At 35.1% G+C, this 72,089-nt stretch overlaps 4 protein-coding genes across 5 annotated transcripts in view; 3 read left to right on the top strand and 1 right to left on the bottom strand.

The window, feature by feature from the left end:
• Window positions 1-7,875, top strand: part of LOC128235339 (uncharacterized) — a 23,973-nt gene extending 16,098 nt beyond the window's left edge. Inside the window, exons 5-7 of the mRNA XM_052950154.1 lie at window positions 170-279; window positions 1,087-1,346; window positions 1,613-7,875. Of these exons, the coding sequence (XP_052806114.1) occupies window positions 170-279; window positions 1,087-1,346; window positions 1,613-1,698 (456 nt within the window). The 3' untranslated portion in view covers window positions 1,699-7,875. The remainder of the gene's footprint in view (window positions 1-169; window positions 280-1,086; window positions 1,347-1,612) is intronic.
• Window positions 7,876-9,898: 2,023 nt separating this feature from the next.
• Window positions 9,899-20,898, top strand: LOC128235340 (uncharacterized). Of its 2 annotated transcripts, none has more exons than XM_052950156.1 (7): window positions 9,899-10,263; window positions 13,654-14,169; window positions 15,165-15,287; window positions 15,727-15,935; window positions 16,168-16,247; window positions 16,527-16,828; window positions 18,243-20,898. In XM_052950156.1, exons 2-7 carry the CDS (start codon window positions 13,761-13,763, stop codon window positions 18,314-18,316), a joined length of 1,197 nt encoding a protein of 398 aa, XP_052806116.1. In that variant the 5' UTR covers window positions 9,899-10,263; window positions 13,654-13,760; the 3' UTR covers window positions 18,317-20,898. The 2 variants fall into 2 exon arrangements, with proteins under 2 accessions (XP_052806116.1, XP_052806115.1); XM_052950155.1 differs by lacking the exon at window positions 9,899-10,263 and adding an exon at window positions 11,313-11,439.
• A 20,877-nt stretch (window positions 20,899-41,775) lies between these two features.
• Window positions 41,776-43,050, top strand: LOC128235609 (uncharacterized). Its single transcript, XM_052950417.1, has one exon. It carries the CDS (start codon window positions 41,776-41,778, stop codon window positions 43,048-43,050), a length of 1,275 nt encoding a protein of 424 aa, XP_052806377.1.
• Window positions 43,051-45,319: 2,269 nt separating this feature from the next.
• LOC128236160 (uncharacterized) lies at window positions 45,320-68,799 on the bottom strand. Its single transcript, XM_052951044.1, has 5 exons — window positions 68,759-68,799; window positions 50,975-51,025; window positions 49,050-49,218; window positions 47,725-48,102; window positions 45,320-45,477 (listed from the first exon to the last, which is right to left on the bottom strand). The coding sequence occupies exons 2-5, from the start codon at window positions 51,018-51,020 to the stop codon at window positions 45,393-45,395; spliced, it is 678 nt and encodes a 225-aa protein (XP_052807004.1). The 5' UTR covers window positions 51,021-51,025; window positions 68,759-68,799; the 3' UTR covers window positions 45,320-45,392.
• Window positions 68,800-72,089: the final 3,290 nt, after the last annotated feature.

Genomic DNA, 72,089 nt, shown 5'->3' with positions numbered 1-72,089 from the left:
ATCCACTTGTTTTTTCGATTTATATAAGAAGTCCACAGATAAAGGTCGTAGTTGAATATTTTTCTTGATTTATTTTTTCATATACATTTACTTTAAAAGCGTTATACGAAAAATATGGTATCGTAGAAGGGACTATTCTTTGAAAATTTAACTGATTTTTTTTCTTCAGTTACAAAACAGAAACCAAAATAGATCCTTTTCATCAATAGAGGCCTGCGAACAAATGGAATCTTTAAATCAAACAGACAAAGAGGAATCTTTATCGAACAACAACGTTGGGTATGGGGATATACAATACTATTGTAAAATTAAAACCAACGTTAAGTGCAACTTAATACTGTTACTTTTGTTTAAATGTTTGTGTTGAGCCCGATCATTTGGCTTTTAAAACTTAAATTGTATATTCTAAAAAAATATCATGTCGGAGAGGCTACCATCCTTTTGTGTATCAGGCGTTTCTCACTTTCAAAAGGCTCACTAAACCTCAACGATAAGTTTATGCATATTGCTTAGTCTAGCGATATGATAAAATGGACTTTTGCAATGAAGATTGCTTTTCTAATAAGGTTATACCATATTGATATTTTGTGGAGCAACAAACAAAGAAAATAAAAAGATATGCAAATCTGGGCTCTTATCAATTAACTTAAGTCGTTTTTAAATATTTTTAAAAGTTTATATCATATGGCTACTTAGATACCTTAGCAAACTGACCTACCAGCCAGGCCTTAATTTCTCGACACATCTTAAGTCCCGTATACCATGCTAAAGCTATGCTCACTTTTAGTTTTCGCTTGTTCTTTGTTATATTTACATTCGTAAAAGATTTTGGACTTTAAAGAGAAATGTCTTTATAACAATCATGATATACTATATTTAGTCAATTCAAGACTAAGTAAGGAATCTGATTTAATAAAATAAGCTACTTAAACTTGTTTAGCTTAAGAACGTTCGCAAAACTGGGACCAGAAGACGTTAATCATGAATAAATTTGACATGACCTGATTATTTTTCTGCGTCTTTTCAACTATTTACTAATAGTTAGTCATTTGTTCTTTTAATATTACGATACTTTGTTTATTTAAGAAACGGGACACAAGGACGTATATCACATAATGCAGCTACTCGACCAACTTCAGGTTCTAATTCACCAACATCAGGTTCAACACAACCAACATCTGGTTCTACTCAACCAACATCTGGTTCTACTCAACCAACATCTGGTTCTACTCAACCAACATCTGGTTCTACTCAACCACCATCGACGTCTACTTGTATCAACGTCACTTCCGATTGTGATTTAATGATTGACACCGGTGGAAAATTTATAAATTACATGCAGAAAGGTAATATTTAATATTGGTTCGCAATATATTAAACGTCTAAAGTTATATCCTTTTCACAGTATTCGACAGTCCAGATATGTTTAATATAAAGAACATGTTCTACCAGCCATGTTTTGTCTTTATACTTATGTTCAGCTCGTTCTTGTTTTGCAAAATCCAAATTTTGCAAAAATCGAAATCAGCTAGTAAGATCACTTAGTTTCGATTCCAGTTTTTCATTAGTTTATATTTATTTTAATAAGAAAACGATACATTTTCTTTAATAGTTGCAGCAGTGGATGCTCCCGAACGAGTCGAGAATGTTCATCCTGATTACCGAAGGGTACCAGCAGGGACTCAAGCTACAGATTAATATATATATATATATAATTGAATAATTATGTCTACTCCAATGACTGGGGGAGACATACTATTTGTACCCGTCAGTCAGTCAGTCTGTCAGTCCGTTAGCCCGTCAGTTAGCCAGACCGTACGTTTCCGCTCAATAACTTTAAAACGCTAAGGTCCATGAACTTCATACTTGTATGCAGGTTGGATATGACCAGTTTACACCTTGAAATTGAGATCAGAAGGTTAAAGGTCGAGGTCGTGGTGACCTGGAGGTCAAAATACGGTTTCCACCCAATGACTGAAGATCGTTATACTTTGTATGCAAGTTGGTCATGACCAGTATATGAGGTCAAACGTCGATGTCGCAGTAACCTTCAGGTGAAAAACGAAATGTTCGTGGTCACCTGAAGCCGAAAAAAATGGTTTCCGCCGAACAACTAAAGAACGCTTGCGCCCTGGAACCTCATCTTTGGTATGCAAGTCGGTCGTGACGAGTAGACGACCCCTATTAATTTTGGATATAGAAGGACCAAAGTCACGGTCGCAGTGACATTCAGGTGAAAAAGTTTTCGCTGAATAACTAAAGAATGCTTGCTAGTTAATCCTGATTATTTGATGAGCCGATTTTGGAATCAGAAGGTCAAAGGTCAATGCCTCAGTGGCTTTGGGATAAAAAACACGGTTTTCTTTTGAACAACAAAAGAAAGCTTGCACCAAGGAGCTTAATACTTGGTATGCAAGTTGGCCATGACTATATGATGAAACCTATTGATTATGGGATCAGTTGGTCAAAGGTCAAAGTCAAGGTGACCTTGAGGTGAATAAACGGTTTCAACTTAAAAACATTACAACGCTTGCCCCAAAGATCTTCATTTTTGATATGACAATTAGTCATGACTAGCTGATGACCCATATTGATTTCAAGATCAGTAGGTAAATGGTCAAGGTCGCAGTGATCTAAAGGAGAAAACAGTTCCAGTAATAACTAAAAACACTTGCATCCCGGATATTCATAAATTGTATGCCAGTTGGTCATTATTATTAGATTAACCCCATTGATTTTGGGATTATTAGGTCAAAGGTTAAGGTCAAGGTTGCGGTAAAGTTGTGGTGAAAAACAACAGTTTACGTTGATTAACTAAAGAATGCTTGTACCTAGGAACTTCATACTTGGTATGATAGTTGATCATGACAAGTGGATGATCCCTATTGATTTTGAGATTAGTAGGTCAAAGGTCAAGGTCAATGTGACCTTGAGGTGAAAAACGCTAAATAACTACTGAATGCTTGCACTTAGCAACTTCATACTTGGTATACCAGTTGGTCATGATTTGTTGATAAGCCCTGTTGATTTAAGGATCAGTAGGTCAATAGTCAAGGTCGCAGTGACCTAGACGGGAAAAACAGTTCGATTAATGACTTATACATACTTGTACCCAGAGCTTCATACTTAAAATGCCAGTTGGTAGTGACGAGTAGAATGCCTCCTTTTTGATTTTGGGATTAGTAGGACAAAGGACAAGGTCGCGGTGATCTTGAATTGAAAAAAAAAACGGTTTCCGCTGAATAATTAAAGAATATTTGCTCCTAGGAACTTCATACCAGTCATAATTGGTTGATGACTCGCTGTTTGAATCAGTGGGTTAAAGATAAAGTGCGCGGTATTGGTCACGGTGACATTAAGATGACAAAAAGGTTTCTCGTTGAATAACTAAAGAACGCTTGCACCAATAAATATAATACTTGGAATGCAAGTTAATCATTTCAAGTAGGTGACCACTTTTGTTTCGGGATCAGTAGGTCAAAGGTCAAGGTCGCGGTGACCTTGAGGTGAAAATACGGTTTCCCATTGAATTACTTAAGAACGCTTGCACCAAGGAATTTAATACTTGGTATGCCAGTTGTTCATGACTAGTTGATAAACCATATTCAATTTAGGATCAGTAGGTCAAAGATTAAGGTCGCAGTGATCTGCAGGGGAACACAGTTCCAATTACTACTAAAAACAACTTGCACCCAGGATATTCATACATAGAATGTCAGTTGTTCATGGCTAGTAGATGAACCCCATTGAATTTCAGGCCAGTAGGTCAAAGGTCTAGGTTACCTTGACGTTAAGTAACGGTTTCCGCCAACTAACTATAAAACGATTGGGCCCAGGACTTTCATACTTAGTTTGGTAGTTGGTCTTAATTAGTAGATTATCCCTATTGATTTTTAGGTCAATAGGTCAAAGGGGTCAAGGTAGCAATTACCTTGAGTTGCAAAAAACAGTTTGCGATGACTTATTAAAAAATGCTTGCACCTTGGAACGTCTTGCTAAATTTGCTTGTTAATCATGATTAGTTGATGAGCAGATTTTGGGATCAGTAGGTCAAAGGTCAAGGCCTCAGTTACCTTAAGATGAAAAAAACCCGGTTTCCCGTGAATAACTTAAGAAAGCTTGCACCAAGGCTGAATACTTGGTATGACAGTCGTTCAAGACTAGTTGATACACCCTATTGGTTTTGGGATCAGTAATTCGAAGGTCAAGGTCGCGGTGACTTTAAGGGAAATTAACGGTTTCAATTTAATTACTTTGATATGCTGTTTGGTCATGACTAGTAGATGACCCCATATTCACTTTTGAATCAGTAGGTCAGTAGTCAAGGTGGCAATCCTAGGGGGAAATATTTCCAATAATAATTAGAAAACACTTGCATACAGGAACTTCATACTTGGTATGCAAGTTTATCATGACGAGTAGATGACCCATATTGCTGTTGAGATCAGTAGGTCAAAGGTCAAGGTCGCGGTAACCGTGATGTCAAAATACGGTTTCCGCTTAATAACTAAAATACGCTTGCACCAAGGATCTTTATTCTTGAAATGCCAATTAGTCATGACAAGTAGATGCCCATTATTGACTTTGGGATCATCAGGTCAATGATTTAGCCCGCAGTGGACTGTAAAGGAAAACAGTTCTAATAATAAATGAAAAAAAACAACTTGCACCCAGGATATTCATACACTGTTTGCCAGTTGACTATTGATTTTGGGATCAGTAGGTCAAAGGTCAAGGTCAAGGTTAATGTTGCAGTGAACGTGCCGTGTGGTAAAAAACGGTTTCCACTAAATAACTAAATAATTCCTGCACTCAGGTACTAAATACTAGGTTTGCCAGTTGGTCATGACTGGTTGATGACCACTATTGATTTTCAGTCCAGAAGGTTTAAGGTCTGTCTGACCTCGATGTAAAATAACTGTTTCCGCTGAACAACTATAAAGCGATATGGCCCAAGACGTTCATACTTAGTTTGGTAGTTGGTCTTGATTAGTAGATACTAGTAACTCCAATTGATTTTGTTATGTCAGAAGATCAAGGTCACAGGTGAAAAACATTTTTTGTTGGTCACAAGTCCACTTATTTCCGCTCATAACTAGAAAAAGGTACTTCATCCTTGGACAGAGATACTTTATACTTGGTATGCAGGTCATCCCCAGTAAAGATCCCTTTGTTTGTTCGTCTCCAGCCCAAAAGTACAATTTTCATGTCCATCATTGATTATTTCTCACATACGACCAGACAATGGGGGAGATAGCCGCTTTTTCAATATAGCAATCTCTTGTTAATATCTGAGTTGTAACATTTTGTAGATTTTTGAATTTTTCATGTGTTTTTTTTGTGTGTTTACGATATAATTGTGTTATATTTATTATACTCATAGTTGTTTGTGTAAATATCGCTTTAATCTTTGTTTTTGGTTGTTTTTGTACGATATAATTGTGTTATATTGATTTTACTCATAGTTGTTTGTGTAAATATCACTTTCATCTGGGGTTTTTGGTTACGTGTTTACGATATAATTGTGTTATATTTATTACACTCATAGTTGTTTGTGTAAATATCACTTTCATCTGGGTTTTTTGGTTATGTGTTTACGATATAATTGTGTTATATTGATTTTACGCATAGTTGTTTGTGTAAATATCGCTTTAATCTTTGTTTTTGGTTGTTTGTGTACGATTTGATTGTGTTATCTCGATTATACTCATAGTTGTTTGTGAATATCGCTTTGATCTTTGTTTTGGTTGTGTTTACAATTTGATTATTTATATTAATTACTATAATAGACTTAAGATATCTTTGATCTTTGTTGCGGTTGTGGTTTAACGATTACTGAATATAATAATTACACTTTTTTGCATTTGCAGCAATTTGGTAATATGGTAATAGTTTTTTTTATTTCCTCGTTTGTATTTTCATATTTAATACCGGTGTAAGTTCAAATCATGCAAATACATAGAAAAACATAACGGAATATGACTAAATAATTCGACCAATACATAAGTATTTATTAAATATAACTTTTCACTTCGACACACACTCTCTGTCTGTATTGTTACTAGACTGAATATTTGCACACAGTGTTCATGTACAATGATTCTCTAAATTTTGTTACATTTACAGTCATTATCTAATCTAACCTGATTCAGATATGACTATTACAAAAGTGAATTTTAAAGTTTAAGTGATTTCCCTTAGGCTTCCTATAGTTTCGTTTTGTATAGGTTGTCCGATATAGGGAGTTGCAGATATTTTGCAAACACAACTCTCATTATAGAACAACTATTGTACATGTATTTATTTCAACTTATCTGTGAATAAACATATAACGCTATTGACACGTTAATTTAATTAATAGATTGCATTATAACATATTTTGATTTACTGAACTTATGAAGTTGGTGTATTTGCGTATTTGATATTTATGTTGTTGTTTTTTTGTGTTTTTTTGTTGTTGTCTAGTTTTGTTATTTGTATGCATGGAATCACCTGAAAACACTATATTGTATATATATTTGTCCACATGGGCTATGGCCTTCTGGATATTCAGTAAATAGATCTTGAATCTTGAATCATAAGCTGGTAATCTGATAGTTCCATTAACCTGAACTAGGTCCCAATATCACGAAAATACTTAAGTCAAATCTCAGTCTTAATCTCAACTCATTTTACCATATTACATCAAATTGATTTGAAAAAAAATATGTTTTTACAAATTTTTAAACCGCATCCTTTCATTGAATCTGTTCATCAAAACCTTCGGTCTAGATTCCAATGGAAACATATATTCTACAGCCAAAAATGTTCTTGAGATCAATTCATTGCCTTTTAACAATTAATCAAGTATATTTTTTGCTCTAGGATAAGATTTCTTTGAAATATTGTCAAAATATTTCAATACCACATTCTATGAAAAAAAAACGTTTACAATCAAATCAATATAATGTGAGGTCAGCGGCACCTACACTCGACATATTTGTGGGTCTAATATCTTAAAGACAAGTTATTCTGTTGTGTTTTCATATTTAAAACAGGTCTTAGTTCAAATCATGCAAATACAGGTATAATTTAGGAATCCCACCCACAAATAAACTAGTTCTATAAAAGCTCCACATTCAATATAAAACTTAATACAATCTTATAGTATTTCATCATTTACTTCATTCACTCTATTGGTCAGTTATTAATTACAAGTAGTCCGATTAGCTACATCGTTCTTAGATCTTGTGAAGACCAATATTGAATACCAGCCCAGATGTCCCCATATAATTTTGGCATCATTTGAATGGTTCTAACTTATTGATAACAAATATGTAAATTAAATGACCGAATGTACATCATACATAAAGTTATTTTAGTTTGTATATAAATGTTCTTTATTTCAACTTAGATTGAACCCCAACATCACATTTTGCAATTTTGGAAGGCTAAAACAACTTGTTTGTTAAATTATTTTCAGTGAAATAACACATTTTCTTTTAATCTGCACTCGAAAACTTTTTAATTTAATATACCATAACAATATGAGGTAACATATTTGTTGGTCGGATACCTTGAAGATCCACTAAAAGAATTAGCCTTTAAGCAGAAAGTATTTGCATTATATGTTAGGTGTCCAAGTTCAAGTATTAATCATTCAACCGTGTCTTATTGTAATACATACATATCATCAAAGTCTTGTTGAATGTTATTTGTACATTTCATGAAATATGTATATATTCATTGACAATGAACTATGTACACGTCGTAATAAATAGTTCTGTCTGTCTGTCTGTCTGTCTGTCTGTCTGTAAATTGTTTGTAAACGTATGTAATGAACCACAGTGTGTGATGTATTTATGTGTCTGGTTGATATAAATAATGTGGAGGTTGCGTCTGTGTTTTAAGTAAACCCTTCTGCATAATGAATGTTTATAGTATGCTCCAAGATAATTGACTATTATTTACTGGTTTATAACGATTTTTCAGTGAAAAACAAAGGACATTTGATCTAGTTCACTGCTTTGGAATTTTAGCTCGCCCTTACGTTCAAATCAAAAGTGAGGGCGCACAATTACAACGATGACGCTATGTGAGCAACATTTGTGCGCGCTTGTCTTAATGGGACTAGACACCAGATGATACACTTGCAGAAAAAAACAGTAAATTATCAAAAACCTACATAAAATCGACATTGTTGTGTACACCGCATCGGATATTACTTACTGATTCATCACACCTCTTACGACACATGCATATTTGGCAGTTTTTTATGGGTTTTTTTCAATTCGAAACTTACTGGGGTTGTCTACCACGTAAATCCCTATAAGTTTAAAAATAGCGTAGGTATATTTATCATTCTGTACTTTTATAATCAGGTATGATTTAACTGGGAAACCATTATGCGATATTTTTCAATCGGGGAACACAGATGAGACAGCAGCATGATTGTTGCGTTTATTGTTTTAATCATGTAAAATGATGCATTATCGGTCTCCTACTGGCTCGCATGGATAATTCTAGGCTCGTTTTGAGGAAATACTGTTATGCCTATTTTTTACCATCTGGTCCCGATATCACGAAAACACTCAAGTCAAATCTCAATCTCAGTCTCAACCCTTTTTATCAAATTTCAACATCATATGATTCAAAATTGTAAATATTTTACCCTTTTTAAAATCGCATTCTCTCATTCATTATCTTGATTAAAAAAATGCTCATTATTTTATAGAAAAAAAATTGAGAGCAAAAAATGTACTTGAGTCAAATTTATTATTTTTGAGTTTTACTCAAGTACAATTTGTGCTATTAAAAATATTTTTTTAGAATATTGAACAAATATGTTAATCAACATAATGCATGTGAGCATGTGCTTTAAAACATAGTAAAACATTAGTAAGTTTTAATAATGTCAAACTGTAATGTGGGAAAATGAGTTAAGATTGAGCTTGAGATTTGACTTAAGTTTTTTCGTGATATTGGGGCCTGGTGTTTAGTCAGTTGATTTTTTATCATTTTCAGGCTTAAAATAAAATGAAAAAAATGCTTGTTCCAGTGTAAGATCTTAATATATTTTATCTCGTGAACACTTAAAGTTAAATTGACTTCATGTCTTTTATTTGTACTTCTAAAAGTCGTTTTGCTGATCATTGAGTGAAAATTTCATTATAAAAAAAATAGGTTGGTAATGTAATTATAGTTAATATGAGCATAAGGCCTGAAACAAAATACGTCTGGTTTGGGGTACCCGACCCTACCTACGAATTAGGCGCCAAACGTACCGCATTTTTGAGTCCATTGGTTAAACATAGAATTGAAAATATATTAAACAGCTTAATACTGATAAATGATGATATGCTGATTACTTTTACGCCATAACCCAATGATGACAATAAAGTTCTTACATAAAGCTTAATGTATTTATATATAAATTACAGATAAGCCTACCTACCTTACCTGTTTTTGAACAAGATCTTAGGCTAACCGCACCCTTTGTTTTGGGCCTAGGGTAGTACTGCTTAATGTATCCATCCTGGTCATTATAAAGGCCATATCTGCTGAAATACTTTGTAATAAATCCACACAGAAAAAAAAAATAACGACACTTACAACACATCTACAGAAATACTTTGTAATAAATCCACACAGTTAAACTACCGACACGAACTCGTGTTTAAATAATTCAACTTAAAACCAAGGTTAAATGAATCATAGCCAATTCATTCACTTAAATTTGATTGACAAATAAATGTCGCAACTGGTAGCGTGGCTGTAATTTCATGGAAAACGAAAGGAAAAGTATGGAAATTGGATTTTGAAAATCTCCGTGTACGTGGATAACAAAATGAATATGGGATTCGTGTGGAAGGTTACTTTTTAAATGTAACTTGTATGTGTTATATATTCAAGTGATTGAACTATTTGCCGAAAATCAGACTTGGTCGAAATGACAATAGGTTCACGAACTGGTAAATATGATATTGCTATAAGCAGAATTATTGAGAAAAAAAACGCAGGCAGCATATTCGAATGAGCTCCTTCATATGACGATAACAAGGATTGGTTCGTTACGAATAAACTGACAAAGATAATACGTGTCATGAAAACGAAGTTGTATATCCTTCGTAGTTACGACTGTCAATGGTGGTACAAGACATCGGTGTCCGCAAGAACATTGTGCACATGCACAGAGAGACGACGGTTTTCAAAACTTGTTGTACCGACTCCGACCGGTCGGGTCACATCTGACGTGCTTGAATACCACGGGAATTTACTAAAATGGTGAGATTCTTTCACGTTATCAGTAGCAGCATCAAATATACATTCTTTGTAAACTAAATGCTTAACAGGCGAATTGAATCAGGGTGAAGAAGATCTGACAATATTTTTCAACTTTAAGGAAAACACGACATCTGCTGTAAAGGTGCGCAGTCTAATTAAACGGTTCAAAAGTTCATGTTTTATTTAGTTTTTGGGAATTATCTTTTTTGGGGAGTAAATCATACATTTTTGGTGACATGTTTTGGGGTAGGAAGGAGTCGAACCAATTTTCCAAAGGACGATTTTATCAGATTTTGGATCAAAAAGCGTTCACATTCTTTCGAAAAAGTCTGTCGACATGATTACTTTGTTTATGTGTCAAAATGCGCCAGACTACCTAATGTCTCGAGAGTCCTTGATGATATCTTTTGAAATAAGAACGTTATTTAAAACAAACAATGGAAAATAGTGGATGAAATTTATTTCCTGGTTACAGAAATGCAAATTTCTTTTTTTAAATAGCTGCAATCAGCATAAGACACTGTTGTTTGGGTAGTTCGGATACTTTTGACTCATAAACATATTCATTTTGTATTAAGACATTTCCGTGAAAACGTAAATGCATTTTGATAGGAAATCTGATAAAATCTTCTTTCATAGAAATGGCCCAACTCCAAATACAGCTTCACAAGTTGCAACGTATATATGAATAATGCTTGCTAAATATTGAACTTCAAAACAAAATAAAAATAGATTTTCAAACATTTTGAATTTTGGTCCTTCAAACGACGTTTGCCAGTGAAGTGTACAGGATAATGTAATAATAATAAAAATACATAATAAATAATTAAGAATCATTAGAGTCCAGTCCTTAGGTTTAACTGCTATATTGAAATCACTTCGCGATCTACATGCGCTGTAGTTAAATATTAAGAATTCTGCCATTGTAAACCGCTCATATACATACGAGGTTGTTATCAGTCGTAAATGGCCGAGTAGATCCGATTTGTTTCACCTTTCATACCTTATATGGCTTTAAATTGTTTAAATGCGCAGTCGCAGTCGAAGATAAACTTTCCGATACCCGGTAGCATTCACATTGTATTGAAGATCGTTTTTAACATAAAATTGGCATGAAGCGATCTAATTTATATTTCGCTGTGCTTCTTATTTCATGGCGGATTAATGTGATTTATGGTAAGTGTACTGACCAATTCTTGGTTATTAACTGCCCGACCACATGTTAAAGGTATTGTGTTCTTGTAACTGTTTCAGTATGACCGTAGCCCCTGCATTACTCATCAATAATAAACAGTACAAAACACGTCACGTTAGAAGCAGTATTTAGTGAAATCGTCCACATCAGCCCTTTAACCTACCCGCCGTTGTCATAAATGATCCCGCTCCTAGGCTTGGCCATTAGTGTTGCTTACATCTGCACAAACATACAATTCCCATACCCAAATATGTCCTAAACCTCCATTTAATTGGGATTCCTGTATTGCATTGCACTTTTTTAAAAAAAAGATTGGGATTCCTTTGGACAACCCGTTTGTGTAATTATATAAATCTATATATAGATACAAGAACATATCTTACGAAAAGATAACCTCACTATTTCTGACATAATGTTGGCACATAAGATTTTTAAGTTTTAAGTATAACTGTAGTCTAACTTTGCCTATATTAAACTTCTTTAAACTTTTTTTCTTTCTGTTTTAATGTCGGAAAACAAGACGTTGTGTGGTGTATAGATCTATAATAAAGGTAGAATATCCATTTCACTTACGCCTTAAAGCTGCACTCTCACAGATTTACCATTTTTACAACTTTTTTTATTTTTGTCTTGAAAAGAGCAAATTTTTGCGTAAATATCTGCAAACCAATGATATAATACTGCTGACAAAAGATCAGATAGCAGAATTTTATATTTCCGTTCGAAAATGAATGTTTTATGGCTTAAACCGTTACTAACGGTTTAAGAAATAGGCATAAAACATCAATTTTTGAACTTGTGTATAAAAATCTGCGTTCTAATTTTTTGTCAACAGTCTTATATAAAGTTCTGCCTTCCATGGATTTTCGCAAAAATTGGCTCGTTCCAAGACAAAAAATAAAAAAAGTTGTCAAAACGTTCAATCTGTGAGAGTGCAGCTTTAAATGTTTATTTTTGTCTCATATTATTCATTAAATAATTTAATTTAAGGAATGAGACGCACACAGATGTGAATTTTGAATGCCTGGTGACCCCATATTTGTTTGGTATTATTAGAATGGGTTTATTTGTAGAAAAAGAAAGTATATTTTTTAACCGAAAATGTTCTGTTTTTGGACTTCAATGATTGCTAAAACGAAATTTAACGTCAGATTTCAGTTGACATAAAGAGCAAACTATACAAACTATACGGACTTTATATTTAATGTACATTTTAATGCAACAAAAGCACAAATATGACTTATAATTATATATCATACCTTACATAAATGTGTCCTTTCTTTGTGTATATAAAGTTGATCGGTCCGTATAGCAATGTATTTTAATAAAAATCCATGTTTTTATGACGTCAGCGGTCCATATCATGTTTTCTGCCGGTCCGGACCTCGCAAAAATATAATATGGACCGATGAAGTCATATAATAGGACACTATATAATATCGCAAGTAAACATTATATTTTTTTAATAAAACACATCAAAGACGCTTTAAAATTATTAAATGGTAAAACAGTGTTCGGTATAATATAAGAAATATGACACACCACTTCGGGCCATATGGCATCATAAAGACCGACCTCGGTCCAAATACACTTTCGTTGGCTGACTGGCCGGTCCTTATAATTTCATATGGCCCTCAGTGGTGTGTTATTTTTTTTTCTACTTTTTAAAGCAATAAAAGCACAAATATTACCTATAATTATATACAGCAGCTGGTTTTGGTTTAAGTAGTATTTTCTGCTAATAGCATCTTTCAATAACACAGACCTAGATGTAGATGTCTATAAGGTGGTTCGGGTTGAAACGACATTCTTAGGATTTGCAATAAATTAACGTGTAAAACGACCGCCTTTCAACTTGCTGAAAGGGTAAAAGTTCCCACGAGGGGTACATATTCGTGCCCTCCCCCCCCTCCCCCACACGCACACCCCAAAGAAAAAAGTACGCCAGTACTGCTATCTACATAGGAAACGGATTTGAGAGTGATTCGTATTACCTGACGGCCGTCTTCAATATCCAATCCGGCACAAATAAATCAGTATTAACAAAACAATGCAAAATTCTCTGCGGCGTTTGTCACAGACAGAACCTTTACATCGACGTTGCAGGTTTTTGTCAATAATTCTTTGTCAAAATAACGGCTCATTTTTTATTTATGAATTGTTTTTAATGCTTTAAAATATTTACCACCTTTCAGGATCTGTCAAGCAACCACCAATCTTTTGCATCAATTGGCTCCAGACTTCTGTCGAACAAAAAACGTTTATTGAAGCAAGAGATTTTTTGGGAAATTTTATTGAAAATATGCCCGAAGGCAGTATTGCAACAATTTTTGTTGTGAAACAAAACGGCAACTATAGAAACATTACCATTACACAGGATTCTACAGACATCAAATGGAAAGAAGAAGTGCTAAGTATCAACAACGTCGCATCTGGAAATGAAATATCCGCCACAAGGTTGAACTCCAATACCATCCAATGCTTTCATAATTATCCCCGCAAAAGGCCAAAACGAGCTAAGATTAGCATCATCTTGACTGACCCAAAGGTTCAGATTCTCGGTGCATTTCGAGACGAGGGTATTAAAACGTATGTAGTATTATCTGGAAAAGCTACTACAGACAGAGAACCATGGCCAGCTTTTGCTACAGACGAGGAACATGTTTTCTTCCTAAATGAATCGAACAGATTACATGAGCTTCTGAACAAAGGTAACTCTTTGAGTGTGAGAAAATCGTATACGTCTTTAAGAAGTTTCTACGTCATCTTACACATTCATTAATGTCCATAATTATCAATTAATTGAGCCTCAAACAATGATTGTATAATCATATTATGTTGCTTAACATTGTTTGGGCGGCCTTATTTGTGCCATGATTAAGGGGCAAACGTGAGATTGAGCTCTCGAATACAAGTTAAATCACAATTGAGTTATTGCTCTTTTTAATGACCGTGTCAATGCGGTAACCTCAACATTTACATGGTCATGTGTGTCTTGTACCGTTGTCTCACTGGTGGTGTGTTAGTTCGGCCTTGCTTAAGGCCTTTAATCAATACATTGATTCAAGTGTAGTGTATTTGCCTGTTTTCTTTCTATTAAAGATATGTTACTGACAGAACAGTTATGTTTTGAAACCGTTTTGAAACGTTAAGTCTTTCAAAAAACATTCTATACATTTTGCTATGTTATACACTATTTCATCGTCGACAACCAAGTTGCTTTCTTCCGTTACACTTTAAACATACCGTGGGACAATTCACTGACACAATCTCGTTTTAATGAATATGCATGAGGCAGGAGAAACAACTCTTCTTCAAGCGAATTCGCATGTTAAACTCAAATATTGTTCAATAACATAATGCAGTGTCAGTAGCCTCCGTGGCCGTGTGGTCTTGACTTCTGCCAAATATTCTTGTACTAAGAAGGCAGACCCGGTTCAACTTCGGCAATCGTCAGAATATCTTTCAACCGTAACGCATCTGGTTCTTTGCGGAACCAATGAAACTGCCTCATTAATTATTCATGATAAGGAGATTTTCCTAACCAAATTGCCCACAAAACACAACAAAGGATAGCGTAGTGTGTATCAGAGGTATCCGACGATGACACTATCGTTGTAAATAACCTTTTATGTCAAACGTTTAGAAACATTGACATCTTGAACCACTGCTGTGTTATCTTTAGCATGTATTAACTTTTCTACAGATGCCCTAATACTATGTGGGATTCATGAGTACATGGACATTTATTGCACGCCTTGCAGTGACCATTGTTTCGCTGATGGCGATGAGCCATTGTGTGCACCACGTTACACATTAGTGTGTAAATGTAAGTAATAGGGACCTATTCTTGCACCAACATACAAATTTTAGTGCAAATGTAAGTAATAGGGGTCATTTTCTGCACCACAATACAAATTGGTTTGCAAATGTAAGTAATAGTAACATTTCCGATATTGTTTTTATGTTCATGTGAATTGACAATGTCTAAGATATGGACTCAGAATCAGACGAAAACATTTATGTGAACAATCAGGTTTAGGAAATCAACATACAATTTCTCAATACATAGAAGGCTCATAAAGGCTATGGTGCATTAAGTGTCCTTCAATTTGCGTTGAACATGCAATAAGATTGAAATAAGAAACAAAAACAAAAAGGCGAAAGTAACCTACAATATTATTTATTAGTCCCGAAGCAGGGTTATGCCATTTTAACTGACATGAAAAAGTGAGCTATGTACATAATTGATATTTTTTAAACTTTAGATTACCTCCAGCATTTACACGAAGCTGTCAAAACCGAGGCAACAACTCACCAAGTGGAAACGGGAACCACAACAACAAGACAAAACAATACTAACGATGCGAAGGAAACCAGCCATGATGAAGCTAAACCGACTTTGATATTGGCAATTGTAATTGCTATCGGTGTTGTTGTTGTTGTTGTTGTTGCCGGAATTGTGTTATGGAGAAAGGTTTGTGATGAAATATCCAATAATTCAGTTATTCACGTTGACAAATTTTGTGATAAATTCCATGAAACATAAATACTAATTTCTTATTGTATCCATTAGATGTAGCAGTAATATAAAGGAACATCTTCGATTTCCATCTATTTTTTACTCTCTGTTCAATCTATAAGCACATTGTTCTTACTTACTGAAATATTTAAAGGAATAATTAGTAATATTGTAATTTTATTAACAGTGCAGAAACGCAACTCATCGTGAAAATGCTCCACAAGACAGGCCATCTTCTGTCGCGTCATCAACTTCTCGAAATCAAAGGTTGTTGTTTAAGGATTTTCTTATTAAAAAGTATTTGTCGACTGCTATTATAACTCACCAGTAATTGGCGTTGCTCTATGATTTTTTTGATTTTGTAATAAAGTTTTTTTGCGTATCGTTTTTAGTACCGGTACACTTAATTCATTAGGTAAAATAAAGGTTTGGAAATTTGCGTTGTAGTCACTGTATGAACGGGTCAACCCATTGACACGAGGAGCCATTTAGTAACGATGTCTCTACAAAATAATTGATCGGTATTATTTTATTACTACCTATCAGCTACTTGTCGGTGGCCACTACCGATGAAACTCCGTCCCGTGTAGGAGATTCAACTCCGTCCATTGTTTTGCCGCCAACTCCGCCATATAGGTCTCCTACCACTTCTAAGAAAACTCCACCCAGACGACCACCACCACCGTCCGATAGATCTTCAATTTCGTCCAATATTACTTCCCCAAATCCGCCTCAGAGACCTACATCTTCGACTTTTGGGTCTACAACTGGAATTCCAGTGGTTCAAGATGATGATGCCACTAACGAGGAAGAAAACATCATGCTTCCACTAAAGCATGTCCTAAAAGGTAAGTTGTCTTGTAGACTACGATCGCATATTGTCATACATATTTGGCCGATTGTACAGAATATTCCTAAAGTTAACAACTTAAATAACGACATATTTCATGATTAGCTCATATATATTTAAATAAAACAAGCACAGCTGAAATACTTGTCTCCCACCCTAGATAAGTAGGTCCAAGTATTTCGCCATGCTGGAAATCCTTATTGCCCTAGGACATTATGATAAGGTATCCGTATGGAACTGCTTTTGCATTGTCATCACGCACCCCCCCCCCCCCCCCCCCCCCCTTGTTGAAGACCGTCGTCTGTAGCTCCATGAAAACCTTGTCTTGTGCCAATATTTAAAATCATTTCTCGTTTGAAATGGCACCAAAAATGTTTTCACTCTGCATTTAAGAAATAAAGCTGCACACTCTATTTAAAGACCTCTTTGACTGTTTACATATTTTGAATCACTGCGCGCATATGTGTATGACAACCACAAAATTTCACGCGAATTATTTTCAAAACGAACGAAATAGTTCCAGCGAATAAAATAAGATTTTTTTAACTGAGGTTGGAGAAAAGTTATCTACAATGGCCGCTCGTGTAAGATAAATGTTCATTTCAACCCTCGCGCAGGGTGTTCTGCGGCAACTCGGTAAACCTTTTTTGTGCAAAACACCATACGCTCGGGTATGGACGAACCTATTTTACACGAGCGGCAATGGAAGATTCTTAAAATCTCTTATCTTGTTTAATATACTGCTGATCACAAATGTATCCATGCACATTCCGGGGCCATTAAGATTTGAAAGTTAAAAAGGATGACGTTAACATTGACGAGGAATACTTGTTTATTTTCGCATATAACGTTCAAATGACGTCAAACTTGCATATGACGTCACAAATATTTCAAATGACGTTTTGGCGGTTTTTCAATATTATCTGAGCTATAGTGTTGGAGGTTATTACAATTGCATTACACATATGTTAACTGAGCATTTTACTGCGCCGGTTGCGCGTTACCATGGTTTTAAAAGGGGCCATATAGAGAAAAGGGCAATACAAACATATTCGGCAATAACATGAAACGATAGAAAATACTTAGCGGGTTAAAACGGTATATATATTGTTACACTTGACCACTCAATGTTGTTATGAGTACGCCAGTCCTGCTTATTTTGGATTATCCCTCGTATGTGTTTGTCGGTTCCAGTTTTACTATCGAAAATTGTTGTCTATTTATTCGAACTAAATATGACCTCTATTTCACGTAGGATATGCCAGACGAAAACTGTTTTCGGTGGAACGATCCCTTGCGTCGAACACGAAAATAAGCGTTTGTTACTTTACATTTGTGGAAGTTACATGTTCTATTTAAATTTCCCCAAACCTCTTCCCAGCTGTACATTAAGCAGTCATCTTTATTTACAGAGGCAGATGTATGGGGAGCCAGAGATTATCAGCCCGTATCTGATACACACGCAGGTGTGACACCAGTGCAGTAATATAGTTATTGCTTTGGAGACAAGTTTGACCATGAAACTGTGAGAGAAGATAATATCTTGAGATGATGACAAAGTTGGATGTTGTGGTCGAGAGGTATCAAAAGAAGTTAACTGTTCTATCACAATAAAAAAAAGTAACCGAAACACTATCAACTTACATAATGTGAAAAAGTGTCATAAGATAAGTACTGTTAAGGAATTAGTACGAACTATTGAGGGAATTTAACATTTAGACTTAATAATCATCAAACTAAAAGCAGACCTTGAAAATTCCAAAACATACAATGATACATTTCGAGGGCAAAGAGAAAGTACACATAAGCACTTTCAAATAAACCTTTTCCGGATGTTCGATACAAGATACAAGACATTTTAATCAAATAACAGTAGCTCTATGACCTATTGGCGGGTTAATGAGAAATTGTATTGTTAATCAAAATTAGAACCCACGTTATTTTTATATAATATAATGATAATATTATATTATATTGTTGTATAAATGTATGTTTAATTTTACTCCTAAAATGTATTTTTAACAGGGTCCGTGTTAAATTACGTTTTTAGTCAAAAATTAAACCGGTATTTTTTCATTTTAATGACCAATTTATACAAAAAAAGCAATGATAAAAAAACTAACAATATAACTTGTAAATACAATGTATAACAATTATTTACAAATTTTATGTCCATAATGACTGCATCAAATAATTTTGAAATATAAGAATTCGCTTTCCTAAGTCTGAGTTTAAAACTCAAGACGTTGGAGAATATGGGCCCTGTTTTCTTAACTACAATAAAAAACAATAGTTATTTATTTTTATAATACACAAGGCCACCGGCCCAAAATACATATCTATAATGTTCAAAGAGTGATGTATATTTTATGTAATGCATGCACAATAAATAATGACAGTACATTTACATATATCATGCTCTGTAAGTTTTTAAACAGGAACAATAATATATATAATTATATATATATATTTAATTTCGTTTAAGTAAGTCTCTCTTAATTCAAATGACAACTTCCAAGTACTTCGACAATGTATATATGCAATGAATTCGTTCATCTGTCAACAACTGTACACATTTTGTTTCACTGTTAACAATATTGTCCATGTCAAGAAGATAAATTGTCCTTAATTCCTCATATAGTGGACAATCTGTAAGAAAATGAATCTCATTTTCAACAACATATACGTTTCTCTTAAGGCAAAATGTACAAAATCTTAAGTCTTTTTCAATATTTAAAGATCACCCTTATTCAATATTTAATGCATGACTTGAACATCTAAAGTTTGATAATAATATTTTATATTGAAACCCTGTAAAGTGGACGACTGATAAGATTATTCTGAATTGAAAACATGAGAGATACAAATCTAATTTGTCAATTATTAGATTGCCAATTTATAAATTTAACCTTTAAAGCTGCACTCTCACAGATTGGCCATTTTAACAACTTTTTTATTTTTTGTCTTGGAAAGAGCAAAATCTTGCGTAAATGTCTGCAAACCAATGATATAAGATTGCTGACAAAAAATCAGATCGTATATTTTCATATTTCCGTTCGAAAATTAATGTTTTATAGCTTAAACCAACGGTTTAAGCAAAATGCATAACACATCAATTTTTGAACTTACTATATATAAAAAATCTGCGATCTGATTTTTGGTCAGCAGTCTTAGTTTAAACATATTTATTTTACAACGATTGTGAAACAAGTTTGTTACAACATTACATTAATCACTCTCGTTGCCACGATTTTACGCGAGAGTGTGGTCTTGTGTTGTGGGGGAAACCGGAGAACCCGGAGAAAACCCACTTGTCCGGCTTGGTGACCACGAACCAAACTCACATGCGCCCGAGCCGGGAATCGAACCCGGGTCGCCTAGGTGAGAAGCGAGTGCGCTAACCATTGCGCTAACCGAACAACCATAGCAGTCTTATATAACTTGTTTCCTTGGATTGTTACAAAAATTGGTTCGTTCCAAGAGTTTTTTTTTAAAAAGTTGTTAAACGTTCGATCTGTGAGAGTGCAGCTATAAGTGATATGAATGGCGTTGCTAATTGTGGAATCTGTATTTTGACATCTTATTTTACATTCGGTGTTTTGTCTCTAGCTTATGTCTCTTTTTGCATCACTGCTTTCTTGCCTAAAGTCTTCATACAATCGTTTGTTCCAGTCTTTTTTACATTTTTTCAAAACAGAGTGTTTAATATAAAAAATAGTCCACTTAGTATACTTGTATCATTCTCTTGCGTGGATGTAAAATAGTTTTATAAGTTTAACATTAGCATTTGAAGTGGTAATATTATTCAAAATTTAATTCACCAAAATAAACAACAATATCCATCCGTGTAAAGCATATCCATGATTATAACTAAATCCAATTTAGTTTGTTCAATGAAAAAAGGGAAACGCACAGGGGCGGATCCAGCATTCCACGTTAGAGGAGTGTAACTAAGGGTGTAATATTTTGAAATATATACGCCTTTCTCTTTAGAACCGAAATGAATTTGGCTTTAAATGTTGGCAGGTAGGTTGGGAGGTTGGGCGGGGAAAGGGGGGGGGGTACTCCTTTGCCATCTCTGTATAGTTTTTTTTTGTATTATGAACTCTGTGTACATTAATACAGCCACTTTAATGATACTCACTGATGATTGTTCTCCATACCTAGTCCAAAGATATTATATTTTTAAATTTACATTTTATATCTATGTTACTGTTTAATAGTCAGATGCATACTTGCGAATACATACATGTGCTATTTCATATCTTGCCTATATTTGTCTTCTGATTCCTTTTCTAAAGTTTGTTTGTAACTATTGAGTATCTATCCTCTTTCTTTTGTTCTGATTTATGTGTCAGTGTTGATATTATTTTTTTGTCGTTTTCACAACAGTTCCCGCACAATTTATAGCACTGTTTCTGTCGACAATTTGTGTAAATTGTTTCATGTTTTATCTGGTTTTGTACATAGTGCTTGTAGAGTTTAATTGATGGTAATAGTAAGAATATGAATATTTTAACATACCTTACAGTGAACATATTGCATACATGTAATCATAGACGTTCGCTTTGAAAAATGAATGTTGGTGTGACACCTGCGCAATTCCTTGCATTGTTCTTGCTGAAAATTTGTGTAAATTGTTTCATGTTTTATATGATTTTGTACACATTGCTTGTAGAGTATAGTTGGTGTTAAAAGTAACAATATGTACGTATATTTTAACATATCTTGCAATGCACATATCGCATACATGTAAACATTTAATCTCGCATTGGGAAGTGAATGTCGGGTCATACCCGCGCAGTTTCTTGCATTCTTCTTGCTGAATGTTTGTGTAAATTGTTTCATGTTTGATCTGGTTTTGTTCATAGTGCTTGTAGTGTTTAATTGGTGTTAATAGCAACAATATGTATATTTTAACATACCTTGCAATGAACATATTGCATACATGTAACAAACTAAGTTCGCATTGGAAAATGTATGTTGGTGTCAAACCGCGCATTTTCTGGCATTGTTCCTGCTGACAGTTAGTGTAAATTGGTTTGTGTTTGGTATGGTTTTGTACATAGTTCTTTTAGTATTTATTTGATATTATTTGTATAAAAAGATATGTGAGTTCTACAATACCTTGCAATGAGCATATTGCATACATATTCGCTTTGAAATAGAGCATTGAGCAAAGCATTATTTGTAACACCATTTCTGTAACAGGGGAGTGTATTATATTCTGCATAATTATGCAATTAGAAGATAGTTTACGCATTTAGTAGTTTCTCGTGCATTCAATGTCATTAATTAAAAAAAATAGTATTGTGATATTTGTATTGTGAAACGCACAAGTTTGTTACTATGTGGTATTGCTCATGCATTTATCAAGAAGGGTATTTTTATTGACATAATTGTTTTCCACAATGGGCATTTGCATTTTTGAATCAGTCACACATCCAGTATTTTAGAGCCGTTCTTGATAGGACCATTCCCAACTAAAAAATTGTCAAAGTCTGATTAAGATCCTGTTATTTCCTGCCTGAATATTCAAATTAATATTAAATTTTGTAAAAATATTTTATCTTATCGCAACAACAATCAGGCATTTGTTCAGGAAGCGTCCCAATTAAGCAGTTTCTCAATCCTATTCTGGGGTCGTATTCAAAATTGTTCTTAAACTTATCCTTATCCGTATACACGCCTCAGTGATTCCATTCAGTTAATTGGCCAGTTGTTTGTACAGTCCAATCAAAACAAATTGATTGAAATCTTTCTATTAAGTGAAATTTAAGGTCTTTATTGATTACAGCCCCAGATCCGATTAGTATATTTCGCCTGGTAAAATCATCGAAGACCGAATTCGTCCCGATTTTTCCGACCTCGATCCGACAGTGACTAGACAGTGAACCGTCGCTGACGGACGACATCCGTTAAAAACCGTTTCATGTCATGGTTAGGGTTTGGGTACGACAATGAAAAAAAATCCAGATCATGCCCGTTCCATACGACACTGTCCAGACAACACAGGACATAGTGTCGACGTTGATCCGATACATCAGAATCCGTTAAGATATATTCACGATTGTAATCCGACTAGACAAAATCAGCTGAGTTTGCGAATGTTACGGGACGCACTTAACTGTCAGGAGTGCTTGACAGACCTCGCCGGACCATTCCCAGTCAGTAGTACTATGTTTCGAATGTAAACATCTGCGTTCAGACAATGCTACACCATTCAAGATCAATGAGGATAGTAATCGGTCTTTTTTTCGTGTCGTTGCGCTGTCTGACCTCAAAGGGAGCCATAATCGGCAATGTGTGACTGCTGCATTACAGCGACATATTTGTAAACATATAGTTTCCTTTTACTGAGATTGTATCCTATGTATTTGTTTTATGACTTTAAGAATTTAATTTTGATAATTTGTTAGATATCTTTTAATGATGAATTTAATTTTCAGCATTAACATTTAAAGAAAATTGAAAACAACAACACACGAATATTTGTAATGTTATTCGTAATGACAGGTATTTGTTTTTGAATTTAAACCTTTTGATATGGATTAGAAAAGTGTTCGATACATTAAAATAGTTTCGTTATGTAGTTCAGAAAATAGGTTCTAATAAAAACGCATTATTTAATTAAATTATAATACTATTTAAACTCACATGACTGTTATGACTAGTTAAAATTTGTACTTAAGTCTCATTTGTACTTTTTGGATGTTCAAATATGTTAAAAAAGGGCATTTTATATTATTGTATATGACATATCTTCATCATTTCAAAACGTTCCTTGTTTCGGTTGTGATACAATGATAATGTATGTTCATATTTTACACTAGTGTAGTACGAGATGCAGTCAAAATGTTCCCGGACTGCCATTGTACTGTTGTCAGTTTTTAGATTAGATTGTTTTTAATTTGCTTCGAAATAAAGCAAAAAAACATTTTGTTATAGGACTGTACATATATAACTTTTTAATCACACATAAAACAATCATTTTTCACATAACAAATAAACATAACTCGCACTAGTCACATGCTAGTCAATGTTTTTCAAAGTATTGCCCTTTAAATTCAATACATTTTCAGTGTCGATCTACCCACTTATTAAAAATGTCTGCGTACTATCCCTTTTCGTAGCTGCTTACAGTCGACTTGACGGCAAATTTCATTTCTTCTTCAGATTAAGATCTGCGACCTAGTAAGTCGGCCTTTAATCTCGGAAATACTTAAAAGTCCATAGGCGCAAGAATCGTCATAGTCAGACGTCAAAATTGTGCAATATATAACCAGTCCGGGAACTTTTCTTATACTTCACCTCGTATAACATGAACTGCCGGCAGTTCGTACTACGTTGCCATTTAATAAAAATGTATGTAACTCGTTACGGGAAAGTCATAAGGCTTGCCAAAGGCTTGCTTTATCATCTTCCCTCAACTTGTTTCATAATTGTTTGAATTAAATGGCAACTCATGTAAGATCCTATATATGCATAGCTGTGTATTATAATGGTAAAAATAGTTCTTTATACCATGATGGAGAATCAAGCCGTAGAATTCACGAATATTACAGAGCATGTGCTCATTTTTGTTTTAAAATGCATCTCAAACAGTATTCTTATTGAGGCAGTACAATTCACAAACCGACCAAAGCATTATTTCGGAAACAGGTTTGTCAAGTGTTTGTGAAAACTTATCACCTCAAACTATTGCTACTGTTATAAGATCGACCATGTGAGGCAAGCACTGTGGGGACATGTCTTTGACCATAAAGAAAGTCTCTAAGTGGTAGATAACGGCCTCAATATATTTCGGCAGAAATGTTAGATTGGAAATTGACCAGTTGGGATTAAGCAAAGGTGCTTAAAAGCATGTACTAATGCCCAATAAGTGTAATAACTGCTATTTTTATTGATCGTAACATTTAGTTTTAGTCTGCCACACTAGTGATTCAACATACGGAAATCTTGAAGATATATACAAGCAATAATAACTCGAATTAAGTATGGTAATACAAAGAATATCAATTTGTTTTTACTCACATAAATCAAATTTTCACATTTGTATTTCCATCTTACTTAAATCATTTACATTTGGTTCTTCTTGTGCCGTTTGGAATTTAGAATTTTGCTTTCGTCTCTAGGTTCCAAAACCCTGAGAATATAAATAAATAAACCAAACACCTTGAGCAATCACCCATTTATATCCTACTTTTGATAATTGAGTAGTCATCTTCGCTTATCTTGGAAGTATAGGTGTATTTATACCTCAAATTTTAAACCACCAGTATATTTACTTTGTTTGTTTATAGGTTTCCATTGTTGTGTATAAAGGAAATAAGCATTATTTGACATTTGTATTGTACTTAGGTACCAACTAAACTTGATGTATATATGTAATGCTTTCCATATATATAGAGAAAATAAAATATATATCTATTTATGACGTTATTTATCACGTGGTATATACACACTGTAATACAATGGTTAGAATTACTAATACCAGTGTGGAAATAAAAGTGTTGGCCATCTTGGGTGTTATTCAATATGCAACTTTAGTCAATCTAATGGTCATTTAAGGAATAAATTGCGGGGTTGATGTCATTATCGGGCAATTGGGTTGGTCAAAGTGTGTGGAGTCCGAAGGACTCCACACGTACTTTGACACACCCAATGGCGTTCATATCCCCGATAATGACATCAACCCCGCAATTCATTCCTTATATTATATTTACACCAATCGTTCATTATTTCATTCAAGAATTGTTAAAAAAATACTTCCTTAGAGAAAACCTTTCAGTAATCCGTTCTTAGCCATTCTGTAAATAGAACGACCCGACTATAACCGGAAACATTTTTTCAAATGATGTCACAATAACGCGGGAAAAGATCAACCACTTGAAATTACTTTAAAGCGTAAATTTAAAACACTTCTGGTACCAATATATTGAAAATATAATAAACTAACACTTTAAAAAATGTTGATCTATATTTTACGTGACCTGCAGACACAATACAACCAATAACAAGATCAATAGCTTTCATGTATATTGTTATGCAATGAATTACGATCCGAACATATCCGAAGATGTTGCGTTCATCGATTGATGAACGCAATAGCTGAAAGGCAGTTCATTTAAGGAATGGAAGTTGAGGTGTAAATATTCACCATTGACGCCATTCACCAGTATTAAATACCACCCCTTCTCAGCGGGTGGGATTTGATTCTGGAATTCTTTCTTTTTGTTTGTCATCAGATATATTTTCAAACTAGTTCGAAATGATATATTACTCTTGGCTTCTTTAGATGTTCAAGTTTTTTACTTGTAAACACTCGTTTACTTTTAAATTTGTAAAATGTTCATTGGTACAATTTTATGAATTCGGCCCCTTATAAGGTAATCTGTCGGATCGTAAACATGACCATTGTTTCAAATACAGTTTGGTAAATTAATGGTGGCATTATCATTTTGTTTATAAATACTGTTTTTGAATATGCTCTCTCATAGATATACATAATGAGATATGTTTTAATTCAGTTAAGCGTTTTCAATAAGTCTTCGCTAAAGTTTAGATTGTAATTAGTCCAAATTGAAAGGCATTCTGGTATTCGGTTTACATTGTCATATCGAAGGGTGGATGTTTTGTATTTGTGGTGTCATTCGCGTTCTTTGTTTGTATGTTGAATTGTTGGCCTGATGTATACCTTCGTGTAGAATTGCGATTTGAGCAACACATTGGATTCAAATTCAAATCTTTTACATAGACCCCACCGAGCGGTTTGGGGTATTTCTTCCCTATTTCTGAAACAAAAAACTCACATAGCGTTGTGAGGGGGTAAAGTCTAACTGCGGTCATATAGGCACGGACAGATCTTTATAAACTCATCAATAATAAATAGTACTACGGTGCATCTAAAGAGACATCCGACACCTATTTTTATTTCGTAACTGCAAAACATAATTTCGTTTTTACGAAATTAGTTCGTTAATTTGAAACATCATTACGTAATAACGAAATGGTACTTCGAAAATATGATTTCATATTTAGTAATCACGAAATGTATTTCGTATTTACGCAATAGTATTTTTGTAACATTGAACATAAATGATACTTAGTATACTTATGTGAGAACAGGTTCATGTATTTTGAATTCTATATATGAATGTATTTTTACTTTATTACATATTCGTGACATAAACTGTATGCAAAAAATAAGTAATCATAATAAAATAATAATATGTTCATAGTAAATGTATTATTAGGGAACTCATCACCAATATAGTATCATGGTTAATATGTATTTATGGCACCAAACACCAATATGGTATCATGGTTAATGTAATATTATGGAACTCATCACTAATAAGGTATCATGGTGAATATTTTATTATGGAACTCATCACCAGTATGGTATCATGGCTAATGTTTTATTAGGGAACTCATCACCAATAAGGTATCATGGCTAATGTTTTATTATGGATCTCATCACCAATATGGTATCATGGTGAATATTTTATTATGGAACTCATCACCAATATGGTATCATGGTGAATATTTTATTAGGGAACCCATCACCAATATGGTATCATGGTGAATATTTTATTATGGAACTCATCACCAATATGGTATCATGGTGAATATTTTATTAGGGAACTCATCACCAATATGGTATAATGGTGAATATTTTATTATGGAACTCATCACCAATATGGTATCATGGTGAATATTTTATTAGGGAACTCATCACCAATATGGTATAATGGTGAATATTCTATTAGGGAACTCATCACCAATATGGTATAATGGTGAATATTTTATTAGGGAACTCATCACCAATATGGTATCATGGTAAATATTTTATTAGGGAACTCATCACCAATATGGTATCATGGTAAATATTTTATTAGGGAACTCATCACCAATATGGTATAATGGTGAATATTTTATTAGGGAACTCATCACCAATATGGTATCATGGTGAATATTTTATTAGGGAACTCATCACCAATATGGTATAATGGTGAATATTCTATTAGGGAACTCATCACCAATATGGTATAATGGTGAATATTTTATTAGGGAACTCATCACCAATATGGTATAATGGTGAATATTTTATTAGGGAACTCATCACCAATATGGTATCATGGTGAATATTTTATTAGGGAACTCATCACCAATATGGTATAATGGTGAATATTTTATTATGGAACTCATCACCAATATGGTATCATGGTGAATATTTTATTAGGGAACTCATCACCAATATGGTATAATGGTGAATATTCTATTAGGGAACTCATCACCAATATGGTATAATGGTGAATATTTTATTAGGGAACTCATCACCAATATGGTATAATGGTGAATATTTTATTAGGGAACTCATCACCAATATGGTATCATGGTGAATATTTTATTAGGGAACTCATCACCAATATGGTATAATGGTGAATATTTTATTAGGGAACTCATCACCAATATGGTATAATGGTGAATATTTTATTATGGAACTCATCACCAGTATGGTATCATGGCTAATGTTTTATTATGGAACTCATCACCAATATGGTATAATGGTGAATATTTTATTAGGGAACTCATCACCAATATGGTATAATGGTGAATATTTTATTATGGAACTCATCACCAGTATGGTATCATGGCTAATGTTTTATTATGGAACTCATCACCAATATGGTATCATGGCTAATATTTTATTATGGAACTCATCACCAGTATGGTATCATGGCTAATGTTTTATTATGGAACTCATCACCAATATGGTATAATGGTGAATATTTTATTAGGGAACTCATCACCAATATGGTATCATGGTGAATATTTTATTAGGGAACTCATCACCAATATGGTATAATGGTGAATATTTTATTAGGGAACTCATCACCAATATGGTATAATGGTGAATATTTTATTATGGAACTCATCACCAATATGGTATCATGGTGAATATTCTATTATGGATCTCATCACCAATATGGTATCATGGTGAATATTCTATTATGGAACTCATCACCAATATGGTATCATGGTGAATATTTTATTAGGGAACTCATCACCAATATGGTATCATGGTGAATATTTTATTAGGGAACTCATCACCAATATGGTATAATGGTGAATATTTTATTAGGGAACTCATCACCAATATGGTATAATGGTGAATATTTTATTAGGGAACTCATCACCAATATGGTATAATGGTGAATATTTTATTAGGGAACTCATCACCAATATGGTATCATGGTGAATATTTTATTAGGGAACTCATCACCAATATGGTATCATGGTGAATATTTTATTATGGAACTCATCACCAATATGGTATCATGGTGAATATTTTATTATGGAACTCATCACCAATATGGTATCATGGTGAATATTTTATTAGGGAACCCATCACCAATATGGTATCATGGTGAATATTTTATTATGGAACTCATCACCAGTATGGTATAATGGTGAATATTTTATTATGGAACTCATCACCAATATGGTATCATGGTGAATATTTTATTAGGGAACTCATCACCAATATGGTATAATGGTGAATATTTTATTATGGAACTCATCACCAGTATGGTATAATGGTGAATATTTTATTATGGAACTCATCACCAGTATGGTATCATGTCTAATGTTTTATTATGGAACTCATCACCAATATGGTATCATGGCTAATGTTTTATTATGGAACTCATCACCAGTATGGTATAATGGTGAATATTTTATTATGGAACTCATCACCAATATGGTATCATGGTGAATATTTTATTATGGAACTCATCACCAATATGGTATCATGGTGAATATTTTATTAGGGAACTCATCACCAATATGGTATCATGGTGAATATTTTATTAGGGAACTCATCACCAATATGGTATAATGGTGAATATTTTATTAGGGAACTCATCACCAATATGGTATAATGGTGAATATTTTATTAGGGAACTCATCACCAATAAGGTATCAAGGTTAATGTACTATTATGGAACTCATCACCAATATGGTATCATGGTGAATATTTTATTAGGGAACTCATCACCAATATGGTATCATGGTGAATATTTTATTAGGGAACTCATCACCAATATGGTATAATGGTGAATATTTTATTATGGAACTCATCACCAGTATGGTATAATGGTGAATATTTTATTATGGAACTCATCACCAGTATGGTATCATGTCTAATGTTTTATTATGGAACTCATCACCAATATGGTATCATGGCTAATGTTTTATTATGGAACTCATCACCAGTATGGTATAATGGTGAATATTTTATTATGGAACTCATCACCAATATGGTATCATGGTGAATATTTTATTATGGAACTCATCACCAATATGGTATCATGGTGAATATTTTATTAGGGAACTCATCACCAATATGGTATCATGGTGAATATTTTATTAGGGAACTCATCACCAATATGGTATAATGGTGAATATTTTATTAGGGAACTCATCACCAATATGGTATAATGGTGAATATTTTATTAGGGAACTCATCACCAATATGGTATCATGGTGAATATTTTATTAGGGAACTCATCACCAATATGGTATCATGGTGAACATTTTATTAGGGAACTCATCACCAATATGGTATCATGGTGAATATTTTATTAGGGAACTCATCACCAATATGGTATCATGGTGAATATTTTATTAGGGAACTCATCACCAATATGGTATAATGGTGAATATTTTATTATGGAACCCATCACCAATATGGTATCATGGTGAATATTTTATTAGGGAACTCATCACCAATATGGTATCATGGTGAATATTTTATTAGGGAACTCATCACCAATATGGTATCATGGTGAATATTTTATTATGGAACTCATCACCAATATGGTATCATGGTGAATATTTTATTAGGGAACTCATCACCAATATGGTATCATGGTGAATATTTTATTAGGGAACTCATCACCAATATGGTATCATGGTGAATATTTTATTATGGAACCCATCACCAATATGGTATCATGGTGAATATTTTATTATGGAACCCATCACCAATATGGTATCATGGTGAATATTTTATTAGGGAACTCATCACCAATATGGTATCATGGTGAATATTTTATTATGGAACCCATCACCAATATGGTATCATGGTGAATATTTTATTATGGAACTCATCACCAATATGGTATCATGGCTAATGTTTTATTATGGAACTCATCACCAATATGGTATCATGGCTAATATTTTATTATGGAACTCATCACCAATATGGTATCATGGTGAATATTTTATTAGGGAACCCATCACCAATATGGTATCATGGTGAATATTTTATTAGGGAACCCATCACCAATATGGTATCATGGCTAATATTTTATTATGGAACTCATCACCAATATGGTATCATGGTGAATATTTTATTAGGGAACTCATCACCAATATGGTATCATGGCTAATGTTTTATTATGGAACTCATCACCAATATGGTATCATGGTGAATATTTTATTATGGAACTCATCACCAATATGGTATCATGGTGAATATTTTATTAGGGAACTCATCACCAATATGGTATAATGGTGAATATTTTATTAGGGAACTCATCACCAATATGGTATAATGGTGAATATTTTATTATGGAACTCATCACCAATATGGTATCATGGTGAATATTTTATTATGGAACTCATCACCAATATGGTATCATGGTGAATATTTTATTAGGGAACTCATCACCAATATGGTATCATGGTGAATATTTTATTAGGGAACTCATCACCAATATGGTATCATGGTGAATATTTTATTAGGGAACTCATCACCAATATGGTATCATGGTGAATATTTTATTAGGGAACTCATCACCAATATGGTATAATGGTGAATATTTTATTAGGGAACTCATCACCAATATGGTATCCTGGTTAATGTACTATTATGGAACTCATCACCAATATGGTATCCTGCTTAATGTTTTTATTATTGAACTCATCACCAATATGGTATCAAGGTTAATGTTTTATTATGGAACTCATCACCAATATGGTATCATGGTGAATATTCTATTATGGATCTAATCACCAATATGGTATCATGGCTAATGTTTTATTATGGAACTCATCACCAATATGGTATCATGGTGAATATTCTATTATGGATCTCATCACCAATATGGTATCATGGCTAATTTTTTATGATGAACTCATCACCAATATGATATCATGGTAAATATTTTATTGTGGATCTCATCACCAATATGGTATCATGGTTAATGTACTATTATTGAACTCATCACCAATATGGTATCAAGGTTAATGTTTTATTATGGAACTCATCACCAATATGGTATCCTGCTTAATGTTTTTATTATGGAACTCATCACCAATATGGTATCAAGGTTAATATTCTATTATGGATCTAATCACCAATATGGTATCATGGTGAATATTCTATTATGGATCTCATCAACAATATGGTATCATGGCTAATGTTTTATTATGGAACTCATCACCAGTATGATATCATGGTAAATATTTTATTGTGGATCTCATCACCAATATGGTATCATGGCTAATGTTTTATTATGGAACTCATCACCAGTATGATATCATGGTAAATATTTTATTGTGGATCTCATCACCAGTATGATATCATGGTAAATATTTTATTATGGAACTCATCACCAGTATGATATCATGGTAAATATTCTATTATTGAACTCATCACCAATATGGTATCAAGGTTAATATTCTATTATGGAACTCATCACCAATATGGTATCAAGGTTAATATTCTATTATGGATCTAATCACCAATATGGTATCAAGGTTAATATTCTATTATGGATCTAATCACCAATATGGTATCATGGTGAATATTCTATTATGGAACTCATCACCAATATGGTATCAAGGTTAATGTTTTATTATGGAACTCATCACCAATATGGTATCATGGCTAATTTTTTATGATGAACTCATCACCAATATGGTATCATGGTTAATGTACTATTATTGAACTCATCACCAATATGGTATCAAGGTTAATATTCTATTATGGAACTCATCACCAATATGGTATCAAGGTTAATATTCTATTATGGATCTAATCACCAATATGGTATCAAGGTTAATATTCTATTATGGATCTAATCACCAATATGGTATCATGGTGAATATTCTATTATGGAACTCATCACCAATATGGTATCATGGCTAATGTTTTATTATGGAACTCATCACCAATATGATATCATGGTAAATATTTTATTATGGATCTCATCACCAATATGGTATCATGGCTAATTTTTTATGATGAACTCATCACCAATATGATATCATGGTAAATATTTTATTATGGATCTCATCACCAATATGGTATCCTGCTTAATGTTTTTATTATTGAACTCATCACCAATATGGTATCATGGTTAATGTACTATTATGGAACTCATCACCAATATGGTATCAAGGTTAATGTACTATTATGGAACTCATCACCAATATGATATCATGGTGAATATTTTATTATGAAACTCATCACCAATATGGTATCAAGGTTAATGTACTATTATGAAACTCATCACCAATATGGTATCCTGCTTAATGTTTTTATTATTGAACTCATCACCAATATGGTATCATGGTTAATGTACTATTATGGAACTCATCACCAATATGGTATCAAGGTTAATGTACTATTATGGAACTCATCACCAATATGATATCATGGTGAATATTTTATTATGGAACTCATCACCAATATGGTATCATGGTGAATATTTTATTAGGGAACTCATCACCAATATGGTATCATGGTGAATATTTTATTAGGGAACTCATCACCAATATGGTATCATGGTGAATATTTTATTATGGAACCCATCAACAATATGGTATCATGGTGAATATTTTATTAGGGAACTCATCACCAATAAGGTATCATGGCTAATGTTTTATTATGGAACTCATCACCAATATGGTATCATGGTGAATATTTTATTAGGGAACTCATCACCAATATGGTATCATGGTGAATATTTTATTATGGAACTCATCACCAATATGGTATCATGGTGAATATTTTATTAGGGAACTCATCACCAATATGATATCATGGCTAATATTTTATTATGGAACTCATCACCAATATGGTATCAAGGTTAATGTACTATTATGGAACTCATCACCAATATGGTATCATGGTGAATATTTTATTATGGAACTCATCACCAATATGGTATCATGGCTAATATTTTATTATGGAACTCATCACCAATATGGTATCAAGGTTAATGTACTATTATGGAACTCATCACCAATATGGTATCATGGTGAATATTTTATTATGGAACTCATCACCAATATGATATCATGGTGAATATTTTATTATGAAACTCATCACCAATATGGTATCAAGGTTAATGTACTATTATGGAACTCATCACCAATATGGTATCATGGTGAATATTCTATTATGGATCTCATCAACAATATGGTATCATGGCTAATGTTTTATTATGGAACTCATCACCAATATGGTATCATGGTGAATATTTTATTATGGAACTCATCACCAATATGGTATCATGGTGAATATTTTATTAGGGAACTCATCACCAATATGGTATCATGGTGAATATTTTATTATGGAACTCATCACCAATATGGTATAATGGTGAATATTTTATTAGGGAACCCATCACCAATATGGTATCATGGTGAATATTTTATTATGGAACCCATCACCAATATGGTATCATGGTTAATATGTATTTATGGCACCAAACACCAGTATGGTATCATGGTGAATATTTTATTATGGAACCCATCACCAATATGGTATCATGGTGAATATTTTATTAGGGAACTCATCACCAATATGGTATCATGGTGAATATTTTATTATGGAACTCATCACCAATATGGTATCATGGTGAATATTTTATTATGGAACTCATCACCAATATGGTATCATGGTGAATATTTTATTATGGAACCCATCACCAATATGGTATCATGGTGAATATTTTATTATGGAACTCATCACCAATATGGTATCATGGTGAATATTCTATTATGGATCTCATCAACAATATGGTATCAAGGTTAATGTACTATTATGGAACTCATCACCAATATGGTATCATGGTGAATATTTTATTATGGAACTCATCACCAATATGGTATCATGGCTAATATTTTATTATGGAACTCATCACCAATATGGTATCATGGTCAATGTTTTATTATGGAACTCATCACCAATATGGTATCATGGTGAATATTCTATTATGGATCTCATCACCAATATGGTATCATGGCTAATTGTTTATGATGAACTCATCACCAATATAATATCATGGTAAATATTTTATTATGGATCTCATCACCAATATAATATCATGGTAAATATTTTATTATGGAACTCATCACCAATATGGTATCATGGTGAATATTCTATTATGGATCTCATCAACAATATGGTATCATGGCTAATGTTTTATTATGGATCTCATCACCAATATGGTATCATGGCTAATTGTTTATGATGAACTCATCACCAATATAATATCATGGTAAATATTTTATTATGGATCTAATCACCAATATGGTATCATGGTGAATATTCTATTATGGATCTCATCAACAATATGGTATCATGGCTAATGTTTTATTATGGATCTCATCACCAATATGGTATCATGGCTAATTGTTTATGATGAACTCATCACCAATATAATATCATGGTAAATATTTTATTATGGATCTCATCACCAATATGGTATCCTGGTTAATGTACTATTATGAAACTCATCACCAATATGGTATCCTGGTTAATGTACTATTATGGATCTCATCACCAATATGGTATCATGGTTAGTGTATTATTATGGACCTTATCACCAATATGGTATCATGGTTAGTGTATTATTATGGACCTTATCACCAATATGGTATCATGGTAAATGTATCAGTATGAAACTCATCACCAATATGGTATCATGATAAATGTTTTATTATGGATCTCATCACCAATATGGTATCCTGGTTAATGTACTATTATGGAACTCATCACCAATATGGTATCATGGTAAATGTATCATAATGAAAACCATCATCAATATGGTATCATGGTATATGTATTATAATGGAACCCCTCACCAATATGGTACCATGGTCAGTGTGTTATTATGGAACACATCAATAATATGGTATCATGGTTAATGTATTATTATGGAGCTCATCACCAATTCGGTATCATGGTTAATTTATCGGTATGAAACTCATCACCAATATGGTATCATGGTTAGTGTGTTTTTTGGAACACATCACCAATATGGTATCATGGTTAGTGTGTTTTTTGGAACACATCACCAATATGGTATCATGGTCAATGTATCAGTATGGAACTCATCACCAATATAGTATCATGGTTAATGTATCAGTATGGAACTTATCACCAATATGGTATCATGGTCAATGTATCAGTATGGAACTCATCACCAATATGGTATCATGGTCAATGTATCAGTATGGAACTCATCACCAATATAGTATCATGGTTAATGTATCAGTATGGAACTTATCACCAATATGGTATCATGGTCAATGTATCAGTATGGAACTCATCACTAATTCGGTATCATGGTTAATTTATCAGTATGAAACTCATCACCAATATGGTATCATGGTTAGTGTGTTTTTTGGAACACATCACCAATATGGAATCATCGTTAATGTATCAGTATGGAATTCATCACCAATATGGTATCTTTGAGAATCTTGATGCACTCACACTGTAATGAAATGACCTGGGACTATTTGAAAACCTTTTCTTGGCCTTAACGTTTCACTTTATAATATAATTTAGAGTACATTCTGGTAAACATATTGTAAAAACCTAATTTTATTTTCATCTCACTATTTGTTTAGGCTCGGCAGTACAGGGTGTTAATATTGCTCATAAAAATACATCAGTATGGTGTAATACTGATATACAACTCAGGTCTAAACATAGTGTCTAATATAATCTTATTCAATCAATAATCATCAAACTATTATCTCTGGAAATTATCTTTTTTTATTTGGTCATCATTTTTATTTGGTCATCATTTTCTTTTTGTCCAATGAGAACGCAGTATATTTCAAATTTGCCAATATTTTTATATCAGTAAATCAGCATTCAGCCGTTATTCATTTTGATCAGGTAAAGCGGTAAATATAAACAGTGGCTGGCCCACGTAGAGAATATTTTACACAATAGTATCAGTATGTGTATACCACGCGATAATTTGTGTCATAAATGCTACATCTGAAGGCAATATTTTGCTATGAATATAGACTTGAAACAAAGATAACTTTAAATGAAACATGAGCGCAGTCTACGCTGCTTACAGAGCCCCGCCTTTTATATTCTTCCAGAGTTTGATTGAGGGTTTAGTTTCTTAAAACACTTCGACAAACCTTTTCACAGAACCGCCGCCTGATAGAGCATTGTCGAAACATTATTTTGGAAACAGGTTTGTTTTTGTTTCAAGTGTTTGAAGAAACTTATCACCTATCGAAGGTGGGGCTCTTTAATCCGCATAGAGTGCCATTTGTTTCATTTAAAATGGTGTAGTAAAAGAAAAGTTACCTTTGTTTTAAGTTTTCATTTTAAGCAAAATATTGCCTTCCGACATAGGATATATGACGTAATTTATCACGTGGTGTATACACACTATATACAGACCACTAAAATGGTAAAGGTTATTAGTAGGTTATTAGTAGTGATGGGCAATCGGCTTGGATTTTCATAATCGATTAATCGGAAACCCTGATCGATCGATTATCCGATTAATCGGCTGTAATCGGACAGTATCATAAAAGCATCATTTTTTAATGTATATAATCGATAAGGACCTTAGTTTTCATGTGTATTTCATTTCTAATGCTTCAGTCAGAAAACAGGTAATATTTCTGGCATATTGAATACTTCTAAAAAAATATTTTAAAAAATATTCCAAGGTTTATGAAGTAAGGGAACATTTCATGGTGAGGTTTACTGAAGTTGAAAAATAAATTAATATTATTAAAATATTATATATTATAACATTATTATGTAAATCATAAAAATAATACATGGTTGACCATGGCTTTTGGTTGATAATCGCCCCCGTGCGAAGAATAACTGCCAGAGGGTAATTATTTTTCACTGGGGCAATTTTCAACCATGTCCTATCCTGTATGATACACATGTTTTGTCATTTAGACAAATTTGTCAATGACTTATGCACCTGTCAATTTCAACCACGCCCCCCTCCAGGTCCGGGGGTATACCGGGGATAGCCAGGGAAATTGGCCGTGTTTTTACCTACTAGCTGGCCCCGCAGTGCCGGCTGAATGCGGTGGTTTTGTCTTCCCACCAAATATAGCGGGGGAATGGGCCTTACATAGATTTCCTTGGGTGCAGGGGCATTTGGCGGGGGTTTCATGAGCAGTTCCTTCCCGCAGAGTGAGTACTTTGGTCGGCTTGGCTGGACCAGAAGTCAAAGTCCCCACTATTTACCGGACCTGGGGGGGGGGGGGGGCGGAATTAAATTGAAAAAAAAATGAGACATAACACATTGGTTTTGGATGGCATTAGCTAATTAAAAATAACGAATAATTGGAAATTAAAATAGCAAGACTTTTCTCACGTATTTTCGGAGTTGGACGGCAAACATTTCCATTCTTCAAATATTTCTTGATTTTACATCGACTGATCTTGACGTTCATTTCAATATGTGAGCACAGCTGGGGTCGATCAAGCCTAGTTTCATAAGAATCTGGGCTTGAATTACCCTAACCATTTCGCTGGAATAGTTTGCACTTTTTCAGCACCTGGACGACCGATATCTAGGGTATTCAAATATTTTGAGATCGATGTCCCCCCTGGCCCATTCGGAACTCCTCGGCCATGTTTTTTCAAAAACAACCTCGGATGTATTTGGACGGTTCACATACTCAAAAAGTGGTACGTTTAAGTCCGCTGCAAGTAGATCGCGTAGTAATTTTATTTAGCATTTAAACTTTGTGACTTAACTCTTGGGATTCTTAATTATGTTTGCAATAATACAATTCAATGGCAATCAATTTAAACTTAGATCAATAAATTCAACTCTAAAACACTACATTTAATTTATGATATAATTCAAAATTTAACGAACTACTTCAACTGATGTATCTGCATGCATCCGAGGTTGTTTTCGATAAAATGGCCGAGGAGCTCCGAATGCCCCTGGCCGTCCGCAATCATTAAGCGATTTGAACGCAAAGTAAAACTAAATGAAAGTACTGTTGAAACTCAATGTAGCGGTTACTTCCCTTAGCTCTAAGTTACTGCGCTATATAAAGTTGGAAATTTACTGGATTCAAGCAAACTTTTTTTTTCGATTATTCGATTATGGAACGATGAGGTCGCCGATCGCCGAGTTACGAATGGCTGCCGATATAATCGATTATCGGCGATCATCGGCCTATCACTAGTTATTAGTATGTTCTTACAGAAAATGAATGATTATGAGACTGCATTGCATCAAACCATTTAATCATGTAAGTACATACTAAAAACATTTCACCAATACTTTATGGTCTGTTTCTTGTACATGAACTGATAGAATGGCGACCACTTAGAAGTATAAAATACAATGTATCAAGTATGTCTTAAGAGGTGTCCAACTTCACGTCCGGAAAAAAACACTTTCATACAAAATTGCATGCTTTCTGCTAGTGTTATTAGCTACAGTTCTGAAATAATCCAACATAAAATACTTTTAAAAATATTGAAATACTTGTCTTAGTACTATAGCTAGATAATAAATAAATAACTATAGCAATTGCAAATAATAAAATAAAAAGACGAAACGGCCTCCCAGTTATAGTATGGCTGCTTAGGAATTTGAGTTTTTATTTAACTTCTCGGCCATTTTCCATCAAAAACAACCTCGGATGTATGCCAGTAGAAGAAGTTCGTAAATTCTTAAATATATTAATAATAACGCGATCTACTTGCAGCGTAGTTAAACTGTAAAGATTTCTGACTTTGTAAACCGTATATATACATCCGTTTTTTTTTTTATCGGAAATGGTTGAGGAGTTCCGAATGATGAGTTTTAGCGGTGTAACAAACACAACTTATTACTACATCGAAATTTTTCTACATTTCAAAATGATCAAGATGAATTTAACACACTTTTAAATTTGTCGACGCTATTATGCTTTTATGTCTAGGTCAGGCTAAGTTCAGGTTTACAAATTTGAGTTTAAATAATAATCTGTCAGTTCGGTTCCAGTATACAGCCGAAACCAGTTGGCTCGAACTCGCCTCGCTCGAATTCTTAATTGGCTCAAACTAGATGAAAGGACCAATTTCTTTAGAATACAGAAGGTAAACATTCCCGCTTGGCTCGAAGTTTCCGAGGCTCGAGGTCTTTCGCTGGTCACTGGGAGTTCGAGTGAACGGGGTTAGACTTTATTTATCTACTTTTTTATGAACAATCACGACACATCACTGGCGGATTCTCATTTAAAGCTGCCTTCTCACAGATTGAAAGTTTTGACATTATATATATGTTTTGTTTTGTTTTAGAAGCAGCTGAATCTGGCATCGATGCCTTCAATTCAGTCTTATGAAATAACTCACAATAGAACAGATCACAAAAGTTTGTAAAACTGCGGAAAACTCGGCTTTATTAAAGCGTTTGTAACGCTTTCAGCTATAAACCAGATATTAAATACTGCGATCTGATCTTTTAACAGCAGTCTTATATCACTGGTTTTCAGACATTTACTCAAAATTAAATTTTGTCTCATTCCAAGACAAAAAAATAAATAAAAAAAGTTGTTAAAACGACCAATCATTAATAAATTTTTAAATCTAATCCTAAGGTCATTAAATTTTTAATAGCGTGAATAATGCTTGTCAGCAAAATAAAGCATATTCTATGATGTGTTTAAATAGTCTTAAACGGTTTAAATTATTCTAAACAATCAAGCTCTTATTTAAAGCTGCACTCTCACAGATTTACCGTTTAGACTTTATTTTATTTTTTTGTTTTGGAATGAGCAAATTTTATCGTAACTATCTGCACACCGGTGATATAAGACTGCTGACAAAAGATCAGGTCGCAGATTTTCATATTTCTGTTCGAAAATAAATATTGTATGGCTAAAAGCGTTACTAACAGTTTAAGAAAAAACGCATAAACCATCAATGTTTTAACTTAAATATGAAAGGCTGTCTTATCGCACTAATTTTTTACGCAAACATTTGCTCATTCCAAGACAATTTTTTTTTTCCAAAACGATAAATCTGTGAGAGTGCAGCTTTAACATGAAAATGCTTCGTCTGATGTTTGACCCTTATGAGCCTGAAAGAGTCCATTTAAACAATGAGTAAACATTTATCGGTGAGAACGATAACACGCGTTTTAATGAGAGGTATATGGAAAACGAAAGTACATACTTGAGTGATTTGTGGATTTCGTAATTTTCCGCGTAGGTTTATAAACAATGTGATTAAATTTGTGTGCAAGTTTACTTATAACATAAAGGCGTGTTATCAACTGATTCATATTCAAAATGTGGAAGTAAGACTTGAAAAACTGGCAAAAACTACAACGGATTGTATGAGCTTCGCTCGCGTACTTTTAAACATTGGGTTCCTATAAGTGTAAAAAAGTCAGCACGTATGATTTTATACTGATAAAAAGATTGCTTGGTATTTACAATCTTGATACGTGTGAATATCAATGAGGAATACGTAGTTGTATTTGTTCATTCTACGTACTTGCAAATCAGAGGATACTATGAACTCACTTTAAATAGTGGCAGGATTATTGAAAATACCGCTGACTGCACAATCTAATGAACTATTTATATACCAAGTCAAGTCAAATCAATATTTGTTTATTGTCAAAGATGTTACGTGCCGATGTTAATGACGTTATATATCGTTCGTCTTTACGACTTTCACGTGTGCTAGATGATATCGGAATCAGCAAGAACATTGTGGACATGCGCAGAGAGACATATGCATTAATGGAAAAGTTGAACAACGAAGTGTCAGAAGCACGTGGCTGGAACTTCAAACATTTCTATGTCGGAAGTCAACGGGAAGGAAGCGTTATCCCGGGGACGGCCTCGGACGTGGATATCCTTTCTTGTAACAGAGACGTTTCAGTTTGGAGGGATTGGGCAGACTGGGAGAACGGGCGGGACAATAGGCGCATTCTACAGCCATCTTACCTCCCGCCTCAGCACTGCGTCGTACAGCTTATTCGCGATGACAAGCCACTTCCTATCAGGAATGTTGATAATACGCCCCCGGGTGTCGCTAGGTACTGTCACGTAGATGACCGAGGGCGAATTCTATTACTTAACACCTACCTTGATCACGAATTCGCAAGAATTTATGAAAATGTTGGTTTGATGCTTCGAAAAACTGGACCTTCCAAAGGATGGTGTCGAGAGCTAGATTTTGTTCCATGGAACAAATGCCGTTCTGTACCAGACACGTGTATGACATGGATTGACAGACGTCGGCCTGGCCACTGGCCTACTCTGGCTATGCTCGAGGAGGCGAAAACCATTGACTGGTTCATCATACCCGCTGGCCACCCTGATAGCCCAACGCAAGGTCTAGAGTGGAGGTTCGCTCCCAACCTCATTGAGAGAATGTTGTTTTTAAGTCTCAGAAATGTGCATGTTAAATGTTACGTTGTTTTGAAAATGATTAAAGAGACGATATTCAAACCATTGGTTGGCGGCAATTTAACAAGTTTTCATCTGAAGACCGTTCTTTTTCGTACCGTCGAACAGACTCCGGATGATCTTTGGAATGAAGAAAACTTGATCAAGTGCATTCACAGCTGTATCATAACGCTCTACCGCTTTCTTAAGGCGGGTGTTTGTCCACACTTTATTCTCACGGGTTTGGACGTATTTGCGGGGAAGTTGAGAAAACACGAACAAATCAGATTGGCCAATGTCGTGCGAACAGCGCTAGGCGACGGTTTGGAAAGCTTGATTTACCGACTCCCAGAGGTTGGGGCGCGTCTTTCTCGCTTGAATAACACGGGAAGATACTTACATGGAGAGTTCCCTTCTCGTTATCAGCGGCATAAATCCATTTGTGATAAACTTGATAATCAACGAGTGAAGTGTATCAGGTGGAAGAACCAAATGACAGAATAATATGCAACTTCAATGAAAACACGCCATCTACTTTAACATTATTTCAGTATATAATTAAATAGTATAACCTATATCGAGAAACAGCAAACAAACTAGCGCACACAATATTTAGTATTTTAGTTATTATCTCTGTAAAACATTTGTTTTGCATCGGGTATCTGTTGTTCTTTTTTTGGTAATGACCTTTTTGATTTTTTATATAAGTTATACAATATTTACTTAAAGGCTGTGAAATATTGACATTTGTTATGGAAAGAAGGCCAGGGTATCCTTGGTTGTTGTAGGGGTGTATTATCCAGACAAGTTGCTTTTTACATAGTGTCACCATGTAAATTCAGAATTGTTTAAGTTTCTTGACTCTTAAGTTTCAGCTGTCAACTGATTTGAACACTGTTTGAAGATGATAAATAAGGCAGAAAAGGGGCATTATATTTAGACACTGGTAATTAGTTTGTCGATTGTGAATGGTTTAAAAGGCTAAATAACTTTAACAACTTGTGAAATAATTATAAACATATATAAATATATTGTTATTTTGTTCGAAAATAAAACCGTTTTAAAGTGCGTTTGCTTTTTTAGTATTTCACTAGATATTTGGCAATTTGGTCTGATTCTCGATTGTTAATATATTTTGTTTTATGAACCCCCTTGTGTCATCTATGTTGTTTTTACTGATGAGTAATTGTTCTTGTTGTCCAGTTGCTACTCTTCATACCGATTTATTGCGTACAGAATTACAACCGAGCATTATATGATGAAGCTTGACCCTTTAACTGGGACTGGTTCAAATTTTCTTATCAATATTCGGTTTTTAGCTCGACTATTCGAAATATTCGGAGAGCTATACTACTCACCCTAGCGTCGGCGTCCGCGTCACACATAAATTAACGTCTCACATGTACCAACATTCAAGTCATTGTCTCAACAAATACATCATGTATTGCATTGAAACTTAACATATGTGTTTCCAACCTACTGGTTTAATGAAGGGAGATAACACTGTTATGAATATAACGCAAATTATGGGCCTTTATTACATATTATAGGTTTTCTCAGCATTCAAGGAAGTCGCGAACATATGTGACAAACCGATTATTTGCTTCAAAGCGCGGCTATTTCGGTTAATTTATACAAGGAATGTTTCCTACATAAACAAATTAATATATTTAAAAAGGCATCAAATCTGTTCTTAACCTTACAACGCATTCCACCGCTAAAAATTGATCATCTCGCATAAATAGCGCTCTATTATCGGCTATCCCCTCGTGACGTCATCAAAGGGCAAATAATTTAAAACACGGTATAATTGAAAGGGTGTATTGCATAGAAACTTTAGGTACGTGTTCCCAACTATCAAACCTTTTTTATTAATGAAAACAGATAACATTTACTTGAAAATAATGCAAATTATCGGCATTATTATTCGACTTAAAAATTCTGGCAAAGGTTTTAGCACACATCAGTTAATATATCAGCAAATCCTTGAAGTATTGCATTGATACTGTATACAACGGTACTGAACCGTCCGACTTGCTTAAATTATCAAGTTATGTCACTCTATTTAACATATAATACTAATTATGGCCCTTTATTATTTGACTTAGAAAATCTAGTTAAGGATTTGCATGTAACCACATATTAGACAATAACTCGCCAAATACATCATGTATTGCATTGAAACTTTATACAAGAGATCCCGACCATGCAACATTCTTAAGTAATCAAATAAGATATCTTGCATATAATTCAAATTTTCCCTCCCTTGTTCAACTGAGTAATTTTGGTTAAGGTTTTGCATGTAAGCACATACAAGTCAATAACTCTGCAACTACTTCATATAGTACATTGTAACTTTACACAATCAAATGTGATAACTCTATCTTGCATATAATTCAAATTTTGACCCTTTATTTTTTTTATTGATGTAAGTTTTGCAAATAATCTAATTGTACACATTTTCGTACACCAGAGCGATGTAATTATGCGTTAGATTTATCATTATCAAACCTCTGATGAATGAGAATGAGTTTTTAATGCTCGATATACGTTTCGCTAACATTTTGCAAGCCTTAAACGTATTAGCCGCGAAAAAGTCGAGCGCGCTTCCTCTGAAACAGCTCTTGTTAATTATAAAATTGATTTCAAATATGAGATCACAAGACAATTACTCGAGAGTAACATTAGCCTTCGGTCATCTGGAGAAAAAAAAGATTGTTCTGTTCTGTTCAGTTCTAACATTCAAAACATTTAACAACTATTATGTCCCATATAAATTACTTCATATATTTCATCTTCGTACAACGCATGCAAGCAAAACTAGACATACGAGTAGGCGTTCAACTTTAGCGTCCGAGAATTGTGCAGTGTGAGAGCTCCGACTGTATGGACAGATCTGTCTTTGCGCATGCGGCCTTGGATAGCTCGCACCTGTGAAAAACAAAACAAAAAACAACAACAGAATAAAACAACAAAACTGGTTTAAATACTATTAATGGAGCTGATATAACAATAGCAAAATATTGACCAGTTTTATAATGCACATGCTTTATAGGTTATTTATTCCAAATCACGGTAGCTATTACGTTTAGGCGAAAGCTCTAGTTTTTCAGCTTTGTAGTAGGGTAATCCAGAAGAAAATTTTGCAAATAATATACACTTATTTACTTATTAGCTGGGGAATATGCTGTCATATTGACCAAAAAAGCATTATTGACCGAGGCGATAGTCGATTAGTATTATTTTGTCCGGCGGCGGTGTCCACGTCGACGTCGTTGTCGATATTCCGTTTCCGATCAATAACTTTAGAATGAAGAGGTTCACAATTGCATATTTTCTATCTACCTAAAAGTTGTTTAAACCAACTTTTATTGAACATCAATGGTCATGTTTATCGGAACAAATTAAAAGGAAACCAGAAAATCAATATATTTTTTTCGACTACTTTACCAAAAAATATCAAATAAAAAATCAGTTCATTCTTGCGCACAGTGGTCGGAAATTAGTTCGAGGAGAGCAATATTTGATAAGCATATAGAGAGCTGAATTTTCTACCTTCTGTACCCTAAGCGTAGGAGGAGTCTTAATACACATGTTCAGAGGCGCCGACGCTGCCCACCCCCCACCAAATATTTCGGCTGATTATGACCAATGGAGAAAAAAAAGTTATGAAAATATAATTTAGCTACGACCTGGTCATATTTTTGCCGAGACGGGCCTACACTACCTCGACAAAGGAAAATGTCACGGAGATTCGAACAAGAAACCGCCCTAGCAGAGTTTCCAGCTACCGAAAAGGAACACTTCCGCCAGATCTACAAAGAGGCACTCGATCTTGCCATGTCAGCCATCAAGGACCGCTTCGACAAACAAGGCTATGTACAAGACATACATACACCTAGGAGACATGCTGCTGAAGAATGTGAGGGGGATGCATCGTTCCGTGACGACATGGAATACATTGTAAATATCTATGGTTGCGACTTTAACATACTTTTTTGTTTACTTACTGATTCGGGTAGAGTTGTCCATCAGTGCCACAGACAATAGCTAGGCCGTGACAGGAAATTGCAGCTAGATTAGAACACACGTTTACTTACTGGTTTGGGTAGAGTTGCCCATCACTCCCACAGACAATAGCTAGACCGTGACAGGAAATTGCAGCTAGTTTAGAACACACGTTTACTTACTGGTTTGGTAGAGTTGTCCATCACTCCCACAGACAATAGCTAGGCCGGGACAGAAAAATGCAGCTAGTTTAGAACACACGTTTACTTACTGTTTTGGGTAGAGTTGTCCGTCACTCCCACAGACAATAGCTAGACCGTGACAGGAAATTGCAGCTAGTTTAGAACACACGTTTACTTACTGGTTTGGGTAGAGTTGTCCATCACTCCCAAAGATAATAGCTAGGCCGTCACAGAAAATTGCAGCTAGTTAAGAACACACGTTTACTTACTGGTTTGGGTAGAGTTGTCCATCACACCAAAAGGCAATAGCAAGGCCGTGACAGGAAATTGCAGCTAGTTTAGAACACACGTTTACTTACTGGTTTGGTAGAGTTGTCCATCACTCCCACAGACAATAGCTAGGCCGTCACAGAAAATTGCAGCTAATTTAGAACACACGTTTACTTACTGGTTTGGGTAGAGTTGTCCATCACACCCACAGGCAATAGCAAGGCCGTCACAGAAAATTGCAGCTAGTTTAGAACACACGTTTACTTACTTGTTTGGGTAGAGTTGTCCATCACACCCACAGGCAATAGCAAGGCCGTGACAGGAAATTGCAGCTAGTTAAGAACACAGGTTTACTTACTGGTTTGGGTAGAGTTGTCCATCACTCCAACAGACTATAGTTAGGCCGTCACAGAAAATTGCAGCTAGTTTAGAACACACGTTTACTTACTGGTTTGGGTAGAGTTGTCCATCACACCCACAGGCAATAGCAAGGCCGTGACAGGAAATTGCAGCTAGTTAAGAACACAGGTTTACTTACTGGTTTGGGTAGAGTTGTCCATCACTCCCACAGACAATAGTTAGGCCGTCACAGAAAATTGCAGCTAGTTTAAAACACACGTTTACTTACTGGTTTGGGTAGAGTTGTCCATCACTCCCACAGACAATAGCTAGGCCGTCACAGGAAATTGCAGCTAGTTTAGAACACATGTTTACTTACTGGTTTGGGTAGAGTTGTCCATCACTCCCACAGACAATAGCTAGGCCGGGACAGGAAATTGCAGCTAGATTAGAACAGAATACGTTCTGAACAATAGCCGACATCGGGTCCGCGGTGACAGGAGCGGTGGTGGAACTTCCGGTTACCTGTGTCGGTGTGGAGGTGGAGACGGTGGTCGCGCTGGTGGCGTTTACACTGCTTGAGACTGTGGCAGTTATTTTTTGGTTAGTTGATGAGGCGGCTGTGTTTGCGTTTACCGTTGTTGTGGCTTCCTGTGTGCTGGTAGGACGCGTGGTTGTCGAACAAGGCCCATGTTGAGACACTGTGACTGGAATGTCATTTTCCATCGTCTCGCATGCAATTTGCATGAAAAGACAGCTGTTGAAGTACAGGATATTGATAAAAAAATCAGAATATGTTTCGTTTTATTATATATGTGCTTATATTATGTACGTGTTGCTACATTTAATCACAAAGCATTGGCGTAGCTACATATTGGCCTTGTAGGCCCGGGCCTACAACTTTTTTTGGAAAAGGATAAATTTGAATAACCCAAAAATGCAACAAAAACTAATAGGTACTCAAACACTTTGAACAACTCAAAAGTTTGCTTTATTTTAACAAAAGCAAGTTTTGTGTTGTTTTTATAAACTACGTGCAAGGTGTTTTGCTTGGTTTTATTGTTATCATTTCATTTGTATTGTATAAATGAGTGTGTGTAATATGCATATAAAAGTCCCCAAACTCACATAGAATCATCGGGCCTACAAGCTTATTAGGCCCTAGCTAACGCCCATTCAAAGAACGCGCTTGTGCAAAACACGAGTTACATTTTCCGAAGCTTGAATAACATTAACAGTTATTCCATTAGACTTATGCAGTCATTAAGTATCAGCCATTGAACAAATAACGAAATAAAAAACAGTCTCGTTTTAATGAAAATTTAGCGATTTATGTCTAAGCATTTCTTTGAACAAACAACGTTATATAAATAATATGAACAGTACGAGTTTTTTTACGCCTGTAAGAGGACACTTTTAAAGATTTTTTTTATCTGACTTATACGACGATACGTGTATTGAATATATTAGTGAGTAAATAAATGCATTGATAAATATATAAATATATACAGATTTATAAATAGATGAATTGAAATATACTTTTCTGAAAAATAAACATTAGATTATTATCATGGGCTTTCTAAATACAATGTATGGGCCAGTGGGATTTCTCGAAATTCTCGTGCACTGTCCGCTTACAACCTAAGAAGACACCTTTTAAATAGCTCTGCTGGGGGTATAGTCGTATAACTTAAAATAACTCACTGGTTGGCATATGTGACCCCATCTGTCCCGCAAACCTGTTCATTTCGAGAAACGTGATTCGCACAACTCATTTTGATGATGTCATGACATAGATGGTGGTCTAATGGCACCACAAGCGTCTCAATGTAGTTGTATACTTGTGGGTCAGGTTCATGCTGTCCGCCACATGCTGTGAGATGTTAAAGAACTGTTACATTGTATAAAGAAAATAATTGTTTGTTTGAAGTGTTTTGCAATTTGATAGGTTTTTTTAATGCAAACACGTCGATTTTCGCCTTCATGTAGTACTTGTCAAATAAGAATAAAGTTATAGACAAAATAATTTCAAGATCGTCTATCGTTCTCCATTTGTTGAAGATTAAATTATTTGTGTATATTTTCGTTGTAGAACAATGCCTCCATCCTAGGACTTATATCTCCTTGCGTAAAACCGAACGAGACCTAAGTGATATTGAATCATATAGAACATTCCCCATCTACCTCTCGAACTGCTCACCTTTCTATCAAACTGCTCCTGTTTCACATATCTATCAAACTGCTCCTGTTTCACCTATCTATCAAACTGCTCCTGTTTCACCTTTCTATCAAACTTCTCCTGTTTCACCTTTCTCTCAAACTGCTCCTGTTTCATCTTTCTCTTAAACTGCCCCTGTTTCATCTTTCTCTCAAACTTCTCCTGTTTCATCTTTCTCTCAAACATCTCCTGTTCAACCTTTCCCTCAAGCTGCTCCTGTTTCTCCTTTCTATCAACCTGCTCCTGTTTCACCTATCTATCAAACTGTTCCTGTTTCATCTTTCTCTCAAACTGTTCCTGTTTCATCTACCTCTCAAACAGCTCCTGTTTCATCTTTCTCTCAAATTGTTCCTGTTTCATCTACCTCTAAAATTGCTCCTGTTCCATCTTTCTCTCAAACTGATCCTGCTCTATCTAGTAACATCTCAAACTGCTCCTGCTCTACCTACCTCTCAACCTGCACATGCTCTATCTAGTAACCTCTCAAACTGCTCATGCTTTATCTAGTAACCTCTCAAACTGCACATGCTCTATCTAGTAGCCTCTCAAACTGCTCCTGCTCTACCTACCTCTCAACCTGCACATGCTCTATCTAGTAGCCTCTCAAACTGCTCATGCTCCACCTACCTCTCAACCTGCACATGCTCTATCTAGTAGCCTCTCAAACTGCTCCTGCTCCACCTACCTCTCAACCTGCACATGCTCTATCTAGTAGCCTCTCAAACTGCTCCTGCTCTACCTACCTCTCAACCTGCACATGCTCTATCTAGTAACCTCTCAAACTGCTCATGCTTTATCTAGTAGCCTCTCAAACTGCTCCTGCTCCACCTACCTCTCAAACTGTTCCTGCTCTATCTAGTAACATCTCAAACTGCTCCTGCTCTACCTACCTCTCAACCTGCACATGCTCTATCTAGTAGCCTCTCAAACTGCTCCTGCTCCACCTACCTCTCAAACTGCTCCTGCTCCACCTACCTCTCAAACTGCTCCTGCTCCACCTACCTCTCAAACTGCTCCTGCTCTATCTAGTGACCTCTGAAACTGCCCCTGCTCCACCTACCTCTCAAACTGCGCATGCTCTACCTACCTCTCAAACTGCGCATGCTCCACCTACCTCTCAAACTGCGCATGCTCCACCTACCTCTCAACCTGCTCCTGCTCTACCTACCTCTCAAACTGCCCCTGCTCCACCTACCTCTCAAACTGCGCATGCTCTATCTAGTAGCCCCTCAAACTGCTCCTAGTTACCTCTCACACTGCTCCTGTTTCACCTGCTGTTCGAACTGTTCCTGTTGCACGTACCTCTAAAACTGATCCTGGTCAATCAACCTTACTAACTGCTACTGTTCCAGTTACCTATCAAACTGCTCCTGTTGAGTGGACTATAATAATCAATAGAAAGCCACCCTACCTGATTCTAGCACAAACAATATGGCACAAAAGCGGAGTGTCCCCATTTTGCATGTTCGTGAAGTTGGCAGCCCAGCAGCCCAGCAGCGTGAAGTCAGCAGCCCAGCAGACTGGCAGCCTAGCAGCGTGAAGTCAGCAGCCCAGCAGACTGACAGCCTAGCAGCGTGAAGTCAGCAGCCCAGCAGCCCAGCAGCGTGAAGTCAGCAGCCCAGCATACTGGCAGCCCAGCAGCGTGAAGTCAGCAGCCCAGCAGACTGACAGCCCAGCAGCGTGAAGTCAGCAGCCCAGCAGACTGAGAGCCTAGCAGCGTGAAGTCAGCAGCCCAGCAGCATAGCAGCGCGAGTTAGCAGTCTGGAAGCCTGACGGCGTGAAGTCAACAGCTGAGCAGCTGAGCAGATTAGCAGCTATGCTAAGACGAACTCGTGTGAAGTTTCCAGTCGGTTTTCAGACAAAAAAAAACATAAAAATGAAAAAAATCTTCACAATAGTTGGTTTGCAAAACAAACCTTAAAATGAAGCAAAAATACTAAATTGAATAAGTTAAAAACATTAACACTATTCCCTTTTTGTGAACTAAAGAAATCGACTTTTCGATTTCACGCTTCTGACAGCCCCGGGCAGCCCCATGTGTTTTATTGTATTTTTACGCGGGCTGTATACATGGCTTCTAGCATATGAAACGTTCGAATGATAACAAGTTTAATGACTTAACAACACGGAAAATTCATGTTTTCAAAGCCGAAAAAAAAATGAAAAAAATCATTCACAATAATTCGTTTGCAAAATACGCTTTAAATGACGCAAACTACTTAAATGAATACTTTTTCAACATTTACACTATTCTTTGAGTGTGAACTAAAAACATCATTTTACTCCACTTTTCTATTTTAGTTTTCTGGCAGCCCCCAGCAGCCCCGGGCAGCCCCAGGCAGCCCTGGGCAGTTTATGGTATTTTTACCTGGGCTGCATACATGGCTTCTAGTATATGAAACGTTCGAATGATAACAAGTTTAATGACTTAACAACACGGAAAATTCAAAATTCATGTTTTCAAAGCCGAAAAAAAATGAAAAAAAATCATTCACAATAGTTCGTTTGCAAAATACTCTATAAATGACGCAAAATACTAAAATGAATACATTTTCAACATTCACACTATTCTTTTTGTGTGAACTAAAAACATCACTTAACTCCATTTTTCTATTTTAGTTTTTTGGCAGCCCCGAGCAGACCCGGGCAGCCCCGGGCAGCCCCGGGCAGCCCCAGGCAGCCCTGGGCGTTTTATGGTATTTTACTCGGGCTAGATACATGGCTTCTAGTATATGAAACGTTCGAAGTTTCCCGTCGTTTTTGTAAAAAAAAGCGCGTCTTCAAATTCAAAAACCTTCATTTTGCCATTTAAGCTGTAGATTCCCCTTACCACACCGCGCATCAAAGCCTTGTATGCTGAATATTGTCTTTTCTTACAACACGGAAAATCCAGAAAATCAGGTTTTCAAAGCCGAAAAATTGAAGAAAAAAACATTCATAAACGTTCGTTTGCAAAACACCCCTTTAATTGACGCAAAAATACTCAAATGAATCATTTAAAAACAATTACACTACTCTTTTTGTGTGAACTAAAAACATCACTTTACTCCACTTTTCGACTTTAGTTTTCTGGCAGCCCCCAGCAGCCCCCAGCAGCCCCGGGCAGCCTGAAGCGTATAACGATATTTTTACACTGGCTAGATACAAGGCTCTAACTATGTGTAACGTTCGGAGTATTCAAAGTTAATTGAGATTAAAGCAAAGATAAGATGTAAAATGTTACAGAACACTAATTATTTAACGTAATCTTGATAAAATTTCACTCGATTTTTATCGCTCTCCTAAGACGAAATCATGCGAAGTTTCCCGTCGTTTTTGTAAGAAAAAAGCGCGTCTTCAAATTCAAAACACTTCATTTTGCCATTTAAGCTGTAATTTAGTTTACCCTTACCACACTACGCATCAGAGCGTTATATACTGAATATTGTCTTTTCCAACAACAAGGAAAATTAAGAAATTCATGTTTTCAAAGCCGAAAAAATGAAAAAAAAAATCACAAAAGATCGTTTGCAAAGCACTCTTTAAGTTACGCAAACATACTCAAATGAATACTTTTTCAACATTTACACTATTTTTTGTGTGAATTAAAAACATCACTTTACTCCACTTTTCGACTTTAGTTTTCTGGCAGCCCCCAGCAGCCCCGGGCAGCCTGAAGCGTATAACGATATTTTTACACGGGCTGGATACAAGGCTTTAACGATGTGTAACGTTCGGATGATTCCAAGTTTAATGACTTTAAAGCAAAGATAAGATGTAAAATGTTAAAGAACACTAATTATTTAACGTAATCTTGCTACAATTTCACTCGATTTTTATCGCTCTGCTAAGACGAAATCGTGCGAAGTTTCCCGTCGTTTTGGTTAAAAAAAAGCGCGTCTTCAAATTCAAAACACTTCATTTTGCCATTTAAGCTGTAATTTAGTTTCCCCTTACCACACTTCGCATCAGAGCGTTATATGCTGAATATTGTCTTTTCTAACAACACGGAAAATTCAGAATTTCATGTTTTTAAAGCCGAAAAAAAAAAAAAAAAATCATTCACAACAGTTCGTTTGCAAAGCACTCTTTAAATGAGGCAAACATACTCAAATGAATACTATTTCAACATTTACACTTTTTTTTGTGTGAACTAAAATCATCACTTTACTCCACTTTTCGACTTTAGTTTTCTAGCAGCCTGGGACAGCCCAGGGCAGCCTCAAGCGTATAACGGTATTTTTACACGGGCTGGATACAAGGCTTTAACTATGTGTAACGTTCGGATGATTCCAAGTTTAATGACTTTAAAGCAAAGATAAGATGTAAAATGTTAAAGAACACTAATTATTTAACGTAATCTTGCTACAATTTCACTCGATTTTTATCGCTCTGCTAAGACGAAATCGTGCGAAGTTTCCCGTCGTTTTGGTTAAAAAAAAGCGCGTCTTCAAATTCAAAACACTTCATTTTGCCATTTAAGCTGTAATTGAGTTTCCCCTTACCACACTACGCATCAGAGCGTTATATGCTGAATATTGTCTTTTCTAACAACACGGAAAATTCAGAATTTCATGTTTTTAAAGCCGAAAAAAAATAAAAATCATTCACAACAGTTCGTTTGCAAAGCACTCTTTAAATGACGCAAACATACTCAAATGGATACTTTTTCAACATTTACACTATTTTTTTGTGTGAACTAAAATCATCACTTTACTCCACTTTTCGACTTTAGTTTCCTAGCAGCCTGGGACAGCCCAGGGCAGCCTCAAGCGTATAACGATATTTTTACACTGGCTGGATACAAGGCTTTAACGATGTGTAACGTTCGGATGATTCCAAGTTTAATGACTTTAAAGCAAAGATAAGACGTAAAATGTTAAAGAACACTAATTATTTAACGTAATCTTGCTACAATTTCACTCGATTTTTATCGCTCTGCTAAGACGAAATCGTGCGAAGTTTCCCGTCGTTTTGGTAAAAAAAAGCGCGTCTTCAAATTCAAAACACTTCATTTTGCCATTTAAGCTGTAATTTAGTTTCCCCTTACCACACTACGCATCAGAGCGTTATATGCTGAATATTATCTTTTCTAACAACACGGAAAATTCAGAATTTCATGTTTTTAAAGCCGAAAAAAAAAAAAAAAAAAATCATTCACAACAGTTCGTTTGCAAAGCACTCTTTAAATGACGCAAACATACTCAAATGAATACTTTTTCAACATTTACACTATTTTTTTGTGTGAACTAAAATCATCACTTTACTCCACTTTTCGACTTTAGTTTTCTAGCAGCCTGGGACAGCCCAGGGCAGCCTCAAGCGTATAACGGTATTTTTACACGGGCTGGATACAAGGCTTTAACTATGTGTAACGTTCGGATGATTCCAAGTTTAATGACTTTAAAGCAAAGATAAGATGTAAAATGTTAAAGAACACTAATTATTTAACGTAATCTTGCTACAATTTCACTCGATTTTTATCGCTCTGCTAAGACGAAATCGTGCGAAGTTTCCCGTCGTTTTGGTTAAAAAAAAGCGCGTCTTCAAATTCAAAACACTTCATTTTGCCATTTAAGCTGTAATTGAGTTTCCCCTTACCACACTACGCATCAGAGCGTTATATGCTGAATATTGTCTTTTCTAACAACACGGAAAATTCAGAATTTCATGTTTTTAAAGCCGAAAAAAAATAAAAATCATTCACAACAGTTCGTTTGCAAAGCACTCTTTAAATGACGCAAACATACTCAAATGGATACTTTTTCAACATTTACACTATTTTTTTGTGTGAACTAAAATCATCACTTTACTCCACTTTTCGACTTTAGTTTCCTAGCAGCCTGGGACAGCCCAGGGCAGCCTCAAGCGTATAACGATATTTTTACACTGGCTGGATACAAGGCTTTAACTATGTGTAACGTTCGGATGATTCCAAGTTTAATGACTTTAAAGCAAAGATAAGACGTAAAATGTTAAAGAACACTAATTATTTAACGTAATCTTGCTACAATTTCACTCGATTTTTATCGCTCTGCTAAGACGAAATCGTGCGAAGTTTCCCGTCGTTTTGGTAAAAAAAAGCGCGTCTTCAAATTCAAAACACTTCATTTTGCCATTTAAGCTGTAATTTAGTTTCCCCTTACCACACTACGCATCAGAGCGTTATATGCTGAATAATATCTTTTCTAACAACACGGAAAATTCAGAATTTCATGTTTTTAAAGCCGAAAAAAAAAAAAAAAATCATTCACAACAGTTCGTTTGCAAAGCACTCTTTAAATGACGCAAACATACTCAAATGAATACTTTTTCAACATTTACACTATTTTTTTGTGTGAACTAAAATCATCACTTTACTCCACTTTTCGACTTTAGTTTTCTAACAGCCTGGGACAGCCCAGGGCAGCCTCAAGCGTATAACGATATTTTTACACGGGCTGGATACAAGGCTTTAACTATGTGTAACGTTCGGATGATTCCAAGTTTAATGACTTTAAAGCAAAGATAAGACGTAAAATGTTAAAGAACACTAATTATTTAACGTAATCTTGCTACAATTTCACTCGATTTTTATCGCTCTGCTAAGACGAAATCGTGCGAAGTTTCCCGTCGTTTTGGTAAAAAAAAGCGCGTCTTCAAATTCAAAACACTTCATTTTGCCATTTAAGCTGTAATTTAGTTTCCCCTTACCACACTACGCATCAGAGCGTTATATGCTGAATATTGTCTTTTCTAACAACACGGAAAATTCAGAATTTCATGTTTTTAAAGCCGAAAAAAAAAAAAAAAAATCATTCACAACAGTTCGTTTGCAAAGCACTCTTTAAATGACGCAAACATACTCAAATGAATACTTTTTCAACATTTACACTATTTTTTTGTGTGAACTAAAATCATCACTTTACTCCACTTTTCGACTTTAGTTTTCTAGCAGCCTGGGACAGCCCAGGGCAGCCTCAAGCGTATAACGATATTTTTACACGGGCTGGATACAAGGCTTTAACTATGTGTAACGTTCGGATGATTCCAAGTTTAATGACTTTAAAGCAAAGATAAGACGTAAAATGTTAAAGAACACTAATTATTTAACGTAATCTTGCTACAATTTCACTCGATTTTTATCGCTCTGCTAAGACGAAATCGTGCGAAGTTTCCCGTCGTTTTGGTTAAAAAAAGCGCGTCTTCAAATTCAAAACACTTCATTTTGCCATTTAAGCTGTAATTTAGTTTACCCTTACCACACTACGCATCAGAGCGTTATATGCTGAATATTGTCTTTTCTAACAACACGGAAAATTCAGAATTTCATGTTTTTAAAGCCGAAAAAAAATAAAAATCATTCACAACAGTTCGTTTGCAAAGCACTCTTTAAATGACGCAAACATACTCAAATGGATACTTTTTCAACATTTACACTATTTTTTTGTGTGAACTAAAATCATCACTTTACTCCACTTTTCGACTTTAGTTTTCCTAGCAGCCTGGGACAGCCCAGGGCAGCCTCAAGCGTATAACGATATTTTTACACGGGCTGGATACAAGGCTTTAACTATGTGTAACGTTCGGATGATTCCAAGTTTAATGACTTTAAAGCAAAGATAAGATGTAAAATGTTAAAGAACACTAATTATTTAACGTAATCTTGCTACAATTTCACTCGATTTTTATCGCTCTGCTAAGACGAAATCGTGCGAAGTTTCCCGTCGTTTTGGTAAAAAAAGCGCGTCTTCAAATTCAAAACACTTCATTTTGCCATTTAAGCTGTAATTTAGTTTCCCCTTACCACACTACGCATCAGAGCGTTATATGCTGAATATTGTCTTTTCTAACAACACGGAAAATTCAGAATTTCATGTTTTTAAAGCCGAAAAAAAAAATAAAAAAAAATCATTCACAACAGTTCGTTTGCAAAGCACTCTTTAATTGGCGCAAACATACTCAAATGAATACTTTTTCAACATTAACACTATTTTTTTGTTTGAACTAAAAACATCACTTTACTCCACATTTCGACTTTAGTTTTCTAGCAGCCTGGGACAGCCCAGGGCAGCCTCAAGCTTATAACGATATTTTTACACGGGCTGGATACAAGGCTTTAACTATGTGTAACGTTCGGATGATTCCAAGTTTAATGACTTTAAAGCAAAGATAAGATGTAAAATGTTACAGAACACTAATTATTTAACGTAATCTTGCTACAATTTCACTCGATTTTTATCGCTCTGCTAAGACGAAATCGTGCGAAGTTTCCCGTCGTTTTGGTAAAAAATGCGCGTCTTCAAATTCAAAACACTTCATTTTGCCATTTAAGCTGTAATTTAGTTTCCCCTTACCACATTACGCATCAGAGCGTTATATGCTGAATATTGTCTTTTCTAACAGCACGGAAAATTCAGAAATTCATGTTTCCAAAGCCGAAAATAATCATACTAGTAGTTGGAGTCATAACTGAAGCTGTAAAAGTGGCAACAACAACAGTATCAACAGCAGTGTCAGTTGTTTTAGGGGATGCAAAGTCATCACAATATCGGTGGTGATGATGATTGCGGTGGTGGTGGCGTCGCTGGTGATTTTGCGATGTTGATGACAGTGGCAATAGCAGAAACAGTAGTGGTAGTATGGACAGCAAAAACTGAAGCATTACCAGCTGTATTACTAAGATTTGAAGCGCACATACCAAATGACCAAACATGCTCACCTAATATATCTATTTAAACTTCAATAGAACATAGTCGTTTCTGTTTGGGGTTATATACTTTTTTTACAGACACGATCGTGGGAAGTCATTTAGTATTTTTAGAGGTTGTGGGGAGGGGGGGGGGGGCAATATAATACACAAAACTAGTCACTCAAGGATGATGATTTTATGTCGGCCAAAATATGTTATTACACAGATCAAGGTATGAAGAAAATGCAAGATGCATCTGTTATACGAAAATGAATTCACAGTGCCCTAGAATGTGTTCATGATGATGTAAACACAATTGAAGTAGATTTGACATTCGAAGTTCAATTTCACCAATATGATATATTTTCAAGTTTCGATTGTATTTTACATGGTGTTTACGTATATAGTACAACTCCGTTGGCTCTAACTCGTTTGGCCCGAATTCCTCGTTGGCCCGAAAATGTTTCATTATACTGAAAGTAACCATTCCCGCTTGGCTCGAATTTTCCGAGGCTCGAGGTATTTTTGCCGGTCCGTATGAGTTCGAGGCAATCGGGTTCGACAGTACTAACGAGTTTTATAAAAAAATACAGTGATCAACGGCAAACCTTTAAAAATGAATAATTAAGAGATTTCGTATCTATTATAAAATGCGAAGTCAATCAAGCTTCCTTTGTAAAATTAATATCTATACGCTAAGTAAAACCCCTAAATACATTAGATTGATAAATACAACTAGATTTATATAAGGCATTACAGGTTACATTTACATTACAAATAAAACGGTTTTCATAAGCGTACCATTTTGATTAACAGCTGCCACCTGTTTAAAACAGTTGAATGTTACTCATTAAAGCTGCACTCTCACAGAAATGGTATAACTGTGAGAGTGCAGCTGTTATTAAAGACCAACAAGATAGTTTATGTATAAGTTTATATTAATTTTAACTTGTCAATAATTACGTATAACACTTAATACTTCTTAATATCTTTCTTGGCTAAATTAAATACATTCTTCCAAATCTTGAACAAAACCGCAGCAAACCTCGGCAAAATAACATGAGAATTTGACCTTTGATTCTCGGTCAATTAGTGGTTAATGTGTAGCTAAAGTTGACTCTCACGTAGAAATGAAAACTGGAAAAAATGGCTGGTATTTCATGGCATGATAAAGAAGTGCAGCTTTTAAGCTTTTTTTAAAATTCTGAAATGTGTGAACGGGAATATGGGAACAGTTTCAGTATCGGTAAACTCACAAAACTAAACTGCAACAATCTATGTTTTACACATAAAAGCTTCAATCATCCTGAATATAACCCATACATAATATTTATAACAAGCCACACATGTATTACAAAACAATATGTTCTGATGTCATAGAAGAAACTTAATTTGTCCAAATTATCGCTTCAAATCAAATCTTAATCGGCAGGAATAGAATAAAATAAAACCTATCTAAAATTCTCAATATCAAATTGCGTAAATATTTTATCTTCTGCGATTGGTTTCTACCGTACATGAAGCAGATGCCAGTCAAACCAGCTGACCGATAATCGATTGCATAATCATCACCAAGATAAGGCGGGGCTTATCAGTTGCCCGGCGCTTTCCTCCATGATCTCTAACAATCTCTAACAATAATGAACTGACATGACGCAGACTGCCTGTCAGACTAGCCGCTTCAAATAAGACTGACCAATCAGCGTCCAATATGGGCGGGGCTTATAAGTAACCCGTTGTTATCAATCGATGTTACTCTAGAGTTCCGACAAAAGGAAAATAGGATGCAAAAATTTTTGACTTTTAAGGAAACGCAAAATGAATGAATCCTCCAAATATATCGATCGTTTAATGTAAATTTTTGATTTAAATAATATTCGTAAAAGTAGGAAATATCATTGTGAGTACATGGAATCTATAAGTGTATACTAGTGACGTTATTTTGCGATGTATTTATATTTTAAAATGTGTATCATTCTTGTGTATAAAATAAAGCATTTTGTTTGTTAAGATATACATTTAAGGTATTTTTTTAAAAGATTTAACAAAAAAGAATAAATAAATTATGACCTAAGATTACAATAAATATAAACATTTTTAAATGTCACAAATCACCTGATATCCAGAAAAGTGTACCTTACCGACTTCGTTTTTTGCGCAGTATCAAATAATCTAACACCTATACCTGTTTCTTATTCAATACGTATTGTATTAAAACGTTTAACATGACGTTATACGTAATATTATTATTGTTAATAAGAGCTTAGTTTTGAACAAACCACTGATCAATACTATTTACCAGCAATTGTTTATTTCTGTTTAATTCATAATTCAACATGTTTTTTTTCTGTTAAACTCCGAATAATAAAAATTATCAAATCATTATAGCACTGATTATAAATGAACTATAGTTAAATAGGTTATATAAGCTCATTTAGGGTGGTTATAACTCACATACAAACACACGCACATAACGCAGGTACAATAAAAGCACGCACGAAAGAATGCGTAAAAACTCACCCCACAAACCATCCTACATTCAAGAACGCGTGCGAACGCAGGCAAGTATGCGGACACGCTCGCGCGCGCGCGCGCGCGCACACACGCGCATACACGCACACACGCACACACGCACGCACGCACCCACCCACGCACGCACGCACGCACGCACGCAACCCCCCCACACACACACAATCGCACACACGCACCCACGCACACACGCACACACACACGCACACACACACACACACACACGATACGATAAAATATATGTTCCAAATGGTAAAAATGATGATCCTGAAGTTAAATGGTACAAAAAAAGTTTATAAACGAAAATAGTATGTACAGTCTTTGAAGCCCTCAAATATATATATTGTGCGTGTAAGTATCATTGTTTTAACTGTTATTAAAGCTTACTGAGCTTATTGAACCCGTACATGAGCTAAACGTGACGTCAATGCTTTTTTATAGTGCGCATATTCTATTCTTTAAGGTATACTATTTAAGTCATGGACTATCATCAGTTCAATTTGTGCTTTAATGAAACCCTGATAACGGATTCGAACGCGCAACATGAACATATTGAAGTGCAGGCAGTATCAATTAGTTGGCTACTAATTTTGTGCTATGAACTGTTTTCGGCTATGTAATTACCTCTCTAATGAATTATACCGGACACACGCACGTACGCACGCACGCACGCACGCATGCACACACGCGCGCGCGCGCGCGCACGCACACACACACGCACACGCACACACACACACACACACACACACACGCACACGCACACGCACACACTTGAGGTTGAAATTTCATAGCGGTAAACGAAGAATTGATAAAAAAAATGTCTGTAATTGTAGCTGGAACGCAAAAATATGACAGACGTCTCATCATTTTATGTCAGTGGTATATTTTGAACATTGTTAGTTTCAAAACTGTTCTGAATATTGAAAAAGTAATATTAGTCCTCAACTGGGCATATGCTCTTCTATTTGTATACCAATTTTCAGATATTAACTCGAACATTCGTTCATAGTCGCGTTCCATCTTAAAGGTATGTTTTGCAAACGAACTATTGTGAAGAATTATTTTTCGTGATGAAAGAGAAAACTAAATCCATCATATAACGCTTTGATGCGTGATATGGAAAGGTGAAACTAAACTACCGCTTAGATGGCAAAATTAAATGTTTCGAATGTTTAGAAGCTTGATTGATTTCGCATTTTATAACAGATACGAAAACTCTTAATTATTCATTTTTAAAGGTTTGCCGTTGATCACTGTATTTTTTTTATAAAACTCGTTAGTACTGTCGAACCCGATTGCCTCGAACTCATACGGACCGGCAAAAATACCTCGAGACTCGGAAAATTCGAGCCAAGCGGGAATGGTTGCTTTCAGTATAATGAAACATTTTCGGGCCAACGAGGAATTCGGGCCAAACGAGTTAGAGCCAACGGAGTTGTACTATATACGTAAACACCATGTAAAATACAATCGAAACTTGAAAATATATCATATTGGTGAAATTGAACTTCGAATGTCAAATCTACTTCAATTGTGTTTACATCATCATGAACACATTCTAGGGCACTGTGAATTCATTTTCGTATAACAGATGCATCTTGCATTTTCTTCATACCTTGATCTGTGTAATAACATATTTTGGCCGACATAAAATCATCATCCTTGAGTGACTAGTTTTGTGTATTATATTGCCCCCCCCCCCCTCCCCACAACCTCTAAAAATACTAAATGACTTCCCACGATCGTGTCTGTAAAAAAAGTATATAACCCCGAACAGAACCGACTATGTTCTATTGAAGTTTAAATAGATATATTAGGTGAGCATGTTTGGTCATTTGGTATGTGCGCTTCAAATCTTAGTAATACAGCTGGTAATGCTTCAGTTTTTGCTGTCCATACTACCACTACTGTTTCTGCTATTGCCACTGTCATCAACATCGCAAAATCACCAGCGACGCCACCACCACCGCAATTATCATCACCACCGATATTGTGATGACTTTGCATCCCCTAAAACAACTGACACTGCTGTTGATACTGTTGCTGTTGCCACTTTTACAGCTTCAGTTATGACTCCAACTACTAGTATGATTATTTTCGGCTTTGAAAACATGAATTTCTGAATTTTCCGTGCTGTTAGAAAAGACAATATTCAGCATATAACGCTCTGATGCGTAATGTGGTAAGGGGAAACTAAATTACAGCTTAAATGGCATAATGAAGTGTTTTGAATTTGAAGACGCGCTTTTTTTACCAAAACGACGGGAAACTTCGCACGATTTCGTCTTAGCAGAGCGATAAAAATCGAGTGAAATTGTAGCAAGATTACTTTAAATAATTAGTGTTCTGTAACATTTTACATCTTATCTTTGCTTTAAAATCATTAAACTTGGAATCATCCGAACGTTACACATAGTTAAAGCCTTGTATCCAGCCCGTGTAAAAATATCGTTATACGCTTGAGGCTGCCCTGGGCTGTCCCAGGCTGCTAGAAAACTAAAGTCGAAATGTGGAGTAAAGTGATGTTTTTAGTTCAAACAAAAAATAGTGTAAATGTTGAAAAAGTATTCATTTGAGTATGTTTGCGCCATTTAAAGAGTGCTTTGCAAACGAACTGTTGTGAATGATTTTTTCTTGATTTTTTTTTTCGGCTTTAAAAACATGAAATTCTCAATTCAGCATATAACGCTCTGATGCGTAGTGTGGTAAGGGGAAACTAAATTACAGCTTAAATGGTAAAATGAAATGTTTTGAATTTGAATATGCGCTTTTTTTAACCAAAACGACGGGAAACTTCGCACGATTTCGTCTTAGCAGAGCGATAAAAATCGAGTGAAATTGTAGCAAGATTACGTTAAATAATTAGTGTTCTTTAATATTTTACATCTTATCTTTGCTTTAAAGTCATTAAACTTGGAATCATCCGAACGTTACACATCGTTAAAGCCTTGTATCCAGCCCGTGTAAAAATATCATTATACGCTTGAGGCTGCCCTGGGCTGTCCCAGGCTGCTAGAAAACTAAAGTCAAAAAGTGGAGTAAAGTAATGCTTTTAGTTCACACAAAAAAATAGTGTAAATGTTGAAAAAGTATCCATTTGAGTATGTTTGCGTCATTTAAAGAGTGCTTTGCAAACGAACTGTTGTGAATGATTTTTTTTTTCGGCTTTAAAAACATGAAATTCTGAATTTTCCGTGTTGTTAGAAAAGACAATATTCAGCATATAACGCTCTGATGCGTAGTGTGGTAAGGGTAAACTAAATTACAGCTTAAATGGCAAAATGAAGTGTTTTGAATTTGAAGACGCGCTTTTTTTTACCAAAACGACGGGAAACTTCGCACGATTTCGTCTTAGCAGAGCGATAAAAATCGAGTGAAATTTTATCAAGATTACGTTAAATAATTAGTGTTCTTTAACATTTTACATCTTATCTTTGCTTTAAAGTCATTAAACTTGGAATCATCCGAACGTTACACATCGTTAAAGCCTTGTATCCAGCCCGTGTAAAAATTTCGTTATACGCTTCAGGCTGCCCGGGGCTGCTGGGGGCTGCCAGAAAACTAAAGTCGAAAAGTGGAGTAAAGTGATGTTTTTAATTCACACAAAAAAATAGTGTAAATGTTGAAAAAGTATTCATTTGAGTATGTTTGCGTCATTTAAAGAGTGCTTTGCAAACGAACTGTTGTGAATGATTTTTTTTTCGGCTTTAAAAACATGAAATTCTGAATTTTCCGTGTTGTTAGAAAAGACAATATTCAGCATATAACGCTCTGATGCGTAGTGTGGTAAGGGGAAACTAAATTACAGCTTAAATGGCAAAATGAAGTGTTTTGAATTTGAAGACGCGCTTTTTTTTACCAAAACGACGGGAAACTTCGCACGATTTCGTCTTAGCAGAGCGATAAAAATCGAGTGAAATTGTAGCCAGATTACGTTAAATAATTAGTGTTCTTTAACATTTTACATCTTATCTTTGCTTTAAAGTCATTAAACTTGGAATCATCCGAACGTTACACATAGTTAAAGCCTTGTATCCAGCCCGTGTAAAAATATCGTTATACGCTTGAGGCTGCCCTGGGCTGTTCCAGGCTGCTAGAAAACTAAAGTCGAAAAGTGGAGTAAAGTGATGCTTTTAGTTCACACAAAAAATAGTGTAAATGTTGAAAAAGTATTCATTTGAGTATGTTTGCGTCATTTAAAGAGTGCTTTGCAAACGAACTGTTGTGAATGATTTTTTTTTTCGGCTTTAAAAACATGAAATTCTGAATGTTCCGTGTTGTTAGAAAAGACAATATTCAGCATATAACGCTCTGATGCGTAGTGTGGTAAGGGGAAACTAAATTACAGCTTAAATGGCAAAATGAAGTGTTTTGAATTTGAAGACGCGCTTTTTTTTACCAAAACGACGGGAAACTTCGCACGATTTCGTCTTAGCAGAGCGATAAAAATCGAGTGAAATTTTATCAAGATTACGTTAAATAATTAGTGTTCTTTAACATTTTACATCTTATCTTTGCTTTAAAGTCATTAAACTTGGAATCATCCGAACGTAACACATCGTTAAAGCCTTGTATCCAGCCCGTGTAAAAATTTCGTTATACGCTTCATGCTGCCCGGGGCTGCTGGGGGCTGCCAGAAAACTAAAGTCGAAAAGTGGAGTAAAGTGATGTTTTTAATTCACACAAAAAATAGTGTAAATGTTGAAAAAGTATTCATTTGAGTATGTTTGCGTCATTTAAAGAGTGCTTTGCAAACGAACTGTTGTGAATGATTTTTTTTTCGGCTTTAAAAACATGAAATTCTGAATTTTCCGTGTTGTTAGAAAAGACAATATTCAGCATATAACGCTCTGATGCGTAGTGTGGTAAGGGGAAACTAAATTACAGCTTAAATGGCAAAATGAAGTGTTTTGAATTTGAAGACGCGCTTTTTTAACCAAAACGACGGGAAACTTCGCACGATTTCGTCTTAGCAGAGCGATAAAAATCGAGTGAAATTGTAGCAAGATTACGTTAAATAATTAGTGTTCTTTAACATTTTACGTCTTATCTTTGCTTTAAAGTCATTAAACTTGGAATCATCCGAACGTTACACATAGTTAAAGCCTTGTATCCAGCCAATGTAAAAATATCGTTATACGCTTGAGGCTGCCCTGGGCTGTCCCAGGCTGCTAGAAAACTAAAGTCGAAAAGTGGAGTAAAGTGATGCTTTTAGTTCACACAAAAAAATAGTGTAAATGTTGAAAAAGTATTCATTTGAGTATGTTTGCGTCATTTAAAGAGTGCTTTGCAAACGAACTGTTGTGAATGATTTTTTTTTCGGCTTTAAAAACATGAAATTCTGAATTTTCCGTGTTGTTAGAAAAGACAATATTCAGCATATAACGCTCTGATGCGTAGTGTGGTAAGGGGAAACTAAATTACAGCTTAAATGGCAAAATGAAGTGTTTTGAATTTGAAGACGCGCTTTTTTTTACCAAAACGACGGGAAACTTCGCACGATTTCGTCTTAGCAGAGCGATAAAAATCGAGTGAAATTGTAGCAAGATTACGTTAAATAATTAGTGTTCTTTAACATTTTACATCTTATCTTTGCTTTAAAGTCATTAAACTTGGAACCATCCGAACGTTACACATAGTTAAAGCCTTGTATCCAGCCCGTGTAAAAATATCGTTATACGCTTGAGGCTGCCCTGGGCTGTCCCAGGCTGCTAGAAAACTAAAATCGAAAAGTGGAGTAAAGTGATGGTTTTAATTCACACAAAAAATAGTGTAAATGTTGAAAAAGTATTCATTTGAGTATGTTTGCGTCATTTAAAGAGTGCTTTGCAAACGAACTGTTGTGAATGATTTTTTTTTCGGCTTTAAAAACATGAAACTCTGAATTTTCCGTGTTGTTAGAAAAGACAATATTCAGCATATAACGCTCTGATGCACAGTGTGGTAAGGGGAAACTAAATTACAGCTTAAATGGCAAAATGAAGTGTTTTGAATTTGAAGACGCGCTTTTTTTAACCAAAACGACGGGAAACTTCGCACGATTTCGTCTTAGCAGAGCGATAAAAATCGAGTGAAATTGTAGCAAGATTACGTTAAATAATTAGTGTTCTTTAACATTTTACGTCTTATCTTTGCTTTAAAGTCATTAAACTTGGAATCATCCGAACGTTACACATAGTTAAAGCCTTGTATCCAGCCAATGTAAAAATATCGTTATACGCTTGAGGCTGCCCTGGGCTGTCCCAGGCTGCTAGAAAACTAAAGTCGAAAAGTGGAGTAAAGTGATGATTTTAGTTCACACAAAAAAATAGTGTAAATGTTGAAAAAGTATTCATTTGAGTATGTTTGCGTCATTTAAAGAGTGCTTTGCAAACGAACTGTTGTGAATGATTTTTTTTTCGGCTTTAAAAACATGAAATTCTGAATTTTCCGTGTTGTTAGAAAAGACAATATTCAGCATATAACGCTCTGATGCGTAGTGTGGTAAGGGGAAACTAAATTACAGCTTAAATGGCAAAATGAAGTGTTTTGAATTTGAAGACGCGCTTTTTTTTAACCAAAACGACGGGAAACTTCGCACGATTTCGTCTTAGCAGAGCGATAAAAATCGAGTAAAATTGTAGCCAGATTACGTTAAATAATTAGTGTTCTTTAACATTTTACATCTTATCTTTGCATTAAAGACATTAAACTTAGAATCATCCGAACGTTACACATAGTTAAAGCCTTGTATCCAGCCCGTGTAAAAATATCGTTATACGCTTGAGGCTGCCCTGGGCTGTTCCAGGCTGCTAGAAAACTAAAGTCGAAAAGTGGAGTAAAGTGATGCTTTTAGTTCACACAAAAAATAGTGTAAATGTTGAAAAAGTATTCATTTGAGTATGTTTGCGTCATTTAAAGAGTGCTTTGCAAACGAACTGTTGTGAATGATTTTTTTTTCGTTTTTTTCGGCTTTGAAAACATGAAATTCTGAATTTTCCGTGTTGTTAAGTCATTCAACTTGTAATTATTCGAACGTTTCATATACTAGAAACCATGTATCCTGCACGAGTGAAAATACCATAAAACGCCCGGGGCTGCCTGGGGCTGCTTGTGGCTGCTGGGGCTGCCAGAATGAAAACGGAAAAGAGGAGTAAAGTGATGTTTTTAGTTCACACTCAAAGAATAGTGTAAATGTGGAAAAAGTATTCATTTTAGTATTTTGTGTCATTTAAAGAGTATTTTGCAAGCGAATTATTGTGAATGATTTTTTTTCATTTTTCATATACTAGAAGCCATGTATCCAGCCCGAGTCAAAATATTATAAAACGCCTGGGGCTGCCCGGGGCTGTCAGACGCTTGAAATCAAAAAGTAGAGTAAAGTGATCTCTTTAGTTCACAAAAAAGGAATAGTGTTCTTTTTTTTAAATGATTCATTTTAGTATTTTTGCTTCAGTTCAAGGTGTGTTTTGTAAACCAGTGAATGATTATTTTCATTTTTTTATGTATTTCTTTTTGGCTTTGAAAACTGAAAACCGACGGGATTCTTCACATGAGTTCGTCCGTCTTAGCATAGCTGCTAATCTGCCCAGCTGCTCAGCTTTTGACTTCACGCCGTCAGGCTTCTAGACTGCTAACTCACGCTGCTATGCTGCTATGCTGCTAGTCTGCTAGACTGCTGACTTCACGCTGCTAGGATGTCGGTGTGCTTGGCTGCTGACTAAACGCTGCTAGGCTGCCAGTCTGCTGGGCTGCTGACTTCACGCTGCTGGGCTGCCAGTCTGCTGGGCTGCTGACTTCACGCTGCTGGGCTGCCAGTCTGCTGGGCTGCTGACTTCACGCTGCTGGGCTGCCAGTCTGCTGGGCTGCTGACTTCATGCTGCTGGGCTGCTGGGCTGCTGACTTCACGCTGCTAGGCTGTCAGTCTGCTGGGCTGCTGAGTTCACGCTGCTAGGCTGCCAGTCTGCTGGGCTGCTGACTTCACGCTGCTGGGCTGCTGGGCTGCCAGTCTGCCAACTTCACGAACATCCATTTTGCTTTCAGAATGTATGTCAAGCAACGAGGCATGTTTCTTATAGCAAGATAAGGTTTAATCTTATGGCAGGGTCGAAGGTCGCTGCTGCGTATCTTCAGTATATGTGTCTTTGTGCATGCATTTGTATTACATTATTCGTTTTTTTACCAATGCGGTACTTTTGTTTCTATCTTTGTTTACTATGGTTGATTTTTTTATTTGGCTCCATGTCGTTTATACTTTCGGTTTGATATAAATTTCCCATTGTATTAGAAATATTTGTTGTAATGGTTCTGGGCCCGTTTCAAAAAAGATGTAAATTGAAATTTTCCTGTCGTCAAACATTCATGTTTTGATATATATTTATGCAAAATAAAATTTAATCAGAATTAAAAGAAAAACAATATTGAAAAAATGAAGAAAAACACACACATACTTTCGGCCATCGACAACTTTCCAACACTTTCAGGATTTTTTAAGTTAAGACAAATTTTACTGAAACACACATATTGAGCTTAGCATAATTCTTTTAAAAGGGACTTAAGATGTTTCGGGGCATTAAGGGCCTGTTGCTTTCATACTTTTTTTGGATGTTTTCAGAGCTGTTAGGGCTGCGTTTACGTCGGAGAAGTGAAACAGCCGCATACCGATACCACACGTGTAATAGATACAGTACGAGTTTTTTCTTCAAAAGTATCATTTTACAGACGTATGAAGCTTTGCCTAGGACAAAATTGGTGTTCGTCCTAGCGAAACGGTTTCTTACGGCTGTAAGAGGACACTTTTGAAGAAAAAACGAGTAACTGTATCTGACTACACGACGATAAGTGTATTGCATATATTAGTGAGAAAATAAAATTAATAAATGAATAGATACAGATTTATAAATAGATAAAATTTATCTATTTATAAATTTGTATCTATTTATTTATTAATTTTATCTGATAAATAGAAATATTTTTCCGAAAGATAAACATTATACTATAATCATGTCCTTTCTAAATACAATGTATCGGCTAGTGGGATTTCTCGAAATTTCGTGCACGGTCCGCTTACAACCGTAAGAAGACACTTTTTAATAGCTCTGCTGGGGGTATAGTCGTAACGATATGGACTTTTGTGTTGACAACAGCAGCCAATTTGTTAAAAAAACCCTGGTTATTATTCTTTGGTTTGGTTAATGTTAGCCGAAATGCTTATTGATTGGTCAATATTTATCTTATAATGACAATTGACCAATCAAATTGCTTATTTGTGCAAACTAACTGAGATATGAGCTTTGGATAATTTATTCAGTTTAATACAATTGGCAGAAGGCGGACAATAATCCAAGACTGTTATTCATTCATAGGGATTGAGAACCGGCGCCCAAGCATAATCTATCAACGCAAATGACTCGACAAACCCTTTTGATAAATGGTTTATATTTAGTGTATGTATGATATAATGTATAGTTTCGAATATAGTGATATTAAATACTTACAATTTGGATTTACATAGAAAAAACTTATTTCTTTATAACTTTTCAATATTTAAAGCTGCACTCTCACAGATTTACCGTTTTTACAACTTTTTTTTTATTTTTTGTCTAGGAAAGAGGATTGTTTTGTGTAAATATCTGCAAACCAATTAAAAAAGATTGCTGACAAAAGATCAGAGCGCAGATTTGCATATTTCCGTTCGAAAATTAATGTTACTAACGGTTTAAGAAAAATGCATATAACATGAATTTTTAAACTTAAATATGAAATTCTGCGATCTATTTTTTTTGTCAGCAGTCTTATATCATTGGTTTCCATGGATTTTCGCAAAAACTGGCTCGTTCCAAGACAAAAAAACAAAAATTTGTCAAAACGTTCAATCTGTGAGAGTGCAGCTTTAAGGCGCACAAACTAGATTTATGCATTTTTTTTTTAATTTTGATGCATTTTTAAGTTTTATTCATTTAACTTTAATGAAAAACAAAAATGTTTTGTTTGTAATTAACAGCTACGTAGCCACAGTTAGTAAAGCTAATACATTTTTAACTGAACGTAAATCGTATGGTTTTTTTTATATTTTGTTTTGATCATTAAAGTCAAACGAGTAAAACATGATAATGCATTAAAATTATAAAAACAAATAATTACATCAACCTATAGTCTGCGCCTTTAAACTTCATAATAACGAAATACAAATAAAAACGCTTCGTTATGCAGTATATGAATCATACGCTATTGCGTTTTAGTATCTATATATAGATAAGCCGAAGGCTGAGCGTAAAAATCTTGTATCTTCATTTTAAAATCAAAGCAGTTACGTCAATCTTCCGCTCAGCCATCGTTATATGTAAACGGACATAAATAACAAGTTTATTTACGGACGAAGCACGAGTTCACGAAAGAAAAGCACTTATAGATAAGTTTGATTTCCGTTTCGACGGTTAAAGGTTTATATTAATGACACAGGGGCGTAGTTAGCTCTCCATTTATGTGGATCCATAATTGTTCTAGGGGTGTTCGGGGGCATGCCCCCTTGGAAAATTTTGAAAACCATAGTGCAATCTGGTGCATTCTGGGCGTTCTGAGTTGCTTTAATTGAACTGGAAAAAGGACAATTTAAGGATGATGTAGGCAAGTACGCATACTGCAACTTTGACTGATTTTTTTTGGTCAAAATAAAGTGGATTCAGCCGCGTACTCGCGTATTGGCAGCTACGCGCCTGAATGAACAATGTGAAAGGGTAAACTGCTGGTGTATAGTAAACTATGATAGCCTTAAGTGGACACTCTAATGTCCATACCATATTTTCACAGTTGTGTTATCTTTTATGTATTGCGAAAGACTTTAATATAACACAAACCAGATGCGGATCCAGTATTCGACGTAAGAGGGGGCGTAACTTAGGGGGCGTACCCTACCTCAGAAACGAAATTTATTTGGTTTCAAGTGTTGGCATGGGGAGGGGGGGGGGATGAAGAAAATATTAACAATTTCTAGTCCGAAATGGAAAATTTAGGGCGTTTTTGTATTATTTTCTTCTCCTATATTAAAATAAAAGTAAACTTGGACGATTTTTTTGGGAGGGGGCAGGGGCGCCGGGTGCGCCTCCATCCCCTGAAACCGCTAGTGCAAACAATTACACTTAACGTAATCCATCCATCATTAATACAAATAGTTGGTACAGGTTAAGATTCATTTCAAAATATTACGTATAAGTTTTAAGTTATCACCGACAGCTTCTTCATGTATACATTATTTTTTCTTACAATCATCGTAATTATGACCTCCCTTTAATAAATCATATCATAATAGTAGCGTCACTATGGTATAATCCATGCAAAAATTGTCAACCAATATAGCTATAATATCCAT

This window comes from Mya arenaria, chromosome 5, assembly GCF_026914265.1.
Source record: "Mya arenaria isolate MELC-2E11 chromosome 5, ASM2691426v1".
Classification (NCBI taxonomy): domain Eukaryota; kingdom Metazoa; phylum Mollusca; class Bivalvia; order Myida; family Myidae; genus Mya; species Mya arenaria.
Note: the sequence above shows the minus strand (reverse complement) of the source record. Positions and strands in the feature narration are given on the sequence as shown.

Bases quoted from the DNA above. Each gene is read 5' to 3' on its own strand.
- LOC128235340 (XM_052950155.1), top strand. From the start codon at position 11,376: ATGAAGCGATCTAATTTATATTTCGCTGTGCTTCTTATTTCATGGCGG. The intron at 14,170-15,164 runs GTAACTCTTTGA...ACTTTTCTACAG, and splicing joins ACATGAGCTTCTGAACAAAG to ATGCCCTAATACTATGTGGG. The intron at 16,829-18,242 runs GTAAGTTGTCTT...CTTTATTTACAG, and splicing joins ACTAAAGCATGTCCTAAAAG to AGGCAGATGTATGGGGAGCC.
- LOC128235609 (XM_052950417.1), top strand. From the start codon at position 41,776: ATGTTACGTGCCGATGTTAATGACGTTATATATCGTTCGTCTTTACGA.
- LOC128236160 (XM_052951044.1), bottom strand. From the start codon at position 51,020: ATGGGGACACTCCGCTTTTGTGCCATATTGTTTGTGCTAGAATCAG. The intron at 48,103-49,049 runs GTGAGTTATTTT...GTACTTCAACAG, and splicing joins GGGGTCACATATGCCAACCA to CTGTCTTTTCATGCAAATTG. The intron at 45,478-47,724 runs GTAAGTAAACAT...TGTTTTTCACAG, and splicing joins GGACAACTCTACCCAAACCA to GTGCGAGCTATCCAAGGCCG.